Source organism: Akebia trifoliata, chromosome 6 (genome assembly GCF_017979445.1).
Source record: "Akebia trifoliata isolate Shusen 1 chromosome 6, ASM1797944v1, whole genome shotgun sequence".
Classification (NCBI taxonomy): domain Eukaryota; kingdom Viridiplantae; phylum Streptophyta; class Magnoliopsida; order Ranunculales; family Lardizabalaceae; genus Akebia; species Akebia trifoliata.
In genome coordinates this window covers 21,014,597-21,086,685 of record NC_141380.1, presented here as the reverse complement: position 1 = coordinate 21,086,685, position 72,089 = coordinate 21,014,597, and the positions used below count along the sequence as shown (strand labels likewise).

Below are 72,089 nucleotides of genomic sequence, written 5' to 3'. Positions count from 1 at the left end.
TTTTGCCTGAAGGCTTAATTGATTAATTTTCTTGATTCAGATTTTTAAATTAATTTTATGAAGGTTTCATTTTACGTTAATTAATATTTTATTTATTAATTTTAGAATTTTACGTTAAAATTAAAAAATTATCGTTTTACCCCCGAAGATGACTTTTACATTGAAAAGTCATTTTTTGATGTTTTGAAATATTTTGATATCGATTTTTCGTAAGGAATTCGATGGGATTATCAGTTTGTATCATTTATGAATTTTTTAGTACGAAATGATTGTGAATCCTATGAGGGGCATTTTCATAATTTTGTCAAATTTGGTGAAAGTTTACGAAATAATTTATTTGATTTCATTTTGTTGTTTTACATGTTCAAATGAGTCTTTCTAAGCATAAAATAGGCTCTAGGGATGATTTGATGTTAGGGGTATTCTGATAATTTGGTCATTTTTTAGTGATTTTTATCGTAAAACTTCTTTTTGTCTGCAAAATGATGATTTCTATGTTTTTATGACTATATTTTCCGAGCGTAGTGTGGTTTTTAAAGTTTTGTTAGTTTAAGATACCTCATCCAAATTTTTGAAACATATCTAATAACAAATAAAACATTAGAATAATCATCCATCATTGGAAATCATTGAGATCGGGTTGACGAGTTGATTAATCAAGTGAGTGCAAAAATGGGGTATCTACAGATGCCCCTCTTTGATAAAGGGTTGAAGAAAAGTAGATAGCAAATCTATTTTGGTAAATAGTACGATATCCGAATGTCAAAGGTAGTGACAACTCATTTTACAGCCTGATTTAGTAATTCGTCGAGGTGTTCGGATCCTTGAACGTAAAACTCTCCCCAAACTAAAAATTGTCAGGTTCTTGAGCATGAGCTCTCACTGACGGCGTTAAAACCTTGAATTTTAGAAAATTCTCCGTGACTAAAAATGTGCAAGCATGTGTATTTGAAATCTGAGATAAATCTCAGATGGTCAGAGTAAAATCTGAGCATAAACTGAGTATAATTTGAGCAAAAGTTGAATGTCTTACTCTGCATACGCTAGTGAAAAAGTATTTTTTTTGGGAGTCCTACTCTACCTCCTTGTGGTGAAAGAGTAATGAACTATTTTTTTGGAGTCCTACTCTACATACTCGAGGTGAATGAGTAATAAACTATTTTTCTAGAAGTCTTACTCTACCTACTCAGGGTAAAAGAGTAATGAACTATTTTTCTGAGAGTTCTACTCTACATACTTAGGGTGAAAGAATAATGAACTATCTGAGTAAAATCTGAGAAAACTCTCAGGGGTAACTGGCTGAACATAATTTAAGAAAGCCCAGGGTGGCAACTAGCTGAGCATAATCCAAGAAAACCCTCGGTGGCAACTGACTGAGTAAAATCCGAGACATCCCTCGACGGTAACTAACTGAGTATAATCCGAGAAAACCCTCAGTGGCAACTGATTGAGTAAAATCTGAGAAAACCCTCAATGGTAACTGGCTGAGCATAATCCGAGAAAATCCTCAGTGGCAACTGACTGAGCATAATCCTAGAAAGCCATCAGCGGCATCTAAGCAAAACTGAGCAAAATATGAGGCGGCATTTGAGCAAAATCTGATAAATCCTAGACGATATTTGAGCAAAATCCGAGATAGCCCTCGACTGCATCTGAGCAAAATTGAGCAAAATCTGAGAAAATCCTCAGCGGTATCTGAGCAAAATCCGAGAAACCCTAGGCGGTATCTCAACAAAATCTGAAAAAATCCTCAGCAGCATCTAAGTAAAATTCGAGAAACCCTCGGGGATATCTAAGCATAAATTAAATCTGGGAAAGAATGAATGAATCTGGGAAAGAATGGATGAATCTAAGAAAGAATGAATAAATTTGAGAAAGAATGGATGAATCTGAGAAAAAATGAATAAATCTGGGAAATAATGGATGAATCCGAAAAAGAATGAATGAATCTGGGAAGGAATTAATGAATCTGGGAAAGAAAAAATGTCCTATTTCCTATTCTATGTGAAAGAGTAATGAGTTAATCTCTGGGCAAAATCAAATATGAGATCAAAAACGCTTCTTTTTTAACCTGAAAATTTTTCAAAAATTTTATGAATTTTTTAACTTCTTTGTACCTCAAGGGTTTTCAAAAAATTGCTATCAAGAGGGTAACCTTAAATTTGGGGTTCCCATTATCCTTTAGGATTAATATTGATCAAGCTTGAGAACAAAATGTTTCTTAGGGTTTCTATTTAAAAAATTAATTTAAAAATATTTTTTTAATAATTAATCTGTAACAAATCTCTTTTTTATTTTAATTCAAGTGGATACGTATGTTCTTATAACATTTCACAAATTTTTCTTATGTTTAAAAAAAATTAATTTAAAACTATTTTTTAATAATTATAATTAACTTTTTTTATTCCGATTAAAGCGGATACGTCTACCTTTCTTACGTTTTCTCTTTAAAAAATTAATTTAAAAATATATTTTTTAATAATAATTATTATTATTAACAAATCTTTTTTTATTTCGATTCAAACGGATACGTCTCTTCTTATAACATTTTTTAAAAATTAGTTTAAAAATAATATTTTTAATCATTATTAGTTAAAAAATATTTTTTTATTAGTATTTCAAAAAGACATGTCTCTTGTATCCATTCTTCTTATGTTTTCTTTTCAAATAATTAGTTTAAAAATAACATTTTTATTAATTATTATTTTAAAAAAAATTTATAAGTACTTCAAATACAGATGTCTCTTGTAAACTAAATAACGTAAATCTATTTTTCTTACGCTTTCTTTTCAAATAAGTAGTTTAAAAATAATATTTTTAATAATTATTATTTAATAATAAAAAAATTTATTAACAATTTTTTTAAGTTTTCTTTTAAAAATATTAATTTAAAGTATTTTTTTATTTAGTTTAAAAAAATATTTTTAATAATTATTATTAAATTTATTTATTTATTTATTTATTTATTAGTAGCCACGTCTCTTGTAAATAAATTAAATAACATAAATCTAGGGGTGTCAATGAATAGCCGAAATTCGAATTCGAAAAATTGAATATTATCCAAAATTTTCGGATATCAAATACGGATTCGGATGTTATTTTAACATTCGAATGAATTTCGGATACGAATTCGGATGTTACGAAATCCGATTTGATAATATCCGCCCCAATTTAAATATGTGTGTTACGTATTCATGTGACACAACAAAACTTATTTTATATTTATATTTCTGCTTGTGTATTCATGTTACACAACTAAATTTAACAATGTTTATCTTCTCTCTCAAGTCTCAACAAAAACGCAAGAACCAACGTGGGATTCGTCGTTTCGACTATGCAAGCTCCGTAACCACCCTCTTCTCTGGCCAACAAGCATCAAGGTAGGTACTTCCCCTCTCTCTCTCTCTCTCTCTCTTACACAATAAAACCCTTTTTTTCCTTCAAATTCATCGGCTTCAACCTCAATTAAAATAATCTTGATTTAGTTTTTGAAAATCAATTTCTTCAAATTGATGTAAAAATACTTGATGTTTTATTTGAATTTTTCATTATTTTTTTTCAAAAATTAAAATTTATTTGATTTTAAGACTTTTTCTTTGTCAAAAAATCTTGGTTAGTGATATCCGATCGAATTCGAATTTGAATTCGGATATCAATATTTTTTTTTGGATTCGGATTTGGATATAGCACTATCCAATCGGATATCTATTCGTTGATAGCCCTACATAAATCCAATTTTATTACGTTTTCTTCTCAAGTAATTAGTTTAAAAATAATATTTTTAATAAATATTTTTTTTAAAATATTTTTTTATTAGTATAAATAGCAGTAGAAAATGAATTTCGTCTGTAAAGAAGAAAAAGAATCATTTTTTTGCAGCGGATGTAAGATATTAGAGCTCAATTACGGTTTAAGATATGCTATATTGCAAGAAAATGAGGAAGGTTTTTTCGAGGTTAAATCCTATTGGGAGAATTAGAGCTCAATTACGGTGTAAGATATGCTATATGAAATCTTAGTTGAATGTAAATTTACATTGATTGACTGTTGTAAGCTAATCTCCAATCCATAACAAATCTAGGGCTCAAGCTTAATAATCCATAAAAAACAAATAGAGAAACAGAAATGTACGGCTTTAATTGAAAAAAAAATACAGATTCTAGGGTTTCAAATCAAACAAAAATCACAAATTAAATTACTTGAATAAATAAAAAAATGAAAGAACTAGGATTTATCATGATGGAATTGAAGAAAACTAATGTTTCTTCTTAAGGACTTATGAGTTTGAAATTCTTTTATAGATCTTCTATCATTATCTTCCCGTTGACTTCAATCATTCTTGATAAAAGATTTCCTTTAAGATTGAGATCAAGAGCAAAAGAAGATTGCTTGCTTTTTCTGTTAAAACAAGATCAAAAGAAGATTACCATTAGGGTTTGGGGTACAAATCTTGAGGGGGTTTCAAGGATTCCTTTAACAAAAGTAACGATCGTTATTTTAGGACTTCGATTTCTTAGAAAAAGTAAAAGATATGCAACCACGAGACCATGTTTTGATTTCGAAAGTTGCGTAAAAAATAGAAGAGACCAGGTTTTGATTCCGTAAAAAATTAATATTAGACAAGGTGATGATTTAAGAGAATAAAAATCACGATCAAAGAGTTAGGGTTTGAGTGAGAGCCGAGAGAGAAAGAGAGAAGAAGAGCTCTTCTTCCTTACTTCCAAAGTAACTCTGACAAATGTGGGAAGAAAAAAAGAGATCAATTAAAAAACATGATTTAAAAGCACCATATAGCAGCGATCACATTTTTCTGTTGCTATAGATGGATATAACAACGGTTTAAATGTGACCGTCGCTGCAAGTATAGAAGTAATTTCTTATAATGAGAAGCTCTAATTTTCTTGATTTTCCAGAGAGAGAAACTAGGCTGAAGGTTGTTTGGGGTGGCTCTTCTATATTCTTCTTGACCTGATGACTATCATAGCCCTTGGGGGACTGCCTCCCAACTACGGTGGAAAGTGTATCTTCGAATGGTTGGAAAAGGATCACCCGTTTTCTTTGTTTGTTTATTTTTCTCTCTTTTGTTGTTACTTCTCTCAATTATATGGAAGTTATTTAACTACTAGAAAAAAACTTTATACATCACTTTTTAAATGATGTCTATAATAAAACAATGTGATGTCTATTCTTTGGATGAAAAAGTATGCATAAAAGGAGATTTTAGACACCAATTTCTCAAAAGCCAATGTCTAAAGAACAAACATAAACCAATGACCACGGACACCTTAACTCCCCCCATCATAAGTAAGGCCTTCCCTTTTTGATTGGGTATACCATGAAAGAAAGATTCTTTAATGCCTCTAGGGGCCTAAAGTCCCACCCTGTTAGTCGTAATCCATCCCCTTGTGAAAATTGCACTTTAGATGTTATTTTTACAAAATTGATCTTTATTTCAAAAGAAAAATATGATGTCTAAAATCTCTTTTTCTAGTAATTTAATAGAGGAGAATCTTGTTAAAGAACCCATTCTTTTGTTGAGATTGTTGGTAAGAAAATCTTAGCCCCTGCTTAAGAAGTGGTTCCTAGGGATCCTAGACCTCTTCCTTTAGTCTAGCATGGTGAGCTTGCGATCCATTTTAAAGAGGAAGATGTTGTGCTGGATAAGGCTTAAATTTGCTTTGGTGGGTAAGCTTTTTAAATCTAGAACATCTAAATCATTTCATCCTTCGATTGAATCCAATTGAAAGTGTTGAAATGAAATCTTCAAGAAGTTTGCGAAGCTACCACCATTGATTGTCAAATACTCGAGTAAGGATTTTGGCCCGAAAGGGCTCCAAATCTATTTTTTAATGTTTGCTCTAATTTGGAATATTGGAGTATGCTCAATATCACTTCTACATATAGGTCTAAAAAAATGATGAAAGAGAGAAACCCTTTATTCGTTGGTGTGTTGGAACCCATGCCATGCTCAAGGAATAATTTCAAGATTGTTGTTGTTAACTTGAAGGCTACGATTGCATTTAATAATTATCATTTGAATGACTGTTGATCAGTTTGGCTTGTTTTTAGTTCCGTCTTCTGATTAATGTTAATCTTTTTTGGGCAAGCTCTCAGTTTTTCTTAGTGGGAGCTCAAATTGGAAATGTTTCAATAAAGGTTATGATTTCTAAGGGAAGTTGCTCAACTATTGCAAGAAGAATTATGAGACATTGTGGAGAGCCTTACGGAATTGTCGGGTACTGTTGTAGTAGGAGGGGGGGACTTCAACGTTGTGATGAGTAATGAAGAAAAGAGCAGTGTCCTAACTCCCAATTTTAGATCTATGATGCATTTAGAAAGTGCATCTAAAATTCAAGTTTGGTGCAATTAGGTTTTACAGGTAGTAAGTTTACATGGTGTAATAATAAAGCTCGTAGAAGAAGAATCTGGGACAGATTGGGGAGAGTTCTTGTCTTCCTGACTTGGCTTTCAAGTTTGAGTAGCCCTATTATTTCTCTTCTCCCAAGTTTGGCATCAGATCACTCTCTATTAGCTATATCTTTTGAATTATCTTCTTCTACTCTAAGGTAGTTTAGGTTTATGGAATTTTGGGTTGATCAAGACGACTTACTTAGTATTGTGCAAAGTTCATGGTAGGCTCAACCAGAAAGATCTCCTTTTTTACAGATTTTTTGCTAAGCTAGAAAGACTCAAAAACAGTTTTAAAAGAATGGAATTTTTTTATATTAGTAGGTGATATTCAAAATAAGTTGAAAAAATTAGCTAATACGGTCAAATCCTTAAATGCTAAAGTGGAAGCTGAAGTGGACTGGGTTCGGAAAACTTATGAGGATTGTCAAAAGGCTAAAGAAGAATGCTTTCAATTAAGCAAACATAAGGAATCCATTTGGTGTCAAAAGTCTCAGGTTAGTTGGCTCAAGAAAGGAGATTTTAATACCAGATTTTTTCAGCTCTCGAGTTCCATAAATTTGTTCATAAGAATTACAACTTCTGATGGCTCAATTTTGGAGGATCAGGATAATATTAGTTAGGCAACAATAACTGAGTTCAAAAATTTGTTTTCCTCCTCTGTGCTAAATCAGGTAAGTCCTTTATTTGATGTTATTTCTCTATTACTTTCTGATAAAGGAAATTTTATTATGCCAAAATTATCAGAGGACGAAGGTGACATTTGGGATGTGGCTAGATTTATTAATGGTAAAGAAGCAACGTAACACTAAGGAATTTTTTTACTAAAGGGATAATTCCGAAGTTGGTCAATTCTACAAATATTGTGCTTATCCCAAAGGTAGAAGGCCCTTCCATGTTTGCTCAATTTTGGCCTATTAGTTTACGTAGCGTGTTTTACATGATAATTTCAAAGTTTATTGCTAACGGAATTGGTTTTCTCCTTCCTAAATTAATTTGAAAAGAACAAGGAGATCCCTTATCTATAGCCCTTTTCATTCTTGCAGAAGAAGTTATGAGTACAAGTCTAAATAATCTGATGGATTTCGGGTCTCTTAAGAGGTTTGTGGCAACTAGAAGAATGTTGTTTTCCTTCTCTTGTATTATTTGTAGATAAAAGCTCATAATCTTCACCAAGGCTTCTAGAAAATCTTTGTTGGCTCTACGGTCTTTTCTAGAAGATTGTGAATCTCTTTCAGTTCAGTCCATAAATTTGGATAAGAGCAAATTCTTCTTTGCTTCAAATGCTTTTACTGTTAGATTCCAATAGTGAAAGGTGTTCTCAAGTTTGTAGAAGGTAAACTTCCTACAAAATAATTAGGTGTTCCACTTTTTGCAGGGAGATTGACTAGGGCTGATTTAGTTAATAAAATATTGAAGAAAGTTGGAGGCTGGAAATCAAAATTGCTATCGGAAGAAGGGAGGCTCACCCTCCTTAATCATTTGTTGGCATCTATGTCAATCTACCTTGTGTCCTGAATCATTCTTTTGTGGTTAAAATGAATGAGAGACACTTTGCCTATTTCTTTTGGGTTAGTGGCGAGTTTGGCAAGAAAATGCATTTAAACAATTAAAACAAAACAACTCTTCCAAAAGAAGAGAACGGCCTGAATGTCCAACGTCTTTCAACAATTCATATAGTAGGTATGTGCAAGCTCTGTTGGAAAGTAATTCCTAAGAGGACCTAATGGATTAGATGTTGTGGTTCTTAGAGCTTGATAGTATTGGCCAATAAGGAGGTACTATTAATCAAGCCACACCTTCTCACCGAAAGAAATTTCATAATATTACTAATATTATGTATAACCCTAGTTAGATTTCCTTTTGTACCAACGGTTGCAGAACTTATGTCAAGGCACAAGATCTATGGATGACTACGTGAAAGAATTCTATCAGTTAATGACTCGTAACGACTTAATCGAAACTACTGAGCAACTTGTATCTAGATATATTAGAGTTATGAGGCAACAATTTCAAAATACTTTGAATATGTTTAATCTCTTTTTTTGTTTCTAAAGCACATGCCAAGACTTGAAGTCTCGAGAAGGTGACCAGGCCTAGAAAGTTGTTTCTAGGGCCATATTTGAAAATACTTTAAGGTTTAATAATACATAAAATCCCCAAAATAGACATAATTCATCGATAGTCCATGTTTATTATTATTTTTTTAAAATAAATTATGAATTTTTGACTAATTTCGGTTATTTATTTTTGATAGGTCAAAGTCATGAGAGTCAAAAGTAAGATAATTAGAGAAGTACATTATGGTTCAAGACCCAAGTCAAGACCACGAACTGAAGATCAAACCCATTGGGCCTATAGCAGCCATGGCACAGTGATGTCTACAATATTTTTCTCGAGATTCATGCAAAGTTATGGTGGCATGACTTGTGACATAACAAGTTAAAGTTTGGAATCTTTGTACAATACGAAAGTGTTCCAAATTCTAAAGAAACCCTAACTGATCTCTATAAATAAGATACCAAACAAGAGCTTTTGATCATCATCTTCTTTAAAATCTCATATCTTCTCTAGTTCTCTATTATTCTTTTAGTTTTCAATTTTTAGTCTACTTTATGTTCAAGCTTTGTCTATCAGTTTTAGGCCAAGATTAATAAAATAAGCATCACTTTCTTCCCAACAAGATCATCATAGTTAACTTTATTTGTTTTTAATCATATTTCAAATCTCTATTATGATATTTTTTTTGTCTGGCACCGAGGGTAACATTGGTAAAATAAACATATAAAAAAATAAAAAAAACAACTAAGAGTTTCTTTCAAATACCACCAACTAACCTAAACATACTTATCCGTATACACCTTTCACCTCAACTTCTCAAACTCCCTCAAGAAAAACTTTTCGACTATGGGGATGAATCTAAAAGATCTAGGAAAAGCTGAGAATGGGTCCACAAAATCCATTTGACCATTTTACCTCAATGACTACAAGGTGGTTGGGCCTGACCTTCTCCCATCCTAACCTTGCCTGACTCGAATAACTTTGCAAAATAAAAAAATAATTTACTTATTTTCTTTCAACTTTATGTTAAAATTTTAAAAATACAAAAAAATCTAAAATTATTAAAATCTATATTTTTGGCCTATGAAGAAAAATCTATATTTTCATCCTATGAGGAAAAATCTAGAATTTTAATCAAAACAATAATTTTCAAAACAAAATATAGATATATCTAAGGCCAATAATATCAAAAAAATAATTTCTTATTCATTGCATAATTTTACATACTTTTATTCAAGTGTGTAGAAAATAAAGATGTAGGACATACAAAAAAATTTCATCTAGCTAAAAGAAGCATCTAGGCGAAGCTCTAAGTCACAAACTCGAGCCACTAAATCAATGATCTATCGCCATCAAAAGGGTCTCGACTAACCAAATATGATGCCATGTTGTCAACACGAGTACTAAAACTCAGTCTAATCCTGTGATCACCAGTCTCATCGTGGTACCTCTTAACATCGCTACGTCTCAGAGTCTCACTATCACTTAAAGCGACACTAAAGCGATTAATATTAGATTGTAGCCTCTACTCAGATTGTACCTAGATATGCTTACTACGACGATGATCTGCTCAAAGCTCCTCAATTAGATAATGGTAGTCATGGATGCGAGAAACACGTAAACGAAGTCAGAGACTAAGAGTAGGACGAGGATGACCACCCATCAAATCTCTGAGTAAGGAATGGTACCGAACAATATCATAAGAAACAAAAATAGGAGCACAGAGAATCTCCACATTTTTCCAAAGCCTAGAAACGGGTATCTGAAGAGTCAAAGTCTCTGATCAAGTCACTAAAATCCTCAGGGCAATGGATTCCCTTAATGTGACCATACTAACGGAGGACTCGGAACAAGAAGTAGTGAGAAGATCCCAACAATCTAATTAAGACTAAGAATCAGTAGTTACTAAAAGACAGAGAAGGCTGAGTGGAATGTTGGCAAGAGCCTACCCATCTAATCATGTTCTCATCGACAGAATGAAGATAAGTATACCAATTTTCCTTCCCAACTACAAGGAGTAGATATTCTCTTGTCGACATCATGGAAATCAAATCTGCGCTATCAAAGAAATGATGTTCAATCATTTAGATAGAGGAGAGATGATCAAAGAGTCAAAGTTGCATCAAAACAGGGAAATAATCAAATAATAACTGAAAACAAAGTTTTAAACAAAAAAATTCATAAAAATTCAAAAATTTATAAAAAAGTTTTGGAAAAAAAATAATATATATATATATAATAAGTATGTTTTGTTTTTACCTACAAAAGGGGTGCGTACCCCAAGAAAAAAATGACATTTCTCAACAACTAGGATCGTCGGAGCTAACCGGCCACCTTCACAAATATGAATGATTATGCTTATCAAGGAAGGATCTACTAAGTTATCTCTTCTTGGAAACAAGATTTGATTCACAACTATCAAAGATAGGGCATTAAATCGAATATCTGACTTAACACCTAAAAATATGTGTTTAAAAATAAAGGGTTTTGATAATTGAAATAAGGTAGAATCCCCATCTAATTTCTCTAGTTTAGAATGATGAATTCCAAGAAATTGGACTACCTCATTTCGATAGCTAGGGTGTAAAGAAAGGAAGACTACCTTGTGTGAGAAGTATAACATGAGGATTCTCTCAATTTCTTCGGTAGTTGGCGTTGGGTCAACTACAAGTCCAGTACTCTCGATTGATAGAGAAAGCTACTACCAAGGCCTATCACGAAGGCTTTAAGGCTACCTGACTTCAATATGAGGAGGAAGAGGACAATGAAGACTATGATGGTCCTACTAGTCCTCCCCCTAGGGAGATTTGCAACTGGTCTGTTGACTATGGACAAGTTCCACTCTTCCAACTAAATGAGGAAGGGAATCTAGTTGCCATCCTGGATCAAGTTCCTGCTGAGCTTATGGAGGTTGGGCGGACCATAGATTTGAATCAAGCCAAACTAATCAGCTCACTTACCCCTACCAGTGATCTATTTCTTGTCCCTATCATCGACATCGATCAGGACGAGACAGTTGATCCTCCCAATCTTGTTGAGGTCTCATCTCTTACCAACGAGTCATCTACTATCAAATGAAAACCTGTCTTTTGATTTTCGTTGTACTCTGCTATCACTCTATTTTTGTTATTTTTTCTATACTCTCCCGTTTTGGGGATTTCTCTTGTACTTCTTCTATCATCAATGAAAATTTTTATTTTTATGCCAACTGCTACTCTGTTTTTAGCATAGACTTCACATTTTCTCATTGTTTGCGTTGTATCTAAGCATAGATTTTGCATTTTCACACTGTTTGCGATGTACACTCAACTGCTTATACTTTCAGCAAACAATCTGATCTATTTTCTTGCATTGCTTAAAGCACTTCAGCAAAAAATATGATCTAATTTCTTACACCGCTTGTACTGCTTATACTTTCACTTTACATTGCTTACACTATATGCTCACTCCCTCTTCCCCCTACTTCTACCTTATGTTTCCCTTACTTAGGTAGAACATTTTTCGAGAACAGACGCATAGTAAGATATTGCTTAAGATTTTAAGCAACATGTCCTACTTTGGGGTGGTTCTTGTGAGTTATTATCCTTTAATAAGGTTTTAACTCAGTGTTCCAGCCTCTAAAGCAGTGTAAGATATCTCTCAATGCAATCAAGGCATAGTTGTATCACATACATCCTTACTCTCCAAAGAGATCTTTTATAGTGTTTTTGTCTTTATATGAAAAACTACAATCGTCCAGCTCTCTTCTTCTTCACTATAGGTAGAGGAGGACTGTAGAGATCTGCTTTTCAAATAAACCAATCTCTGCTCCGTAGCCCTCGAGAAAAGACGTGGCCATCCAACTCTTTACTTTACCAATTTAGGCAGAGGAAAGCTGCGAGGACCTAACTCTCGAAAGAGCCCATTTATGTGCTCTGCCCTCAAAACAGAGCGTAGCCATCCAAGTCTTCACTCTACTATGAGAGTTACGAGGACATGACTCTTGGAAGAGCTCATATCTTTGCTCTGTCACTCATGATAAAGCATAGTCGTCCAACTCTTCACTATACCAGTTAAGACAGAGAAGAGCAATGAGGACCTAACTCTTGAAAGAGCCCAACTCTATGCTCTGTCACTCAAGATAGAACGTGGCCGTCCAACTCTTCACTCTACCTATTAAGGAAGAGGAGTGTTGCTAGGACCTGACTCTCGGAATAGCTCAACTCAGTGATATGTTACTCGTGCTAGAGTAGGGCCCCGACCAGCTTCTTACCCTACCAATAACGATAGAGAAGACCCATGTATGCCCAAACCCAGGTGGACTCTATCTTTAGTGCTATTGTACTCGTGGCAGAGTATGGCCCCGACTAGTTCCATACCCTGCCAATTAAGGCAGAGCAGAACCACGTAGGCCTGGACCCTGGTAGAGTCCAATTTGGTTATTTTCACGTGTAAGCTATCAACAATCAAAGAAGTTTTCTTTTATTGGTAATATCTTCTGGGATTACAAGTATTCAACAATCTAGGCAGTTCTTGACCAATTATTGTTACTAAGTAATACACTCTTTTTTGGCCTACTTTTGCCACACTATATAGCCCTTTCCAGTTTGGACCTAGTTTTCCACTGTTCTGCTCTTCTATATTCTAAAATACTCTTCACAATACTATGTCTCCTTCTTTGAATTGCCTGTGGCGAACTCTTTTATTGAAGTAATTTTGCAATTTTTGAAGATAACTCTCAAGCCTTATTAGTGTTACTTCTCTTTTTTCTTCCACCAAATCTAACTCTGTGATTATCTGTTAGTTATTCTAGACATTCTGCACCACTTTTGACCTTATTGTGGGGAAGTTGCTCTCCGTTGGTATTACCACTTCCATTCCATAGGCCATAGCGAATGAAGACGTATCTGTCGAAATCCTGGCCGTCGTTCTATAAGCCCATAGTAGTCCATGCAGGACCAATGTCCATCTTTCCTTCGCTTCTCCCAGCTTCTTCTTTAGCATATTTATCAACACTTTATTTGTGGCTTCAGCCTATCCATTGCCCTATGGATACTATAGAGTGGAGAATAACTGCATTATCCCATGCTCTTTGGAAAAATCTTTAATATGTTCTCCTACAAATTGTCTCCTGTTATCTGAGACTATAGTGCATGGTAGTCCAAATCAACAAATTATATTCTCCCAGATGAACTTCTTGACTTCTTGCTGGCGAATTCTAGCAAAAAGGAATGCTTCTACCCATTTTGTAAAATAGTTTGCCGCAACTAGCAAAAAAATTAAACTCCTTGGTGCTATAGGTAGAGGACCTATTAGATCAATTCCCCATTGCATGAACGGCTATTGGCTAATTAGGGAATTGAGTTGCACTGTTGACTGACATATTATATTTCCATGCCTTTGGCAATTATCGCAATGCTCAACGTATAACACTGCATCTTTCTACAAGTAAAGCCAAAAATACCTTGAGGAAAGTACTTTATGAGCCAAAGACCTTGCCCCTGAGTAATTTCTGCAATCTCTTTCATGGATTTCACTCAACGCGTCATTTGCTTATTTTAGTGTTAGGCAGCTTAAGAGTGGTATTCCTATAGACTTTATGTACATATTCTCGTCTAGGATCTTGTATCTCTCTGCCCTACTCTTCACACGTCTTGCCTCCTTTGGATCATCAGGCACCCATCCTACTTGTAGGAAGATGAAGATTGGGGTCATCCACCCTTGATCCCCAACCATAGCTACCGCACTGACCAACTCTAATTTATCTATTGCAGGTCTTTCCTGGTAGCCTAGTGGTAATTCTCTCTTATCCTGTCATGTCAGCATTGAGGCTATAAAGGTTAGAACATCTGCATGTCTATTGTATGCTCTTGGTATGTGCTCTATTTTCACTTTCCCAGTTTGAAACATGGCAAATCTGATTTTTCCCAAATAGAGTTGCATCCTAGGATCTCGTGCCTCAAACTTTCCATTGACATGGTTAACTACTAGCTATGAGTTACTGTAGACTATAGTCTCTATTACCCCCAGCCTTACCAATGAATTGAGGCCGAAGAGCATTGTCACATATTTCGTTTTGTTGTTTGATGCTCTGAATCCCAATCTAACTGTCTTTTCTATCCTAGAACTGTCACAAGTAATAAATACCACCCCTATTTCTAATCCATTCAGATTTGAAGACCCATCCACATAGACTTTCCATCTTGGATGGTTGCTTATCTCTTGCCCTTCTTCCACATTTTCCAACTCTTTTATCAATAAATCTTTTTTTTCAACCACAATTTGGCCCTTCAGCGAGACTTTAGGCTTGTATTCAAGCTTAAATTCTACTAGCTATAAAACCCACTTCGACATTCTACCTAGTCCTTTCGTCTTTCCTATGATAGACTTCAAAGGGTACTCTGTGATGACCTATACTCGGTTTACTTGGAAATACGGTCTCAGCCATAAAGCTATGTAGACTAAAGCTAGTCTCATTTTCATCGATGAAGGTCTTGCTCAGGAAGTAGATCAATTGCTCAATCGATGTCCCTACTCTGACCAAGAATGAGTTGAGTACGCACTCATAAATAACTAGGTTTAGCCCAAGTTCCTCCCCAACTTCTGGTTTGGAGAGTATTGGTGGTCATCCCCAATACTTCTTCAACTTTGTTAAACCTTGCTCGCATTCCTTTGTCCACTCGAACTTGGTGTTCTTTCGCAGTAACTGGTATAGAGGCCTGTATTTATCCGAAGACCTGGATATGAACCTGTTTAGAGCTACGACCCTTCCTACCAACTTCTGAACTTATTTCTGCATTTTTGGTGAGGGCATCTCTAGTAGTGCTCTGATCTGGTCTGGGTTAGCCTCTAGCCCTCTCTTCGTAACCAAGTAGCCTAAGAAATTTCTTGAAATTAATGCAAAAGTGCATTTTTCTGGATTAAGCTTCATTCCAACCTTTCTCATACGAGAGAAGACCTTCTCCAAGTTAGCTATGTGTATAATTTTTTCTTGCTCTTCACCAACAAGTCGTCAATATAGACTTCCGTTGTCTTCCTCAACAGTTCTCTAAAAAGCTCCATTACTAACATTTGATAAATTGTTCATGCATTCTTCAATCCAAAGAGTATTACTTTGTAGCAGTAAAGCCCTTGCTCGGTGATAAATGATGTTTTCTCTTGGTCTACTCAACTGAGCTAAATCTGATTGTAGCCAAATTATCCATCCATGAAGGATAGCCATTCGTGGCCTGGAGTAGCATCTACTAACTGGTCAATCCTCGGCATAGGAAAGTTATCCTTAGGACAAGCCTTATTTAGGTTTATAAAGTTGATACAAACTCTAACCTTCCAATTCCTTTTTAGTACTGCCACTATATTAGCTATCCAGTCAAGGAACTGCACTTCCCTGATAAACCCTGCTATGATCAGCTTGTTCACATCTTTATTTATTACTTCTCTGAAATGAGGTGTTAATCTTCTTGGTTTCTACTTTACTGGCTTCATAGTTGGCTCCATACTTAAGTGATGGCAAATCATTTCGGAGCTGATCCCCGATATTTCTTCAATAGACCAAGCAAAAATGCCCATGTTCCTTCTCAGACAATCTATCAGCTCTTCCAACTCTTATGGTCCTAATTCTACCCCTGCTCCAATCTGCATTCCTTCCCCTACATCCACTATATGGATGTTCTCCATAGGGGCTCACCGAGCTTTGTTTCCCCCTATTGTAACTGTTATTGCTGAATATTGTCCTCAAAAAGTTCTTCCTTACCCATTGTGCAGACCTAGTTCTCTTGGATGTCCCACATCCCTTGCAATGTTAGTAACCTCAGGACCTGGTAATACGTGGAAGATACAGCCCTCATCTGATGGGTCCACCATTTTCCCAATATATAAAGTTGTAAGGGGAACTCACTTCCACGACCATAAATCTAGTCATCAAAGTTATCGGTCCCGCCTACACAGGAAAAATTATTTCTCCCCATGATTGGCTTGTCCTCCCATAAACCCAATTAAAGGAGTTCCTGCTTGGGTGAGCACACTTCTGTTGAGACCCATCTTCAAAAAAGTTGAGGTGTATAAGATATCGACTGAGCTGCCATTATCGATCTGTACCCTCTTGAGAGTAAAACTGCCTACTTGGAGGGTTACCACCAACACGTCATAATATGGCCTAGCCACCACCTCCAAGTCTTTTTCCATGAAGGCCACGGTTCTACTATCCATAGGGCTCCATCTATTCTGTGGGCCAACTCCTCGTCATATAGACATGAGCAAGTTGTTCTGCTCGTCACTTTTTGGCTCTCTCGTCAGTCTTATTCAGGTCTGCCCTTCTAGATTCTTGCTTTAGGACAACGTGAATAACTACTGCTCTTCTATCCTACCCTTCAACAGGTGGCTGATCAGGCCTATGATCCTTATCTCAAGAAAGATTCTCTCTCTGTCTTCTAGGCAGATCTCTTAGTCTACCCTACTCTGTCAACCTCTATAGAAATCTTCTTAAGGCTTAGCATCTGTTGGTGGTATGGGCTCGCACCCTGTGATACTCGAAATATAGTTCATCTCGCTTTATCTGATCATGAGGAAGTAGTACTGGCCACTTGAAGTAAGGCTTGTTTACGATGAAGGGTAGAATTTCACTAGGAGGCATAGAGAAATATGTCCCATCTTTCCTCTGTTCTCTATCCTACTTGAGCGGTCTCTTCCTACTCTACTATTGTGGTTGTTGCTGCTTGCTAGGCTTCGCCATTGTGTATATGTTTCCCGACTGAATTCCGAGGATCATCTTCCAATCTAATATATTTTTCTACTCTTTCGAATAGCTCACTTAGTGTTTTTGGTCTCCTCTTCGAAAGAGACCTATATAACCCTGAGCCAGATGGCAAAGAGTTCTTGAACACCACCATTGTTGTTCTCTTATCACAACTTTCCAGGGCATTGCCTCTTTCCTGAATCTCCTTGTAAATTTTCGGAGGCTTTCCCCAAATTGTATTCTCATACTGAGTAGAGCATCCATATCTTCACTACTCTTCCTGTTGTCTATGTAACGCATTACAAAAGTAATACAAAGCTCCTCAAAAGAAGCTACTAATCCATACAGTAACTTATGGAACCAAGTCAATACGTTTCCCTACAAACTAGTAGGGAACAATCTGCACATCAAAGCCTCATTCCCCTCCTACAGTGTAAGCATCTGTCGGAAGTGGAATAAATGCTCTACTGGGTCCTTCGTCCCAGAATAAGGGGTAAAACATGGTGGCACAAACCTTTTTGGGATTTTTTCAGCCAAGATCTCCATTGTAAAGGGCGATTTCTAATTCCCCTAACAACTTGCACTACCACCGTGCCAATATCTACACTCTTTATCGTCTGTTTTTCTTTTTGGATCATCTTTCTAATCTCCTCTCGAGTTAAGCCCACTTCGGGCTCCACTCGAGTAGTAGCCGTGGCAGCCACCATTTTTTCCTCTCTAGTCAAAATCCACGGTTCTAAGCTACCTTTTGCATTTGAGGCGCAGTCATCTTCAACAAGAGGCTGAGGATCTCGCGGTGGGAGATCTTACTTCACTTGCTGCTGATTTTCAAGACGCTGACTTAGATTTCGATTCTATTCAGCCAAGTTATCTATTTTTTTCTACATCTCCTCTTGCTGCTACCTCATGATTTCTAGCATTGCCAAAAGGTGAGCATCTGCAACTGGTGTCGCGAGTAAAGGTGCATTGACTTCGGTTATTCTAGTGGATCTTCCCATTATTTCAATTGAAATCAATTATGTTCCTGGGTTCCCACGGATAGCACCAGACTTATGGGGTCAGATTTCGGTGAACGATGCAGATGGACTCTGCCTTATAGGTCTAAAATATCTCCTTCCACCTCCTTGTTGGCACCAGCATGGTACTTGTTAAAAACTCTCCGACGCTCAAGTTAGAGTAGCAAAGAAGTAATGGATAAAAATCGATTATACTCTCAATCGGCCAAAAGATCCCTAAATCTATGCATATTATGTTATTTATAGATCCTTCCTCTGAATCAGGGTTTTCCCTTCTCACGGGAGGTGATCCCGACGAATCCCCTGATGCCCAAGACCATAAATAGAATGGGGATCTTTGAGATTGGATATGCTATATTGGGAAGATCTCCTTTGAGATCTTTGGGCTTGATATGCGCGTATTAAGATTACAGGTATTCTTTGACCGGGTATGCCCTGCTTGGCAGATCAGGTCTTGTTCAGTGTTGTGTTACCCCCTCTAACCATGCCAAGCGCTCTCTGCTTTGGCATGCTCTTTCACTGGGTAGCGTCCCATATGTTAATTTGCGTATGGTGCCACTTAACCAGCCTAGACATGTGTATGCTCTAGGTGACTGTGCAGTTATTTCCCTTTATAGTAACCAAAAACTCCATTTTTTATAATAAAAAAATCTCATTTAAAACACGGTTCAAACCTCTAACGATTAAAATAATAAAAATAAAAAAATAAAAACTCGACTTCTTCACACACAAAAAAAAAATGAAAAGCGCTTTAATGTTTTAAACACAACCTTTTCATTTAAACATGTTTTTTTTTAACCTTTTAAAAAATCAGAAATATATATATATATATAGGGTCAGGTTCAAGGGCCATATGAGAAAACATATGTAAAAACTTTCGTTTTTAATAAAATTTTAAAATATGGGTTAGAAATTTTGGATTGAGCTGATTTTTTGTGAGGATGATCTCTATGATGGGAAGATCATCCAAAAAAAATCAGCCCAATCTGAAACCTCTAACCCCATTAAAAGTGATTTAGAATGTGGACCGTCGATTTTTTACCAATTTTTATCACTAATTTGTAAATCACTTTTGATGGATTTAGAAGTTTCTGATTGAGCTGATTTTTTGTGAGGATGATCTTTTCATCATAGTGACCATCCTTGCAAAAAAATCAACTCAATCCAAAACCTCTAACTCTTATTTTGAAAAACGAAAGTTTTTCATATGTTTTCTCATATGGCCCTTGAACTGCCCCCATATATATATATATATTTCTGATTTTGTCTCCTTTCTTTCCCCGTTTTTTCCAAAGTTTTTTCTTGTCATTTTAAACTTGTACTTCTACTTGGTGACTATGCTTTCAAGCAACGAGCTCATTCTCCTTTTAATATGGCTTAAAATGGGTCAGGTTCGACTCGAATCCTAATAGCTAAAATCATATCCGAACCATTTTATGTTCATTAAATACAGATCCGATCTGACAGAATTAATTTATTCGAATCAAATAATGTCAAATCATTCAAAGTTATTTCAAATAAAATTACAAAAATGCAACCAAATGAAGACTTGAACTCAAGATGTCTACGATATAAAAGAGAAGACTTGTCCACTACACTCAACCATTGTTGGTTGATAAAAGATTACTTGAAAAATATAAAATACAACTCACAAAGAAATATATCATTTGGATATTGGTGGATATAGGGATGGATCCATATCTGACTTGGATTCGACTCTAGTCAAGGGACATCAACCCATATCAAAACCATATTTTAATTCAGATATACTTGAAGAACCAAGCCAGCTAAAATCTGTCCCATTTTAAACCCTACCTTTTAATTTAAAGCGGCGAACTCGATAATTGAAACATTAGTGAAATGATGAGTTCGTTTTTTTTTTTTTTTCCAACTTTTGGAACAAAGAGTTCATTGCTTGAAAAATAACAAAGTGACAAGCTTGTTGCTTTTTTGGATTTTAAAAGTTGGGAGCTTGTCGCTTCTAAGATTGCCAAAAATTTAGATTTAGGTATCTAGTTAATTATCAATATAAAATTGTACATATTTTGTGAGATATTCAAAAAAGCATAAATTATAAACTATGAAATTTTAGGAAAGAAATTAGCTTGCTACGTTTGTTTGTTTGACTTTTTTTTTTTTTTTTTTTTTGGTATAACAAATTTTATAGATAAGAAAAGAGGAATGAAAGAAGGTTGAGATGGCCCCCTGACAGACAAAGAAAGAAAAAACGATCAAACAAGCCTAAGGGCAAAAACAAGAACTAAGAATTACACATAGTATCCCATCTAAAAACAAAATCTTTGAAGGACACACTCTCAAAATCCTTGCTAAGCTTAGACCAAAGGTAAAGGAGCCCCAAAATCTCCAACAGTACTGCATGAGAAGAACTTTCCTTACCCTGGAATACCCGATAGTTCCTCTCCTTTCAAAGACCCTAAGTTATGACAAATGGCAAGATAGCCCAAAGATGTCTTTTTTTATGAGAAAATATATTAAAGGTCCAACCTTCCAAAAGAGAAAAAAAAGAGTGAGGCATGACCCAATCCAACTGAAACCAAGACATGAAGGACATCCAAATAATCCAAGGGAAAGAATAATGAATTAAGATGTGACTCACCGATTCTCCATTACAAATACACAATGGGAAAAGGTTCTGAGTTATCCAACCCCAGGAAATAAGATTATCTAATGTAAGAATTCTCCCTAAGGACGCAAGCCACGCAAAGAAGGAAACTTTAGACGGGATAAGTGCATGCTAAACAATGGAGATAGAGAAAGCAACTTCAAATGAGGGAAGCAAGCACTTAAAAGAGTAAACCAAAAAAGTCTTGTCTTTAGCCTTGAACCAAACGCTCCTGTCCTGTTTATTCTCCCTAAATTGGAAAGAGTTCAGAAGAACAAGAAGAAACGAAACCTTTGTAATCTCCCAATCATTGAAGTTCCTCCTGAATCTCAAATCCCAAGAGAGAGTACTTCCATTTCTAACTATACAATCCTTCACTGAGCAGTTCTTCTTTAAACAGCAAGAATACAAATACTGGTATTAAAATGATAGAAACGACTTGTCGCATCACCTATCCTCCAAAAACCTAATTTTATCCCCCAACCCCACTCTAAAACTAACCCCCCCCCCCCCCTCCCAAAAAAAAAAATATATATCGTTGCTTCCTATAGCAGAAACAGTGGACTTACTGCTTCAACTTCTACAACTAGCTTGCTACTATTAAAACTGCCATAACTTTTGATTCCAACATCTATTTTGCTATTATAATATATGATTTTTAGATATTTAGTAAAGATCCATCCAATAAACTATCTAACAATGATCAAATATCTGCCTAGATCAAAATTTACTTATAAATCTTCAAAATTATGAATATGTTTTTCTTTGTTCTACATTTATTGGTACAAGTCGTCGTAATCGTTCTCCCTTTCTTTGCCCTCCCCTCAAAACAGCGAGGTGATGTTTGGTCATGGGGCAGTTCTTTCTCAATTTCCATCTCTTTAGTTGGGAGTCTCAACTCCCAACTTTGGGGTACTACTTTTTCAACCAACCAAAGCAACCAAAACCACAAAGGACCGAGAAGAAGGCAAAGAGAAAGAGAATCAAGCAAGAGCTTGAGTTCTTTTCCCTTGTTCCCATCAGAAGGATGATGGTTCCAAATCTACCCTCTCAAGTGATGAGGTGATTATGATTCTATCTTATGAAACATCAAAGAAAAGAAACTAAAAACAAGTTGTGTGACTTTTGATCCGTTAATTTACAAAGGGAAATAAATTACAAAATAGAAACCTAAAACAGATCATTCACCAAAATAGAGCGAAAATCCAAGATGATATACTAAGAATAGCTTGAAATAAAATTTAACAGAATTTCCCCTTGGTTTTTCTCCACCAAAAATCCCCTCTGAATATCTACAGAACTCCCCTATTTATAGAATCATAGGGGAATCTGTTACAAAAAAGAATGAAGTTACAAAACTAACTTAATCACAAAAAAGGAGAAAACACTAAGGTCATTGGCTATTTAAGCGAATGGATGTTGTCAAGTCATTTCTTGCCTTCTTTTCTTCTGATTTATTTCCCTCTTGTGCCTTCTTCTTCAATTTTCTGGTTTGTACTTCTCTTTTTGGACAGATTTGTGTCTATTTTAATCACTGAATGATGTGAGACCATGGCACCATACAACAATAATATATCAAAACTTTCACTTAAATCAACTTATGAGGGTATATCATTCTCCATTCATCATTCACGTTACAAATCGTTGATATGGATCACCACCATTGATGAAAACTTCAAGTATGTTAAACGTTCTGACAAAGAGGTATTTTTGGTACTTTAATACTTTGGTTTAGGTGAAAAAAATATAAAGAAAGATTTTACTAACTAGTGGTATGATAAATGGGTTAGAAAACCATTTCATTTTTCATAACTTTTATTGGATTTTTTCATGGAAAATGGATTTCCATTCTCATTAAAAAATCTAGCGAGGGCTGAATTTCATTTTCCCACTTGTACCAACGGGAGTATGAAATCCACCCCAAATCAAAATCCTAACTTCCTCCTTCTTCCCTAACAACCCCCACCACCCATCACCGTCACTGTTGTCAACCCCCCCTCCACATTTTCTTGCCTTCACCCCTCTCCACATTTTATTAGTTATTCTTCTTCCACCTCCGCCCCTTCTTCTTATGCTTCCCCTACCTCTCTCTCTCCTTCACCCCCTCTTCTTATTAATTTAATGAGGAGAGAGAGGTAGGGGTGGGAAGAAAAAGAGAAGGGGATGAAGGAGGAGAAAGAAAAAAAAACATTGGGGGGTGGTCGACGATGATTGAGGTCTTCAACGAAGGTTTGCCTGTGATTGTGGTGGTGGTGGTGGTGGTGGTGGTGGTGGTGACGATTATTGTGATGATGATGGTATTAGTGGTGGTGGGAAATGAAGAAAGGTGAATAGGATTTTGTTGGTAGTGGAATTTGGGGATGGATTTCATTTTGCCACCTATTCTATAGGAAAATAAAATCCGTACTTTATTGGATTTTTAGACAAGGGTGGATCTACATTTTTCATGGAAAAATCCAACAAAACAATGAAAGAATCGATTTTCCCTGGAAAATATGTTTCTAGAGCTTTGCTTATCTAGATTCAATTATCATGTTTACTTCAACTAAGATATTGTTGGATTTGTACACAAGAAATCTACAGGTACTAATACTCTTTTGAATATAACCTATAAATACGTAATCGTTTTTTTTTTTTTTTGTTAGTCCTAATTTTATTCTTTTGGATGGAGGACTCGCTACATTCGCAAAACGACCCCCCACAGTTTCAGTTAGTGGCAAACCATGAACCGAACGGGAATTTGAATTGTGCAAATTGACAAACCAGTAACAGTTCAAACTTCTTTACATCTCCTTTGCCAATTAGATCACATTACGCTTTTGTAGTTTAAGAGTTCTAATACATCCATCATATGGTCCGAGTGTCCAGATTTTCCAATTAATCAAAACTAGCAGAAAATGCACTAAGCATGGAAATCTACAAAAGAATCTTAAAAAGAGAGCTATATCTTGATTTTAGCTTTTGTCCTTCATATGGCAGGAAATGAAGAACAAACCAGAAAATGGTTCAGTTGCCAACTTGCAGTTACAAGACCCCAAAATGGTAAAATACAACCTATAATTCTTTTTTTATCAGTACAATGGGTGCCAATGCACCGATCCAAGATGTTCACTCCATGAAACTTCCTTGCATGGACAGCAATTCAATACTAGTATTAACCAGAGAATATAAACTGCACAATCCATGGATGTCAAAGCCAAGAAGAGCAACCTATATGTACTGCAAAGACATCTCGAGGATTATTGGTTGTACTTAATACTACAAATGATGGTGCAGATGCAGCAATTATATTCGATTCTTTATTTTTCAGAAGCTATAATATTAGCACTCTCCAGAGTACATCGGTTAACTTAATAAACGAAGCAAAGTAAGATAGATTGATCATTTACTATAGAACAAGAGTCATATCTACATGAAGGCATAACTGTAGCTTCCTTTTTTTTTTTTTTCCTGCTGAGATACTTGGAGTTCACAGTGAGACATATTTCACTAATGTCTATTATTTGCAAAACAATGTATTGTTTTATATAAAAAATAATGAGAACTTCTATGTACACAACTAATAGAAAACATGAAATTGAAATGTTCCTCTAGTCCTACTTCTCAAATTGTCTGCCAGGGGCCTAGTCGGGCTTGTGTCAAAGATTATTTGAGCCGAGTCATGATTGCAGGGATAGGGTCCATGCCCAAAGAACTCCAAGTCGGGCCTAGAGTCAGGTTGGGCAGGGCCGGGCTTTTTTGACAACCTTAAATACAGGCTTGATTCTCATAGCGTCTAAATGCAAGGTGAAGTCCCTATCAGACAAGGCCTTAGTCATAAGGTCAACTAATTCTTCTAAAATCGAACTTTTGAACAATAATATCACATCGATGAGCTATCCCACAAATCAAATGATACTTTTATTCAACATATTTCATCTTGTATGACCCCTCCTTTATTTGCTCAAATCTACCGTACCATTGTCACAATAGAAAGTGATATCCTTCTGTTTTGAAGGAAAGGTTCCAACTCTAGTAAATACCTCCTCAACCAAACAACCTTCTTCACAGCTTTTGGGACTGTGATATATTCCGCCTTAGTGGTGAAATCCACAATGCTTTTCTGCTTCATTTTGTGCTAACTAATGTTGCACCTCATAATTTGAAAATGTTGATGCACAACTAGCACATAATCTCTAGTCATTTTCAAGTACTTCAGAACATGCTTTACTACGGTCCAATGTGCGACACCTAGTCAATTATAAAAACGGCTCATCACTCCCACTTCATGACAAATATCTGGCTTACTACATAGCATAGTATACATAAGACTTCCAAGTTTATACTCAGCCACGCAATACCTAGTTATAGTTTTGTCACCATAAGAGGGTTGACTTAGAAGTTTGTGCTTAAATGTGACAAAATAAGAAGATAATAAATTGTTAGTCTAAAAATCAATATCTTAAAACATATAGGATTTACATATAAGATTTTCCCTTATGAGAGATTTTTATTCAAAAGAGTGGGATAGAAACTCAGGCTTCGTAATAGTAAGATGGTAGAATAGAACTGTTTTGGTTTTCTCATGTTTTTACCATAACCAAATTGGCTGAAACAAGGTATTAAATTTCGATTTCAATTTCTTAAAACATATAGGTTTAAAAATGAGATTTTCCTTTATGAGAGATTAAAGGAGGATTTTTCATTCATAAAAGTGGGATAGACGCTCAGGCTTCCTAATAGTAAGATTATGGAGTTGAAATGCTTGGGTTTTCTCATGTTTTACTACAACCAAACTCTCTGTACTCTGAACGGCGTTCTTAAAAAATTACTTGCTCTAATTCATTAGCTTTTTTCCTTGCATACCCGATCATCACTCATCCTTCAGCTCTTACTAAAATATAACTAGTGAATGGCATGTACATTATAACATGAGATACAAAAATTAGTGTTTACATAAGGTTAAAATTATCTTTATAATTCATTTAAGAGATTGATTTAGAAATTTCAAATAGATGATCTACCTTTATAACGTGGTGTCAATTAACGTAATGCAACATAATTTTTGTAATTAAAAAATAAATAAATAAATAATTGATATGGATTTGCATCAAGGATACTCACCCTCGCTCATTTTAATGGTATTAAAGGTATGGCAGAAAGCCAAGACCTTCGGTTACATGGATCTTAGGAGAAGTTGAAGTAAGCCAATTCTCATGCTTTGCCAATGAACTCCACATCAAACAAGAGAACTGAATCTGGAGGAATGATGCAAGAACCTGCACCAAGGGAAAGGGAGAGGTAGTGCGTGAGAACCATCTCAGGAGTTCAATGTACTTCCGTTTACAGGCACAGCATATATGCAATCTAATGACAGGTACCCTACATACCATAGTTTAAAAATTAACAAGCCAACTCGAAAGTCAACTAAGTAGACTCAAATCAATTAGATTTCAGGTTGATTTGGCCCCAAAACTCGTTTGAAGCAGCTCGACGAATCAAAGATGTAATTCGGCCAAGTCAACTCAAAATGTACCGTTTGCTTAGAAACCCTACCAAAGATACGTAGTTAGTTGAAATGTACCTTTTGCTTAGAATCTCTACCAAGTTATGTAGTCTTTTTTGCTAGAAAACAGAAAAAAAAAAAAAAAAAAATTTGTTTGCCGTAATATCCAGGGAATGATCTCATATAAAGTACCACTTAGTTTACACGTGGAATGATCTGAAATTTGGAAGACCCATGGAATCTCCGATATAATCTTCTTTTCTTCTTGAGGCCAAGGAAGAAAGAGCATCAGCTTTCATATTGCCTTCCCTAAATGTGTGCGATTGATGAGCTGATAGATGACCCAGTGTCCATTATTTCCCTCATCCAATGGTCCACCACTCATCAAATGATCCACCACCGGAGGAATACAGCACCTTGAGGGACATTTCGGTAACAAAGAATCAGTTTTGATAGCTATTAACTTATAATGAGTAGGATTGAATAAGCTTCAGTCTTACAATAGTGCTCTAAACTCTGCCTAATTATTGGAAGTTCTCCTAAGACACAAGCTAAAGCCAAGTAATGAATTTCCATTCTCATACCTAATTAACAACGCATCCACCTCCATCAATACCTAGATTTCCCAAGCCCAATCCATCTACATTTAACTTAATTCAACACTCTGAGTTTATACCAATTTAGCAACACTGCATGGCCATGGTTTAGACCAAAACGTGAAGATCTCCTCATTCATGGCTCTATTCGGAGAAATCACTAAATCAAATTCTTTGATCCATGATAGAATTGTAAGTTCCACGAGCCTGAAAGAACACTCTTTATTTACAAAGATCGTGGAATGTGGGCTGAAGCTTCACAGTGTGGGACTTCCTCTTGCTGTTGGCCCATCTCTTAATAATTGATTCTACAAGGGGCCTTTGCTTCTTCCCATCTCATGTAAAGTTGGAGTTGAACTTAACTCATATGTTTCTAGCATTCCATGAACAAGTAATGTATCCTCCTATTGACAACATATTGGGCATCTGGATGCTAATTGGATCCATCTCTTCTTTCTGAATTCATCAACTTGGCACGCTTTATTGAAAAACTTCCAACTGAACACCATAATTTTAGTTGGGATTTTAGAATTCAAATTCCACTCAAATTCTTTTTATAATTGTAATACCCCAAATTCTAATTAGTATCTCGAGAAAATAAAATAGTAAAATTTGGAGAAATTCTAACAGAGGGACTTAAGGTAAAATACTCAGATTTTGTTATGTCTATTTTTAACGAAATTTGACTTTGCCATTGAATTCAAAATGATCGAAAAACATATTTTACCCTATAAGCACGCTCGAATTCGAGTTTGGACGGAACAGTTACAAAATTCTCGAGTTTCGCTTTAGATATTTACCAAATAAGTAAACGACACTTTAGAGATATAATTTGAGAAATCTGATCATACCATTAGATTCTTATCGAAAAATAACATGAAATAGAGTATAAGATTATCTAAATCGGCATTCGGGAAAAACAACTCCCGAAATGACGCTTACGTCCCACTTAAGTTACAAATATCTGAATTCTATTAGAAAAATCTGATTTTTTTTCTTATTCTCCTCTCCAAACAAAACTCATCATTTTTCCCTCAAAATTTGCAACTCAGATCTACACCGAACTAGAACGATTCAAGCTTTGCCGCAAGAAGGAAAGTCGTGCACGTCGTCAAGGACTACGCGTGGACGCAAAGAAATTCTATTTTCGTCGGAAGAAAAAATTTAAAGATTGGCCGAAGGTGATCTTAAACTTCATTCAACCATCGAATATAGCTCAATGTAGGTTGCCTTCCCTTTTACCTTCTAGTTATGCAATAATATCATAGAAAATCTATGCGATCTTCGATAGATCAATTATTTCATCACATTTATACATATTTGAACGTATTAGATCATGTTTGCATGGTTATTTTTTATTTATTTTAGTTCATTTGATTTATTTGATATATTTTATGCATTTTATGAGTAGTATAAGGTTTGTATCGATATTTGTCAAGTTTCGACAAAAAAAATTAGCAATTCGAAAAATAAATAAATCCAAATGTTGAGTTTAATTCCAATTTTTATTTGCTTCCATATAGTATGTATACCCATTTCATACTTTTATTTCATTAAAAACATTGAAGTAATTTCAATTACTTTAAGTTTTTTAATGAAGTTAAGGTTTTACTCTCCATTTCGAAACGTTGAGAATGATTTTAAGATCTAAATCTCATCGTATCAAAATGTGATTTTTTATTTCAAAAACAAAACGTAAAATTCGACGTTTTTTCCTGATTTTCAAAACGCGATATCTTAAGCGTTCCTTTGAATTAAGTAATAAAAATTTTATGGTGTTTTTCATGTTGTCGAGGGCTTTTCAATTTCGACAACTTTGAAAAATCATTTTTTTTAACACTAAGCAAATTTTCACAGATTTCCAACTTTTACGTCTTACAGTTTCAATACGTTTTCCGAGCCTTTTACTCAACCAAAACCATCGAATGGAATTGGTTGATGCTCTATGGATTTCAAACAACTTTAAAGGCGAAGATACTTTGATAGATATGTATGAAGTTAGATGATTGATTGATTGATGGATGGGTAGAGAGAACGTATGTCCTCGACTGATTGTTGGGACAGTGTCTCTAGTTCTACGTAGTGGTCATGCCACGTAAAACGTGATAGATAGATAGATGGATGGGATGATTGATAGATAGAAATAACAAATGGTTGTCACTGGAGAGCACTACCAGACCTTATTTGTATTTTCAATACAAGAAATTAGTATATATTATACAAAAATAAACTATTTTGTTTACTAGAAAAGGTTCGTAGAAAACCCATAAAGAGCGACGCGTTGCTGTGTATCCGAAAGCGGCGAGTCAATCTAGGATAGCGCTAGATGTCATATGCTTTTCGGTAATATGGGATACCTTAGAGCATATTACAATTTATGATATCCGAAAATTTCTCCTACTTATTTCCCCTAACGTTGCGTGTAAAGGTGATCTCTGTATAGTGTAGAGGTAGGCGGGATTCACACGCATTGCCTCTTTATAGGCTTCGACACGAGGGGTCTCCTGGACTAGTTAGTGATCACTGTTAGTCTGTAATCGTCAAACGGTCGACCTCACCGTTAGTTGAACTCAGTATTGGGTTCTTGGTCAACGACCAGTCTGAGCCAGATAAATAGTCATCCAACTGTGGTATGCTAGACCGGCAACAAAATCAGATTATAACGATGGGATTCCACGTCAAACTGAAAGTCTGAAATAACGAATTGCTATAGCCGAGGCTGTTATATCGGCGTGTTCCTCTACTCTCTTATCGACTACACCGCCGTTTCCTTATTTTGTGATATTTGATAGATATTTTTATTTGGAAGATGCATAAGTTACTTTAAATGATAGAAATGATAGATTGAAATTATTGTAACTGTTTACTGAGTATGCTTAGACATTTATCGTATATTACATTATGAAAAACTTGCATTATTTAATTGTTCAAATGATTACTCGGCACGTATGACTCACTGTTAGAACGGCGTTCATCCTGCTAAGTAACATTCCCCTATTACTCACCCTATCTTTCCCCTTACAGATTATTCAACTGTTGAGGAGCCGTTCTTTGAGGAGTCTTTTGAGGAAGTCCTTGAAGAGGGTCAGATTGATGTCTTGTCGCCGCCGTGTCTTTGAGGATTAGTAGAGGATCCTAGTGGTTTTTGCTTGTATATAAGAAACATGTTAGTTTAGAAATTTTTGTAACCTAATGTATTATGAGATTGAGGATTTTGACTTATATCAGTGTTTGTCGATTTCTTCCGCTTACTCTAGACTCTTGTATGGATGTTAGTCAAATGTTTATTCCGCTGCGTATATTTTCTTTTCCATAAGTATTATTACTTGTGAATGTTTTAGCAGGTTGTGTGATTGGTTACCTCACACCTCGAGATTCTGACTAATGAATCATAAGGATTCATGTTGGGATTTCGAGGCGTGACAATAATAGCTAGGAACATATATCTCCTTCCAAGCTGATTTAGACAAGGAGAAGGCTATCAAATCAATCTATCAACTATGCCTAACCAAGATTCTCAAGCCCCAATATTTCTCAAATCTTCATACAATTCCATCAATCATTTTCAAAAACTTAGGATACTTGAACATCATTCTTCAAGAGGGGAAAATGGTCAATAATAGGACCACCTCCAGTCCAATTTTGTATAAGAGAGGACCCAATATTATTATTCCTCATTAGGACTTTAGATCTCCTCATTGTCACTTGCAACATGCCATCCATCCCCAACCAGATAATTGATCCTCCAATTCTTGCCAATGCATTCCATAAAATCCCATCACTCACATATTTATTTCGGGGAAAATTAATCATTAATTGTCCTCGTTCTTAAATCTCCAATGACCTTTATGGATGTCCGCAAGTTTTCTAATACCCAAGCTCCCTTAACCAACCATTTTTGTGATTTTCCTCCAACCAACTAATTGAGTTCTCCACCTATATTCACCTTCTCCCCCAAGAAAAAAATTGCAATTTGCATCTGCGATTCTATTTGATATATTTCTGAACAAGGATGAATAAAAAATAATATTAGAATTGAAACCAATACATGATCAAAAGAGTAAGCCTCCCCCTTCATATAATAATTTCACCTTCCACCCCTTCATTTTCTTCTTTACTATGTCAACCAGAGACCAATAGTTCTCTGTTGTGATCCACTCTGAAAAAAATAGGACCCCTAAATAATTTAAGCTTGCCTTCCACAAAACCTAGGGCACTTTGTACCACCCAAACAAGACTTGAATTCATAATCCAGAAATAAAATTTGAAAGACTAATAGAATGGAAGTGAGAAAGATTTGGGTACCTCTACTTTCGGAATAAGAACAATGGAAGTGGAATTGATGGCTCTAAGAATAACACCTTCCTTGAAGAAATTCTGGATGGCAACTACTTTATATCACTGCATGAAAAAAGGGGTAAATTCAATGCCAAGGTCCGTCGAATTTAGCTAAATCCAAGCAAAATTCGACGAACCTTGGCGTCAAATTTAGCCATTTTTTCACATAGTATTTGAAAATCTTCCAAGCTTTTACAGAAAAAAAAAAAAAAAAAAAAGAAAGATGTGTAGTCATCTATAACCGGAGCACCATTCTAATCCATGGCTTTCCTCTATGGACTCACTGGGGATCAATTTTTCTCAACAGTAACCAATATTGGAATCAAATCAAAAGTAGAATCATTAGGACAGGGATTCGTCTATGTAAGAAAATCTTGGAACTCCTCTACAGTACAAGCACCATTCATTTGCTACCTTCTAGCCAAATCTCCACAGATCTAATTCTTCTTATCAAATTCTTTGCAGTTTTTTATTTCATCATCGTATGAAAGAATTTGGTTTCTGATCTCCCACCTTCAGCCAATGGATTCAGGATTTATGCTTTCCACAATGCTTTATCTTTCTTAGTTCTAAGAAAGTCTGCTTGGCTAGTAGGCAATTCTGATGGATTGGTTGGGATCATGACCAACTATTTGAGGAAAGGAACGCCGTCAATTCTTTCATTGTTACTTTAAGTCTTTCTAGTTTAGTAAAAAGGCTACAAAGAGGGGTAGCTTCCACCCTATTCATCTAGGCTTTTAGAACCACATTAAGGAAGTCTGATCTGTGAAACTATCGAGGTTTTGCAATTCTTTTTTTTTTCCAAGAGAAAGATGGGTAGAAGACAGTCTAACAAGATGCTTCACCTTAGAATTTCTAAACATCGAGATCCATGGCTAAAGTCTGGCTATTGTTCCATCAAGAAAATTGGTTTCCCCTATAACTCATATCAATTGATCACATATCATTAACAAAACAACAAAAATCCTTCATAGGTCTCAGATTCAAATTGAAACCCTCCTATTTTTCCCCTTCTGAGGAGAGAATTAAATCCCCGTTATTACCAAATTAACTAAAGCTAAGACCTTTGTTGTGATGGAGCTCAACATATCCCTTATTAGCTGAACCAAAAAAGACCCCTGAAGTGCATAGATCTTAACAGGATAATTATTAAGTTTGGTTAGAGAAAAGAAATTGGGATCCACTTTTGAAAAGAGAAACCTAAGAAACTTCCCCAAACCAAAAGAACCATACAGAACCCCAATTCTCATCCTCTGCATTACTGAACACACGTGTAGCTCCAAACTTCTCATTTTAGATAACCTTTCTTTTGATACATATATATATATAGGAGCAGGATCAAGAGCCAACGTGTTTTGTCCTATATGGGTTAGAAGTTTCAGAATGGATTGATTTTTGGTGAGGATGATGATCTCCATGGTGAGGAGATCATCCTCACCAAAAGTCAGCCCATTCCGAAAATTTTAACCGCATCAAAAGAGATTTACAAAAAATGGACAGTCCACGATTTTTCAACTTGTAAACTAGGGTTAGAAGTTTCAGAATGGGCTGATTTGTGGTGAGGATGATCTCCTCATCATAGAGATCATCCTCACCAAAAATCAGTCCATTCCGAAACTTCTAACCATAGAGGACAAAACACGTTGACCAAATAGTTAGTTCTTTATCCTGATCCATATATATAAGGCCAGGTTCAAAAGCCAATAATATAGCCAACTTGTTTTGTCCTATATGGGCTAGAAGTTTCGGAATGGGTGATTTTTTGTGAGGATGATCTCTATGGTGAGGAAATCATCCTCACAAAAAATCAGCCTATTCCAAAACTTCTAGCACCATCAAAAGCGGTTTACAAATTAACTCCAAAAATTGACGGTCCACGATTCTTCAACTTGTAAACTGGGGTTAGAAGTTTTAGAATGTACTATTTTTTTGTGAGGATGATCTCCAATTATAGAGATTATCCTCACAAAAAATCAGCCCATTCCAAAACTTCTAGCCCATATAGGACAAAATATTGGGCTAAATTCTTCTTTAAGCTTCTTCAAACATCTTTGAAAGAAGGTCTTAAAAATGCCTTTGATGTTCCAAATGATGGTGGAATTCATGAGGAACAAGAATTCTCTGATTTTTGAAGACTCTGAATCACATGTGTTGGGGGAACCCAAATGCGTCCAAGATTTTTCCTCTTTCCATTCATTTGCATAATTGGACACTATTTAGAGTCTGATTTAATTTACGTGGCATATTCTTATCTGAAACTATGTCCTCCGAATTGTTTGGTTTGTTGGGAGGAGCATGACAACATTGTTCAAAATCATTTGATCATTTACAATTTACCTAGTGGTTCTGAATTGGTGAATTGGATTTCAATAGATCTTGTTGCATACAATCAAAATATGTTGGGCCATGGCCACAATTATCATCCAATTAATCAATTCCAAACTTTCCAACATTTTCTCCCTTTGCCAACGGAGCAGTCAAACATATCCATTTTTGCATTTTTCTCACTTAATTTGATAAAGAATTAGGTTGTCTCTAAGGATCTCTTGCCTCCATGGGATCCACCAATCGACCAACTCAATATCTCATTCAATTGTTAACCTTCTTAAAATGACTTTTATTAGTCGATTGAGAAGGAACTCAATGAGTGAGATAAGCAATTAGCTCAAATTAGGATCTTGCTCTAGATTGACCTTTTTAGAAGGCAAGTTGCAAACAACTTCCTTATTAGGAGAAAATTCCTCGACCAATTCGTCCCTTGTAGGATCAACCTGCACGATTTCTTCCCTATTCTGATTTGATTTTCTAGGCAAGCCACCCAAATATATGCCACACCATAATCCATGATGGTTCCTTTTGATGACTCAGCAACCCTTCAACGCCATGTCATCTCTTTCCTCCTCTGAATCACACCTACTCACCGAACTCTCCAACGTCTTCAATTTTCCAAGAGTTGAGAGCTCCTTTCGGATCAGAACATTAATCTCATGAGCTTTAATAACCAACTAATTTTCTTTTGGCATTCATTGTTTCTCCTTTGTGAATTATATTGGTTTGGCATCATTTCCCTCTTTAGGCATCTATTTGAGTTATCTTTCCTCTTTGTGTCATTTTCAAGAAAATGCATTGTAGTATAACAACAATCATTAACAAAAAAAGGTCAGGTTTGGGAAAGAAACCATCTTGGAATCACAAATAGGTCCTTAACTAAGGTTCTAAATACAAGAGTCTAACTTAAAAAGCCTCATCTCGATTTCTTCTTTCAGCCAAATCGTGATCATGTCTGTTTGAGAGCAAAAATATAACAAAACAGTGCAAAAAAACAATTGAAGGTAATCAGATTTAGTAAAGAAAAGAATAAAGAGAAGAAGAATATGAGAAATCGGAGATCATGAATTAATCACATGACTCCAGCAATTGTTTTATTTATATTAATAATGTCTAAAGAGACAGAAATACCCCTAAACATTAAAAGAAAGACTTTCAACTACATAAGACTAACAAAATGACTATTCTACCCTTCAACAGTCCCCCTCAAGTTGGTGCATAAATGTCTACATGCCCAACTTGCCCAAAAAACCATGAAGCTTTATATTGTTAACTCCCTTGGTAAAGATATCTGCAAGCTGATCTATTGTCTTTACAAATGGCGTGCATGACTCCAGATATAATATTCTCTCTAATAAAATGTCGATCAACTTCTATATGTTTTGTTCTATCATGTTGAGCTGGGTTGTGAGCAATACTGATCGCTGCTTTGTTATCATAATACAGTCTTATTGAATCTTATACAGAAAAGCCAAGCTCTTGAATAATAGTCTTTATCCACAACATTTCACATACTCCATGAGCCATAGACCTGAATTCAGCCTCTGCACTTGACCAAGCAACTCCATATCACTAAGTTACCACCCACAAAAGTACAATATCCTGATGTTGACCTTCTATCATCTAGAGATCCTTCCACTCTGCATCAGTAAAAGACTCTATCCTCATATGCCCTATTTTTCTTAAATAACTACCAGAAGAGGACTTGAGATACCTCAATATACGATGTGCAACTTTTAAGTGTTGGGTGTTAGGAGTGTGCTTGCATATGCAATATCTGGACTTGTGAGAGAGATAAATCAATCATCCAACCAGGTGTTGAAACATACTAATATCCTGTAGGGGCTCACCACTTTGTTTCCCAAGCTTTATGGTTGAGCTCTATATATAGGAGTATCTGCTAGTTTTGCCCCCAACTTCCTTGTCTCCTGAAGATCTAACACATATTTCCTCTAAGAAATGAATATTCCCTCATGAGATCTAGCCACTTCTATGTCCAAAAAATACTTCAATTGTCCCAAGTCCTTGATTTCAAACTCACTGGCCAAATGTTTCTTTACCCATTTAATTTCTTCTTCATTGTTCCCTGTCACAACAATATCATCTACATAGACAATAAGAACAGTGATGTCACCCCCTCTATGCCTAACAAACAAAGTATGATCAGCCTTTGTGTGTACTTCATATTCAACATTGCTCCGTTAAACCTTTCAAACCATGCTTTGGGAGATTGTTTCAATTCATACAGAGATTTTCTTAACTACACATTTTCTTTTCTTTTCCTGATAGTCGAAATCCTAGTAGAGGCATCATATACATTTCCTCCTATAAGTCTCAGTTAGAATTAAAAGAGAATAGTAATTCGATTAATTAGCCCTAATTAGGCTATGTAAGTATTACAGAAGATAACTAAAGACGTGAAAAGACTAAAATAACCCTACAGACTTATTTAACACTCCCCCTCAAGATGGTGCGTGGATATCAACAATGCCCAACTTGAACAAGACATCTTCAAAGGAGGTTTTACTAACACCTTTAGTAAGAACATCAGCAAGTTGTTGAGAGGTAGGAACGAAGGGAGTACAAATCTGTCCAGAAACTATCTTTTCTCTAATGAAATGACAATCAACTTCTATGTGCTTTGTTCTATCATGCTGAACCGGATTTGCAACTATGTTAATAGCTGATTTATTATCGCAATATAGTAAGAAGGGGACCGCCACAGGAAGACATAAATCAGCTAGTAAGATTTTGAGCCACAACAACTCGCATACTCCAAGTGCCATGGCTCTGTATTCTGACTCAGCACTCGATCGAGAAACCACATCCTGCTTCTTACTACGCCAAGTTACCAAGTTACCACCAACTTTAGTACAATACCCAGAAGTAGACCGTCTATCAGTCACTGAACCAGCATAATCTGCATCTGTCCATGCCTCAATACGAAAATGACCATTATTGTTGAATAAAATACCTCGACCAGGACATCCCTTAAGGTATCTAAGAATACGATAAACAGCAGCAAGATGAGATGTTCAAGGCGAGTGCATAAACTAACTTACAACACTAACAGCATAGGCAATGTCCGGGTGAGTCATAGACAAGTAGATCAATTTTCCCACAAGCCGCTGATATTTTTTTGATCAATAAAGATAATTTTATTTAGAAGAAAAAAGGGGGTCGAGGTGACCAACCCAGAAAACAGGGAACCAGCAAGAAAACAATACAAAAAAAAGAAAAAGCAAAACAACAAAGCGCACAACAACTTGCTAAACACTTGACAACGAACAGATCCTATCCCAACGAACAACGAAGTCTTCAAAGTAAACTCCCTTCAATTCTTTATAAAGTTTGCTCCAAGAATTCATGATCTCCAAAATTGAAATGATTAACCCTTCCAGCATAGTAACCTTCCCGTCAAAAATACAGCGATTACGATCTTTCCAGATCCCCCAACAAATTGCAGATGGAGTCAAAAACTATAGAATCCGTTTAGAGGACAAGAAAGACCCTCCCCACACCATCCAAGAATCCAACACCGCCTTAAGAGAATAAGGAAAACACCCTACTAACCCGAATAATGACAAAAAATGCGACCAAATGTGATAAGCAACCTTTCAATGAATAAATAAATGATCCGCCGTTTCGCCCTGGGCTCTACACATGCAACCTTGATTTGGGGAAATGAAACCTCTCATAATAAGCTGGTCCAAAGTAGCTAGTCTCCCTAAAGCTGCCAACCAAAGAAAGACCGATATTTTAGGAGGAATTTTACCTCCCTAGACAAGAGCATGGGGAAATGCCGAACTACTCCTTGGAGCAATGACATCATACAGCGATTTAACCGTAAACTCGCCTTCCCGAGTGCCTCCCCACACCCTCTTATCTTCCTCAAAGTTCGGCACACAACTGTTTTCCACCAAAGAAATTAGCCTTCCTAACATCTCCACCTCCCAATCATTGAAAGATCTTCTAAACCCAAAGTCCCAACTAATCACACCATTGACAGAACTCTTGAACGTAGAGATAACTTGGTTCTTTCTCAAAGAAACTTCGTAAAGATTAGAAAATGAGTCCTTAAGGGGGCCATTACCACACCACCAATCCTCCCAAAATCTCACCTTAGTCCCAGCACCAACCTTATATCTCACTCTACTCATGATTAAAGGAAGTCTTTTAAGAATACCCTTCCACACACCGCAACCCGAAGCACCTCTCGCCGGACCACTCTCCCAACCATTCCCACTAATCCCATATTTATCCACTATCACTTTCCTCCAAAGGTTTTCCCCTTCCTCCCCAAACCTCCAAAGCCACTTCCCCAACAGGGCCGAATTCATCAAACCAAAATTACGAATGCCTAAGCCTCCGTTCTTCTTAGACAAACAAAGCTTACTCCATCTCACCCAATGATGTTTCCTCGATCCGTTTTTTCCATGCCACAAGAAGTCCTGACAAATTCTTTCTATTTTGACTTCCACTTGCCTAGGCAAGGAGAACAAAGAGAGAGTGTAGATGGGAATGCTAGCTAGAGCACTCTTAATAAGGGTTACCTTCCCTCCTTTCGATAGCAGTTTAGCTTTCCAAGTACTAAGTCTCTTCCTCATCCTTTCGATTACTGGCTCCCAAATATCCTTACAATTGTATCCCATCCCCAACGGGAGCCCCAAATAAGTAGAAGGAAGGACCCCTATCTGAAACCCGATCGAAGCCGCCGCAACTTCCAAACCTTCTACCTCCCTTACCGCGTACACTTTGCTTTTACGGAGAGTAACTGGGATACCCGAAATAACTTCAAAACATCCCAAAATGCCACTCAGAAAACTCAACTGTCTTGGTGAATAGTCCAAAAAGATTAAGGTATCGTCTGCAAACTGAAGGTGGGAAACCACATGTCCTCCCACTCTTGTAGAATAACCCGAGATCTCCCCCTCGGCCACTGCTTTGGATACCATCCTGCCCAAAGCCTCCATCACTATCACAAACAAAAAAGGCGACAACGAATCTCCTTGACGAAGACCTCTCGAACTTCTAAAGTACCCATTCGAAGACCCATTCACCAAGATCGAAAATGTAGGAGTTGACATGCACTTCATGACCCATCTAACCCACCTCTCGTCGAATCTCAACAAATACTTCACCAAATTCCAGTTGACATGGTCATAGGCTTTCTCTAAGGTCAACTTTACATACTAACCCCGGGATTTTCGCTTTCCTACGAGAGTCAATGCATTCATTTGCTATAAGAACCCCATCCAAAATTTGTCTTCCTGTTACAAAAACTCCTTGAGCCGGACCAATAATACCACTTAGCACCATCTTAAGCCTAGAAGCCAACACTTTCGATATGATTTTATAAACTGAACTCACCAGACTAATCGGTCTTAGATCCGTGATATCTTCCATACCCAACACCTTGGGTATGAGAGCTATAAAAGTACAATTAGAACCCAGATCTAAATAACCTTCCCTGTAGAAATCCTCCATTGTTGCCATCACATCCTCTCTCACTGTCTCCCAACAGGCTTTAAAGAAACCAAGAGAAAACCCATCTGGCCCCGGAGCCTTATCACTAGCCAAACCACATACCACTCCCCAAACCTCGTCTGTTTCAAACGGTCTTTCAAGCCACCTCTGATGGTCTAGGGAAATGCTATCAAACTGCAGAGAATCCAGAGTTGGCCTCTCCACAAACTCTTCCGAATACAGATTCTTGTAGAATTGCACCACACTCTCTGACACCTCCTCCTCTCCCACCTTCCAGGTATCGTTCACTTTAAGCTTTGAGATAAAATTTACCTGATTATTAAAATTTGCCATACGGTGGAAAAAAGATGTATTTCTATCACCCTCCTTTAGCCACCGCACTCTCGATTTTTGCTTCCAACATATTTCCTCAAAAGCAACTAATCTTTGAAATTCAACTTTGAGCTCTGCTCGTCTCAGCCTCTCCTCTGCATCCAAACCTCCTCTTTCCTCTTTGCCCTCGATCTCTTGCAACTCCAACAACACATCATTCTTCCTATCATGCACAGACCCAAACGTTTCCTTATTCCATATTTTCAACTTATCTTTGATAGCCTTCAACTTCAACCTAACACTTTTCCTGGCCTACCATCAAACATGAGCTCACTCCACCAAATGCCAATCATCTCCACAAAACCTTCATGCTTTAACCACATATTTTCAAATCTGAAAGGTGTAGGCCGATTCCTTAGCACCCCTGCTTCTAGAGAGATAGGGCAATGATCTGACACGAGATTTGGCCATTTATCCTGAGAAAGTCTTCCGAATGATCTACCCATTCCAACGAAACAAGAAAACGGTCTAATCTGCTCAGCTTCGGACTCTCCTGATTGTTAGACCAAGTGAACCTTCCCCCACCAAGCGGTAAGTCAACCAATGCATTCTGATCAATAAACTCGGAAAATTTGCGCATCTTCGAAGTGGAACGTGACCTCCCACTCCTTTCAAAGGAATACCGAATGACATTGAAGTCCCCCCCCCAACACCCACGGTTTATCCCAACGCCCCTTAATATCGTCTAATTCTTCCCAGAATTGATTCCTCTCTCTCTCTAGAGTTGGACCATACACCCTGAAAGCACCCAAGAAAAGTCCTCTCCAATCAACCTGCAAAGAACTGAAATCGAAAAATCCCCGATAAGACTATCCTCCACCACCACTGCCTTCCTATTCCACAAAACGGTGATGCCACCCAAAGCCCCCCAAGAGGGAAGAGCACACCACCCGACTGATCTGATCCCCCAAATCTCCCTGACCACCCTATCATCCACATAATCTAACTTTGATTCTTGTAGTACCACCAAAATTGGCTTATAATGATGAAGGAAAGTTTTGATTGCTACTCTCTTTGAAACTGCGTTCAGCCCCCTGACATTCCAAGACAATATTCTAACCGACATTTAAACCTCCTAAGCGCCTCCCGGCTCTCTTCCCGTTCCTACTCGTAAGAAGGAAATCCTCCACCAATCTTTTGAGTTGGATAATTTCCTTTTTCAATCTTTTATTCCTCTCCTTTAACAAATTATCGCAGCACGGTAAATGTCTCGTGATCTTCAACCTGGAAAATTCATACTGAAACCGATCCCTTGGCGACATCTCCTCTCTCCCACTATACGAAGATGCATCCCCCGAAAGAGGCCACATCCCCACCACCTTCTGCATGCAAAACTCCACCCCTTTGCTCGTTTTCAAAGCTACGTTAACAAACAATTGTGACACACCCCTGTCATTCCTAATGGACATCCCTACTTTCAAACCAGATTCCAACAAATTCGCCAAAATCTGTTCTGTTAAGTTCCTTAATCTCGCCTTATTTTCTTAGCCATATAACCCCGACTTAGAAACCACTGCCCGTAATCGATTACTCCTTTGACCTTGTAGCGATCCAAGTTCTGTCCCCTCCTTATCAGCCCCGTAGAAGATCCCTATATCCCCATCCACCGCTGATTACACCACTGATTTTCCTGAGCCATTATAAAATGATCCCATTTACTACACAATGGAATTTTACTAACCCCACACCCTACCCCACTAAGATCTCCTAGCCAGAACGAAGAAAAACTCATCCACGGGATCCACGATTTGCCTAAATTCTCTGTCATCCCAAGAATTACGTTCCCATCTGTATCTATCCCCACACCCCTACTTCCAAATGACACACTGACCTTGAAGTGACTTTCTTCTTCTCCTGCACTCGATCGTGTCGTAACCTCTAGGGACGATGGACATGGCGGAACATGCTGATCCCAAACCCTTCCCTGTCGGATTTCCAGATTACAGCTTTCCAAGAGATCTACCCCTGCCGCTGGACCCAGCCAACCACCACATTGACTCTCCCACCCCATACATCCCTTATCGATACGATTCCACACAACCCCACTGCTCTCATTACCCAGGTTCCCTTGTAAATTACCTCCCAATCCTGCTTCTAGTTCAACTTCAAAACCCTTCCCTTTCTTAGGCCCCGTTTCGTCATCCAAAGTCGTAACGCTACTCTTATCCCCCTCGATCTCCGGCAGAAACGAACCACACAGAGATGTCGACAAAGCTACCATCGTTGAGACCCTGTTAGATCTCCTCCTCTTAAAACTATGAAGCAGGCAAAAACGATTCTTTTTAATACGCAGCCCAGCCCGCTTCGAGTTCCCCTTAGCCTTCAACTTCCAAACTTTTTTTCGTCCGCCCAACTGGACCCTGAAATAAAATCTAGCGAAACTTCACTACCCAGCCCAAGTCTCTCCGTATGGACTTCAGAGTAAAGCCCACCTGGATTCTCAATTCCGCCTTGGGCCTGATCGCACAGCCCCCAGCCCAATTGATATTTGCCTCTTCGGCATCCCCTAGGGCCTCACTGTCTAGTCCCAAAACACCCTCACTATGGACCTCATTAACCAAAAGCCCATCCTTATGATGGGCCCCTAATTCCATAGGCCCCAGATCCAGAAGTCTGGACTCTATGCTCTCCACCGCCCCAGCCTTACGAAGCCACTTTTTAAATTTTAAATTAGCCGCCGCTTTAGCCAAAAGTTGAACCGTACGAAGCTGGGTCGTATCCCACTTGCGTGTCTTCCTACGATTACCATGCTTGCCACGTGTTGCATCGCCTGAGTGTAGCCCGTCCATCAAGGCCTGTGAAGGCTCCTTACACACGCAACCCTCCCCTGGATTTGATAAACCCAAACTCGAAACTAAATTCCCAGGACCTTTCTTCTGTTCAGCCACTTCCTCCGTCCTCTTGCCTTTCACATCAGAGAATTTAGCTCCGGTAGCTACATCACTCTCCCCCACTAGTGAAACTCCTGAAGCCTCGACCTCTCTCCTCTCGTCTTCTTCCCCTTCCACTTCTACCCCCAACGAATATTTAACACCTTCGACATAGAGGTGAAGACCACGTGGCATTCTCCATGGAGAATAACCGACCTTCAACCTAGCACAGTCCAACCTCGCACGACGGAGAGTTGTCGACTCCACCTCCAGAAGCCTCCCATATGAGCTCCAACCTTCCTAAAAATGTAATTACTCCATAAATGAAACGGTAAACCCTTAACCGAACCCAAGACCCCCCCATCTTCCACTCCGGACTTAAGAATGTTACAGTCCGCAAACCAGGGACGTAAGTGGAAGGAATTATCTCCCACGACAATCATTCTTCTAGAGTTTATCCTCATAAATTCTGACCTGTTCCCCAACATCAAAATAGATGTGACAGCATCCCAAGTTAACAACTTGACCACCGTTGGCAACTTTAGATCACGCTTGATGACTGAAAGGAAACCGTCCCAATCTGCCTTCGGAGAATCCATCTTGCATATATATGCCCATCTCCACTTTCCGAAAGCACTTCCAATCTTTGGACTGTCTTCACCCCTAGAGCAGGACCCTACCTCCTTTGCTGAAGCACAAGGACCCTTAAGATCATCTGCCTGAGGATTGCGGACAACCTCTACCCACGATTTTCCTTTCCCCAAGTTCTCCACCGGAGCCTTCATTTTTCCTTTCTGGACTCAACACCAATTTTAAGGAGAGACCTACCTCTCCCCAGCCATTGCCTCCCTGACCTTCCGGAAATACGAGAGCCCTCAAACAAACTCTCTCTGATATTTGTTGAAGCTTCATAAACCTTCCATACAAATTCTGCTCTACCTGAATATAAAAAATCCTTCCAGCCTTGGAAAACTTAGCCCTCAGATTCTTCAGAGAGGATCTCGCTGCATCTAACTGTGAAGCTACCCATAAGGCTTCATCTTCCTTGAGCTGAATAAACGCCTTGAATCTACTCCGTAACTCCTTAATCTAACCCCTCTGACGAGCTGAATCCGCACCTCCTTAAACTCGAACGCCTTACGTGCCACCTTAATCTCCATTGTCTTCAAATTTCGTATCCTTCTTCAACTACTCACAGAATCAATCTCACATACTGTTGTGCTTTGCAAAATCACAACGATCTTCTTTTCCTCATCTGAATTAGCCTCAGATCATCCTCAGATCTTCTTTTACTCACAGAATCAATCTCTTAAACAGTGTTTTCCCTTATCATACATGAACCTTTAGCTCTCGAACTATGTAATTATTTGGTAACATAAGCACAAATAATCATCTCGTACAAGACGCTGATATTGGCCAATATCTGACACACACTCCCCCTCAAAATCAACCAACCTGTGATTCTGCTCAATAGGAGTATCAGCTGAGCGAGATCCAAGCTGACCAGAGGCACTGAGTAAGTCAAGAACATACTTACGCTGAGAAATAAATATACCAGACTGGGACCGTAAAACCTCAATATCCAGAAAATAGCGAAGATGTCCAAGGTCCTTAATCTAAAATTGACGGCCTAAGTAAGATTTGACCTCGGTAAGGCCATCGGTATCATCTCCAGTAAGAACAATATCATCCACATACACAATCAGAGCAACAGTTTTGCCTTGGGAATGACGCAAGAACAAGGTGTGATCAGCAGAACTCTGATGGAAACCAAACTGATGCATGGCCTTAGTGAAGCGCTCAGACCAAGCACGAGGAGACTGCTTCAGACCATAAAGAGACCGGCGAAGACGACAAACATGTGCAGGAGAAGCAGAAGAAAGAAACCCAAGAGGTTGGACCATATAGACTTCTTCCTGGAGATCACCATTGAAAAAAGCATTCTTGACATCTAACTGAAAAACAGGCAGGCCATCCTCGGATAGCAGCAACAGAAAGGAGAACACGAATGGTGGTCATCTTGGCAACCAGAGCAAAAGTTTCCTGATAATCAATCCCATAAGTCTGAGCATAACCTTTGGCCACCAGACGAGCCTTATAACGAGCAATGGAACCATCCGGATTATGCTTAAGTGTGAATACCCAGCGACAACCCACAACTTTCCTTCTAGGCGGAAGAGGCACAATGTCCCAAGTTTGAGTCTTTTCAAGAGTATTCAACTCATCAATCATAGCTGCGCGCCACTCAGGATGAGCAATAGCATCTGCAACAGTAGTAGGAAGAGAAACAGCGAAAACAGAAGCAAGAAAACTCCGATAGGAGGGTGATAGTGCAGAGTTAGATATATAATTTGAAATGGGATAAGTATAAGTGCGCTTACCCTTACGAGTGGCAATAGGACGATCATCACAGGAATAGACGGAGGCGGAGCTGGAGGCGAGCTGGTCGGACATAGAAGTAATGGTAGTATCACGTGGACGGCGAGAGTAAACCTACAATGGAAGAGAGGACAAACTGACGGGGGGTGGAGAAGGAGGAACAGACAGGGGAAGGGGAAATAAAGAAGGAAAATGATCATTAGGTGAATCTAGAGGAAACCACTCAGATTGAATGCCAACGAACCCATTATAATAAGGAGTATGCTGAAAAAAAGAAACATCTCGAGAAATGAAACGTCGTCGAGAAGGAGGATGGTAACAACGGGATCCTTTCTGGATAGAGGAATAACCCAGAAAGATACATTTGACGGCCTTAGGGTCAAGTTTAGAACGATTTTGGTCAAGAATTTGAACAAAACAGACACACCCAAAAACACGCGGAGGAAGTGGAAACACGGGACGATCTGGAGAAAGCTTAGAGAGGGGTGTGACAAACTGAAGAACACTGAAGGGAGTCCGATTAATAAGGTAAACAGCAGTAAGAACTACATCAGCCCAATAGGATTGGGGCACGTTCATGCCAATCGAAATGGCACGGGCTAACTCTAGAATATGGCGATTTTTTCTTTCTGATCGGCCGTTCTTTTGAGGGGTCTTAACGTTGGACATTTAATGCTCAATGCCAGACTCTAAACAAAGTTTCAGGACCTCACTATAGGTGTACTCAGTACCATGATCAGAACGGAAGGTCTTGATGGTACAGCCAAATTGGGTTTGAACCATAGCAAGAAATTGCTTGAAGATCCCATAAACCTCACTCTTGTGTTTCATAAGATAAACCCAAGTGGTACGACTGTGATCATCAATGAACAAGACAAAATAGCGAAAACCAAGAGTGGATGTGACAGGGGAAGGACCCCACACATCAGAATGAATTAAGTCAAACATAGCAGGTGTAGTAGGATTCATACTAATAGGATAAGAAAAACGCACATGTTCAGCTAATTGACAAGTTTCACAAAAAAAATCAAGCACATTGTCATTATTAAATAAATTAGGGAACATGTGTTTCAAATATCCAAAAGAAATATGGCCTAAGCGTAAATGCCAACGCATTACAAGAGCCTTATTAGATTGACTACTAAAACTACTAAGCTGAATAGCAGAATGGGTGCTAGGGGAACCGGGAACATCCAGGAGATACAATCCATTCACTTCACGTCCAGTGCCAATCGTCCTCTTCGACTCCAAATCCTGAAAGACACAATGAGAAGAATAAAAGGTTACACTGCAGTTCAAATTCTTGGTAAGACTACTAACGGATACCAGGTTAGTAGTAAGTTGAAGAATATGTAGTGTGTTAGTTAAGGATAAAGAGGATGTAACAGGTAAAAGACCTTGACCAGCTATGAAAGACAAAGAACCATCAGCTAGGCGAACCTTGCAATGACCAGAGCAAGCACTATAGGTTTGAAATAGGGAGGACATACTGGTCATGTTATCTGAGGCACCAGAATCAATGATCCATGGTGAGGAAGTGGTGGAAACACTGTTTGCAGATGCAAAGGTACCTGAGTGTGCGAAGGTAGAAAACGGCTGAGATGAAGTCTCTATCTGATTGAAGAATTTTCTGAACTTGTCAAGCTCAGCTTAGGATAGAGATACCGAGTCTGATGAGGATGTAGTAACTGAAAGAGGTGCTGAATCAGTAGTCAACTGAGAAACTATATGAGCTAAAGATCGTTGAGACTGTTTACGTTGCTGATTAGGATGACCATAAAGTGCATAACATCGAGCCTTTACATGACCTAACTTTCCACAATGATCACACTTATGTCGTTGACAGGTAGGCATAGACCCACTGGGGGGTTGTGGAGAAGATAGGCGAGTAAGCATAGCAGAATGATCCCCTGAAGAATGAAGTAGGACAGCTGCACGACGACTCTCATCCGCTAAGACATATGAATAAGCAGTCTGTAGCAACGGAAAAGGATCCATACCCAATAAATGAACTCGCGCATACTCAAATTCGTCCCGGAGACCCGCTAAAAACTGAAAAACCCGATTCTTATCCAGAATTGACGAATATAATGTCTCATCAAGAGGGTCCTTCCAAGCATAGGATGAGGAATAGAAAGTCAGCTCTTCCCACCGAGCACGTAGCTGTGAGATATAAGTGGTAACTGAAGAGTCTCCTTGGGAAAGACAAGAAATCTCACGCTCCAAATTGAAGATCCTGACATTATTCTGACGTTGTGAGTAAATACTCTTTGCGGAATCCCATATCTGTTTTGCTGTCGAGGAAAACATAAAACCGGCCGCAATGTATGGTTGCATAGAAGTAACCAACCTAAGAACGGACCATAGAATCATTAGCAAACCAATGGGAGTAAGAACTGTCAGTCTGTGCAGGTTGTTTGTCTGTCCAAGTGAGGTAACCGATTTTCCCTTTTCCACCAATGAACATTTCAACTGATCATGCCCAAAGGAGATAATTGGGATCATCTAATTTTACGGTAGTGATCTGAATACCTGGAAAATCGGTTGAGTGAGAAAGAGAACCACTCGATCCATTACTATTACCAGTGATCGAGGAGGAGGATGTCTCAGAGGCCATCAAAGAATCCGAGTATTTTGGTCGAAAGAAAATTCGACTTCCTAGGATAAAATGACCGCAGCACCCGCTATTAGAAAAATCCCAAACAGCACCTTGCTGTAATCACAGCCTTCCGTAGGTGTTTAAAAACAACTGTTATGCCCTCGTATAACCCGTACGATAATCAAAACTAAAACAAAATCAGTCACCTGCTGTGATCTCAAGACTCATAACAGCAAACTGCTGTGTCGCACAGGGCAGGGCAGTCACCTAATGGTGTCGCCTGCTAAAAAATCAACTCCTGCTATGATAGAACAAGAAAGAGGAGCCCAGACAGCAACCTACTGGTGTCGCACAAGGCAGAGCATCACCTGCTGTGATCAAAACAGCCTAGATGGCTACCCACAAGTGTCGTACAGGCACCTGCTGTGATCGCAAGGTTCTGAAAGCTACCAACTAGCATCGTATGAGGCATAGCAACCTCTACTGGTGTCATCTACTCAGAAACTATCGCCTATTGTGATCGTAGAGGTCGAACCAAGTTAGTTAGGGAGTCGTAAGTCTCAAAAACAGCCATTGTGGGTGTCGAAAATCTTATACGAGACCAATATAGGTGTCGTAAGTCTTCAACAGCATCACTACTGTGAATACAGCCTGATCGCAGGCTCTAACTAGCTGTTACCTCCCTATCGCATGATGCGATTAGGGTATGTTGCGACTGAGAACCCCCGTAGGGGTGATCTGAATTGAAGATGAGAAGTATAGGTGCTGTTTTTTACGAAAAAAAAATGTCAATGGAGTTATCGCAGAAGGAGTAGGAGGTCGAGAACCAGCTCTGATACCAAGTTAGAATTAAGAGAGAATAGTAATTCGATTAATTAGCCCTAATTAGGCTATGTAAGTATTACATAAGATAACTAAAGACGTGAAAAGACTAAAATAACCCTACAGACTTATTTAACAGTCTCCATGTAAGAATGCATGTTTTACATCAAGATGGCATAAAAGCCATCCTTGATTGGCTACTAAGGATAACAAAACTCTTATAAAGTTTAATTTTCCTACAAGAACAAAAGTTTCCTCTGAGTATATCCCTTAGCAACTAATCTAGCCTTGTACCTTTCAATTGTACCATATGGCTTGTATTTCATAGTATATACCCATTTACATCCCACGAGTATATTCCCCTTTAGTAGGTCAACTAGTTCCCATGTAGAATTTTTTGCCAAGGCTCTTATTTCATCAACCATAGCCTCCCTCCATTTTGGATGTTTCAGAGCTTTTGCAATAGAAGAAGGAATAAATACAGAAGCTAATGAAGTAACAAAGGAATTGTATAAGGGGGACAAGACCTTATACAATACATATTTCAAAATGGGATTTTTGTACACTTTCTTTTCTCTTTCCTGAGGGCAATAGGATGGTTAGAATCATTTATACAAGGAATATCAACGGAAGCAGGATTACTAGTAAGAGAAATGAGATTACCTGGATCAAAGGAGTCGACAACTTGGCCTAAACAGTTATCCTTTGAGGTTTTTTCCTCCAAATGATGACATTTTCAACTATATACTTTAAGCTCCCCCTTTCTTCCAACACTATATCACTAGTAGCAACAATATTATATGGAATACCAACAAATGGAAACATATCAAAAGGAACAGGCACAGATAGAGGAATTTGAGGAAACCTCTCTTCACTAATGATGTTGATACTTTCACGATTATTCTCCCCCTGAAGAGAGGTAGGACTACCCGTGGAGAAGAAAGGAACTAACACACAAAAAGTAACATCCATGAAAACCAAACAACGCCGAGAGGGGGGATGATAACATTTATACCCTTCCTGAGATGAATGAGATCCCAGGAAAATACATATCAAAGCTTTAGGATCTAACTTGGTACGATGAGGACCCACAATATGAACGTATAACACACACACCCCCAAAAACTTTGCGTGGTACCAAAGAAAGGGGGTTTAGTAGGATGAAGAGTCAGGTATGGAGTCTTGAAATTTAGAGCTCGGGAAGGCATGCGGTTAATGAGATAGGCAGTTGTAAGGACAACATCAAACTAATAAGGTTTGGGAACTTTGGCCCCAAACAAAAGTGATCTGGTTACTTCAAGGAGATGATGATTTTTTCGTTCTACCACTCCATTCTATTGTAGGGTTTGAACACATGAATATTGATGTTCGATTCCATGTTCAGCAAAATAATCTTTTAAGCCCCCATACATATACTCTCCACCTTGGTCAGATCGCTGAATCTTTATCTTTTTTCGAATTGGGTAAGCACCATCTTGTAGAATATTTTGAAAATAGACTATACATCATCTCCAGTTTTCATAAGATATAACAGCGTACATCGAGAATGATCATTAACAAACGTAACAAAATAACGAAACCCAAGTAGAGAAGTAATAGGAAAGGGCCCCCATACATCAGTATACACAATGTCAAAAGCTGAACTACTGTTATAACTTCTAACAAGAAAGGACACCTACAATGTTTTGCAAACTCACAGATTTCACAGTGAAGATCTGACATAGACATAGAAGAAAAAAGAACAGGAAACACAAGCTTCAAATACTGAAAGGAAACATGACACATACATATATGCCAACACATAACACACTCTTTATTGACTCTACTAAGTACCACTGGAAATGTGGAAGCTTTGTCCAGGAGATATAAACCATTAGCTTCATATCCCATGCCAATCACCTTCCTCTTATCCAAGTCCTGAAAAACCCAATATGAAGGAAAGAAAGTGACACTGCAATTCAAATTCTTTGTGAGAGAACTGACAGATAACAAATTTGTAGAAAACTTTGGAACATAGAGGACTGAGGATAAGTAAAAACTAAGAGAGATGAGATGGTAATTTTTCCTTTTCCAAACACAGAAGAAAGAGTACCATCGACAATCCTAACTTTGTCCTGACCAGAACAAATAGAATAGACATGGATGACATACCACTCATGTGCTCTGAGGCACCAAAATCGATGAAGCATGAAGAATTAGATGAGGAAGTAGATACATGATGAGCAGAACCAATGAAACCTGACTGAGCAAAGGATGAGGTAGCTGATGGTTTGTCCAACGGATCCATTGCATTACGAAGTTGTTCCAATTCTTCCTTGGGAATAGTTATCACATCATGGAGGGAGATTGAGTTGAGACCTTTATTCTTGATGTTGAAGCATCCATTGTAGCATTATGAGCAGTAAATGGTTTTGGTTGATTAAAATTTTGGGGTCGACCAACCAAATCCCAACATTTCTCCTTAGTATGCCATTTTCTGCCACAATGTTGACATTTAAATTTATCTCGATCACCATTACCAGGATTCCCCTTACCACTGAATTTTTGACACCCACTCCTAGTAGTCCTCTACGGAGCTGAAAATGAAATTAAAGCAGACCTATCAGTGATAGGTTTCTGGATCATAGCAAATCTCCAAATGTTCACACTCTGGACGTAAGAGTACACCTAGTTAAGGGATGGAAGGTCATCCCTGTTGAGAATTTGAACCTGGGCTAACTCAAATTCTGGATTGAGTCCTGCAAGAAACTCAAATATCCGATTTTGCTCAACCAACTTCTTGCATTGTTTACCATCTCCAGGACATAGAAGTTGAAACGTCCAATAATGATCTAACTCCTCCAACATATTCTTGAGAGAAGCAAGATACTCAACTAACGAACTCTCCCCCTGACGACAATGAGAGATTTCCTGTCAAAATTGATACAGTCTCTCGATATTTTGTTGCTGAGAATATGTTTGGGCTGTGAATCCCAAATCTCCTTAGCCGTCTTGAGAAACAAAAATTGCCGACTAACATGTGGTTGCATGGAATGCAATAACCAGGACATGATCGTGAGATTGTCAGTCTCCCACTTATCATACAGAGAATCCATCTGATCTGGCTTGGTAATCTTACCAGGGAATAGATGCTCGACTCCAAGGAATAGTACTACCCGACATGACCTCGGAGCTTCACGAACTAGCCATTACTGCTTTCCAACCACAGAAGGACACCAAAACAACCAACACAGCACCCTAGAGCCACCAATACACTTTGTATAAGGTGCTGAAATTACCACTACAGACCCAACAGGTCTAACAGCTAATTCTACCACCAAATCACATGCAATTAATGAGGTTATTTTCAAAAAATTTAGAGGAATCTAACCTTACTGATCCCTACCATCAATATCTTCTCTACAGATCACAACCACCAATTGAATTGAAAACAGAAAGAAAAAAAAAACCCAAAAAAGCAATCGAGCAGCCAAATAACCCTTCAAATGAACTCAAAAAAATGTGAAAAAATCACCAAAAATTCTGGAAAAATCCCTTCTCTAACCGCAGGTAAAAAACCTGACCTATGGTTTTTTCGGATTGCTGGCATCAGCAGCCATAGGCAGGGGCGGAGCCAGGATTTTCTTGTAGTGAGGGCAAACTATGGTTAGTTGTATAGTTGAAGAACTTGAATGGTGGGAAAATTATTTGTGCTGGAAAATACGATTACGATTGGACAGAGACGAGGGTGTGGAGACAAATAGGGAGAGAGGTGAGGGAGTGGAGACAAATGGGGCATGTAATTAGTTGAAAATATAGGGGTGTCTCAAAGTTCTGTGGGGCCAATTGCCCCCACCAGCTCCTTACTAGCTCCGGCCCTGGCCATAGGGCTGACATCAGCAGTACAGTAGAACCTTTTTGAAGATTTATTTTTCTTGTGGTCCCTCTGATTCCTTTTCTCTGATAACAAGTGGAAAAAAAACAATAGCAGGTAATCAGATTTAGTAAAGAAGAGAAGAATATGAGGAACCAGAGATCATGAATTGATTACATGACTCCAGTAATTATTTTAATTATTTTAATAATGTCTAGAGAGACAGAAATACCACTAAACATTAAAAAAAAAAGACTTTCAACTACATAAGACTAACAAAATGACTATTCTACCCTTCAACAAAGACAAGATTGTAATCAACAGTAAAATCCTCACAAGATCCTATCAATTTCGAGGCGCTAACTGTTTTCTGAATAGCTTCAATGCCTAGCTAAACAGGGTCTCCCCTTGAAGAGATTTGAAGAATTTCGCCACCAAGACAAAGCAAAATCTAGCTAATCCAACCAACTACATGGAAGAAAGAAGCCAGTTGACCAAGCTGATTAGAAAGTTTTTTAATCAGTCTCCCATCATCACCTTCAATCACTTTTGAGTTCGTCAAAACACCTACAAAAGTTCTAGATCTACCTTCGATTGCGAAGCACCATTCCTGATGTTTTCTTTACGAAATAATTTTTCAAATTCTTTTGTTGTTGTTGTTGTTAAGTATTTGATGACTTTAATACAACTTAATGGATACTTGAGCTAGTCAAGTTTTCAAGTTTTAAAACTATGCTACATACATACTATTTATATCCATGCATGCAAAGGATATAGAAAGCTCACCTCCTTTGCACCCTGCTCCTCTCACGCCATATCCAAGATTTGGAGGAAGCTTTAAGGTACGTTTGCCACCTGAAATATAAAACTCAAAAGTCATTGATGATTGAGATAGTACAACAAAAAGGAAGCAAAATCACAATTTCTCGCACCAGCAAGCATTGGCGGAATTCCATCATCCCCTAGAATACCCAAGTCCCAGCCTTTAATGACCTGCAAACCTTTTTATAAGAGATACCCACCATGCAATATATTAAGGTACATGAGATACATAATATCGTTAACTATACATCTAATCTCAAATGATGTTGCCAAGTTAAGAAAATCAATAGCATAATCTATTTAGGGTTAGTATCAACTAGATCAGAATCCCTCTAATCGGGTTTGACTTTTTAAGTTTAAACCCTCCTACAACTATTGTTGTAGTATCCAACTAGCAATAGAGTTTTCCAATTCCTTATGGTACCACAATTATAAATTTTCAGCAACAACAACACTTTAGAAGTGATAGTTACTTTGCAACAAAAGCAAGACCAGATTATTCATGCCGTTGTTCAGGCTAATGATATAACGATTTTTCAACTCTAAATAGTGTATAAGTCGATCAAAGATGGGATACAATTCTTTGGGCTCTTCAGAAAATTCACTTCAATAGGAGTACAATACATAGGATTAGAAGTTGTATATCACTCCAAGATACTTTATTGGCATTAATGGGGATCTATATGGATATTTTGAGGGGAAAAGGGGTATCCATATCCCCTTATTTCTTAATAATAGTTATGGAGACATTCTTTGCACTGTTCTATCAAAAGATCAACGAAAGGAAGATTACCCCATCTCAAGTGCTCCTCTCCACAGATTTTTCCATTTATGTTTTGTTGATTGTTGATAGTTATGGTTTTTATCAGAGAAGATATTATCTCATCCTCAACCATTGAGGAGACGTCGGACATTTTTTGGGTTTCATTGTTGATGGTTATGGTTTTTATCAGTGAAGATATCATCTCATCCTCTACCCTTGAGGAGACGTCAGACATTTTTGTGGGTTTCATTGGACTAGAGCAAATGTTGAAAAAAGAAAAGGTTTGTCTTGCAGGTATTCTTGCCTTGTCTAGGGAAATCATCTTTATAATATGTCACGCCACCTCCGGGAACACGACCTGACACGTCACTTCACGCTTATCTTTGCTAAAGAAAAGGCACGTGATCCATTTATGGAGGAATTTAACATTTGAAGTAGATGTGACAATCCACTAAGGATATCCATAAACATTAGAGTACAACTCTCTCTCTCTCTCTCTCTCTCTCTCTCTCTCTATATATATATATATATATATATAGATATATGGGTTGGGATCCGTTGACTCCTAAGAATGACTCATGAAAAAAAAACACATGATCCCAACCCTTTAAACACAAAATCCAATGGTTGAGATTTATAAGTATCTTGATAACACAAATCTCAGATATACTTATCCCGAAGATAAATCACAACCATTGGATATTGCATTTAAAGGGTTGCGATCGTGTTTTTTTTCATGAGTCATTCTTAGGAGTCAAGGGATCCTGACCTTATATATATTACACTATTTATAATCAAAATTTGCTAAGTTCTGGATCTATCGACCCATCCTCTTGTGCTTCCAAAGATACCGATCACACAAAACCCACAACAACCTCATTGTTAGACAACGACTCAAAACATCCCCTCGTGAAATCTTCCAAGGCATCGATCCAGGCCGGCATACTGACCTTACTCTAGGTTTTGAAATAAAAACCTCAAATCTTGCAACTGAGGGGTAGAATGAGTGAGTAACAAGTATGTTAACCAGTAGAATAGGAACACAATAATGATTGTAGGATGAACGGTTATAGTTACACAATTGTACCATAAATGGTTATACATTACACCAAAACATTTGGCCTGGACTTTCTAACACTAAATACACTAACCTCTAAATAATCTACTATTCTTTCCATTAATTCCACATTACTTATTACTTCCCAGCTTTCGTTATTCCAAACTGTAGTTAGAAATCAAATTCCCTGGTTCAAATATCTAGACTTTTCGCTTCCAATATTCTTAGTACATAAATAAATTCCACATTTCATCAACAGAAATTTAAAAACACATCCACAACACTGGTATTATAATGTTGAAACGTACGATGTTGTATACTGATAAGTACTATAGATTTCACAATTGAATTCCGCCTCAGTCAGGGATCCCAAGTTTGCCAATGAGGGATTGCAATATTTTTACCTGATTCTACGTTCGGCCTGACCACAAGTAGTACGCCATTTGCCCAACTCATGTTGGCCGTTGACCAAAGTCCCACGATCATAAGGACCTTCTTTATGGAGGTCAGTTGGTCGACTACTATAGACTTCCCCAATCACGGGGACCGGTCGTCTTCGTCTTGCCTATCAGGCTAGCATGTGAAATCCAAGGTACACTACCTTATGCACCCACTTTCATTTCTTATTATAACCCAAAAATAAATAAACACATCCCGGGTACTCCTGACCCAAACATAAATGCATAGGCACTCCTTAGCCCAAAATTAAATAACACCGGGTACACTTGACCCAAAAGTAAACAAACATCAGGCGCTTTCTCACAAAAAATTAATGATTTTGAGTACTAGCTGATCCTATCTAGCTCATTCGTTATTTCTTTCAGCGTAGGAATTCTCTTTCGTAAGTCTTTTGACACTCTTAATGATTTCATTACTTGATATTATTTTACACCTTCAAATGGCTCAGACGCCTTGAACCTTTATCTAACTGACTTCTGACCTTTCTTAAATTCTCTAATTCGTAACTAACTTACATCTTCAAGTTGAGTTCAAAGTTATCTTTTGAGTACAATGTATTCCTCAAAATTCCTTATATTCAACTCATGTTCTTTTTCATATTATCAGCTAAACTAAACTCACTCACATTAGCATAGAGAATATAATAGATTTTTCGAAAAATATATGAATACGCCAATGTATTGTTTTGCATTTATACATAAAAATGATCAACCAATATCAATATTAATATCACAAAAACATTTGGAAAATTTGTATTTAGTTCACATCGAATTGCAAAATTTGGTTTTAAATTGAACTTACATGATCCAAGGATTCATATGTGCCCCACAAAACAACTTACGAAAAATGTCATTTTTGCACCCCATGTTCCACCTGTGGTGGCAGTGGCCTGATTTCTCTGGTGGTTGGCAGTGTCACCGTGCATCCCACCTTGGTTCCCACCCCACATACACAGGCTGCCCAATATTTTCTGATTTTTGTGGTTTTTGATTCATTCTATCAGGGTTCATTCACTTGCTGTTTGACAATTTAGGTAAGATGACTTTAGTGGAACACCGTACGTAACTTGTTGAAAAGCAACGAACTATGATAACCAACCCAAATACGAATTCATGAACATGATCTTACAATCATGATTAATATGAGTCAAACCTTTTAAAAATGAGTATTAACATAACATATTTCAGATATAGAATATAACTACAATTAAATTGTGCACTCATGATTAAACCAAGAGGGAAAGAATTCTACGTTAGCAACTTTTAACTATCTTTTTTTTGCTCTCGAGCTTTCACTACCCAAAGAATCCTCGCTTCCTCCTCAAACTCAACTGAATCCACTCACTTAAAAGGTGAAGTCTATGGAGTTCAACAAGGTAACAGAGTTTAGATAAACTGATTTCAGTTTGGAAGAATTTACAAGAAGTCTTTGTTGTTGCAAGGATAAAGTCTAAAGGGTGGGAGTGTGGCTGGATTATAACTGAGACAAGAAGAGACAAAGTGTCTCTAATGGAAGCTTTATTTGCTGAAATGGTGATGCTTGGAAGGGGTGGATGTGAGCTGGAATTTAGCTGAGGCAAAAAGAGGCAACTTGTCTCTTGAGAAGGATTTTAAGTAAGGGTGGTTTGAATTCTAACCATCCTTAACCATGATTTGGTTAATCAAACCTAACCTTGCATGAGGGTTGCCATGCCATGTGGCTTGGGTTGAAACCTGGGCTGACAAATGTCCTTGGTCAGCTAACAAGAAGACACATACAATAATATGTGTTGTAAGCACCTTGACCATAGTCAAGGCTGCTTGACCAATTAATTTAGACTGAATTAAGTTAACTAATCTTAATTACAGATTAGTTGACTAATTTAGTGTGTTGTGGGATCCACCCTTAAGTACACAATTTGCAAATTCATAATTTGACTCTGGTCAATCCTGGTTGACCCAAGTGACTTCTCCTAGAAATTGTGAGTTCGGGATCTTTGACTGGGCTTAATTCTTCTCGGATTCCGACGTGCGGACATACTATCTCGAATAACTTTCCGAGACCTATCCAATGTTGTTATCGCCTTTTCAAAATTTTGCTTCCTTATGATGTATTCCCACTCATCACTATTTTCCCTTTTCTGTTAATTTTCCAAGTGTATTTCCTCAACAAATTTTCCGACGACTTAAATGCTCTTCCAAGTTATTTACTTATAAATTCCTGAATCGTCTGACTTCATGTGGCTTTTCGGAAAATTTACTCAAGATCCAAGGTGGCTCGAAGGGGTTGTCACATAATAAGACCCAGTGGTGGGGCCCATTTGTGAGGGATAAATGTCCGTTCAGCTATAGTGGTGCCTTTTCTCTTTGCCCCCTTCAACTTTATTGTCTTTCCTCTCCTCCCTTTATTTCAATAATATTCCTCCAACTTTACTTTCTTTCCTCTTGTACCTAATAATACCCCTTCTAATTTTACTATGTTTCCTCTTTTACCCCCTTCAACCCCAAATTGGACCCTACTCTTTTGACCCTTTTTCCAATTATACCCTTCCAAATTTATTGTCTTTCCTCTTTCACCCCTAAATCCCAAAGAGTATTCTCGTCTATAGGCACAGGCAAACTCTAGTTCTTGATAATCTAGCTTTCAAGGAAAATGCCTTGCTAGTAAATACTTGGGCCTCCAATTAGTAACATCTAGGCTTCACTATCAGGATTGCTTCTTGCTAATAGTCATAACAAAGCTACGCGTCCCATCTTGGAAAGGAAATTTTCTATCTTACATGGGCCGACTACAACTCTTCTCAGCCCTCAATATCATTTATAGCTATTGGTCTAACTATTTTATAGTTGTAGTTATAGTATCAAGTCCATCGAACAACTATGCACCATATTCCAATATTATGTTCCTAATCTTGCAAGAAAATGTCACCCAGATAGTTGGAAACATATGAGCTCCCAAGGAACCTGGGAGCCTCGATCTTAGATATTTTCATCTTTACAATAAAGTTGTCATAGCTTAGTTGGTTTGACACATTGCAAAGCAACTTTGAGATTGTGGGTTCAAGTCCAGCTTACCCATAAAAAAAAGAAGAATAAAGCTGCCATCTTGCTTCAAGTTTGAGCTATTGCTCACAAGAAGCCTCGTGGGTTGACTGGGTTCATAACAATTGTTAAAAAGGCTTTCTTTTGCTTCCCTGGTTGATCATATATGAATGAAACGATACAAGATTTCATAATAAATTTTTCCCCATTTGGAAATATATGAGGATCAACTTGGACGTTCAGTTGAATATCGGGTCCTAGGTTGCTAAAGTCAAGGACTCTCCTCACATGATGGAATTCTGCTCAAGGTCGCAAGTTCATGTGCAATTTTTAATCCTATTCCCAAATTCAAGCTCTTTTTTTTCCTTCTTGACTCGTGTGATAAACCATGTATTTTAGAGAGACCAATTTTCCAACCTCATATATTACCTCTAACTCTTTTGTGAAGATTCATATTCAATTCTTCTCTCAAGAATTGTTGAAAATTATTCAGGAAAATGGTAGTGGTCTATTATACAATATGTTGTAAATTCTCTCTTTTTTTCTATTTTACTCTAGTTGGGGTTTGCCTTACACTAGCTTAATTTCCAAAAAAATCAGACAAATTAACGAAAATGATACTTGGTTTGGAGTCTTCCCACTAAAAGACTCGGAAAAAATCCATAAGAGTATCAGTAAATCAATTATGATGTCTTACTGTGTATACTTTCTATATTTTCACTCATGTAATTCTAATCAATGAAGATAGCTAGAATTCTTGCAATATTATCCAACAATCAAGAGGTTTGAAAGGATTAAAGTCCTCAAAAAGACAAGAAAATCAGTTTTATGGCCAACTTGTGGATAACTATAAAAACCACTATAATATGAAATTAATTACGTACTTCGACGAAATTTTCAAAGAGAATTTCTATATGTTCATGCATCAGATGCATTGGACTTGGCAAAACCATTATTTGGCATTAGCATACTCAAACCCCTAGGCTGAACTAATTCATGGTCATTATAGTTCATCCATAAGATTGTGGGTTTTGTTTCATGTTATTTCAAAGGGAGGGGTCTAACGTAAAGACTTCAAAGGAGCTCAACCAATTCATAGTTACACTGATCAAGTATGGGAACTTATGTTTCACACCAACCTTTTATTATAATTATAATATACCAATTAATGAAATTATATCTAAAACATCCAAATAAGGATTTAGACCCATGAATATAACATGGTTCTGAAACAAAAACAAAGAAACATAAAAGGAAGGGAACAATTAAGACAGTATTCTGGCAATAGCCAACCTACGATTTCTTCCCCAATTACTCTCTCATAACATGTATCTTTAGAGCTTGACTAGCTTTTCTCACAAGAGTAGAAACACAAATCAAATAACTTCTAGGAGAAGAAAAATTAAAAGGGGACGAGTCGTGAAAATTTCCAAAACCTCACATTTAATTTCATTAATTGATATGTTATATATTTAAAAGTTTGTGTGCAATATAGATCTCTTAAATTAAGATATAAATTTAAACTAGGATAGGTATTTTGACCTTCTAAAATAGAGGGGTTAGATTATTAATGAATCGTGAGCAGATTATGTGAAGAATTAACTAAAAATAAAAAGAGAATCAATGAGATCTTGGAAACTTTCAAAGCACAAATTACCTCACCAACACCTACGCGAAATGTAAGTGGCTTCCCACGGTTGTAGCTGCTATCGAAGATTTTTCCATTCTCTAACTTACCCACATAATGAGCCTAAATGATCCATTCAAGTAATTAGGTTACATCCATAAATCCACCATAAAAAATTATAATAAGTTTCTACATTTCAAATCCATGTTAAGAGCATTTGTTGACCCCAAATATTTGGGATTAGGCATAATAGACGATGAGAAAGGATGATGGATCATGATTAAAGCAAAAAAAATTGGTACCATGTTAATACGAAGCTTAATGGGTAAATAATAATATCTATAGAAGGGAAAATATGGAACATTCTGAAAATAAGGCACTCTTCTAAGAACACAACAGCCATCATCATCATCATCATCAAAGTGTTATCCCAAAGATTTGGGGTTGGCTAGATGAAACATATTCGCCCATTCAATGTTGTTCAAAGCCACATCTTGTGTTGTTCAAAGATTTGGGGTTGGCTAGTTTACCTTATCCTTAATGAGGAGATCTTAGTGGTATTTACCACCTCATGTGTCTTGACAAACCAGATTGTTATGAGGTTCAGGTGGTAATTTACCCCTAAGATCTTTCTAGATAAATTTTTAGGGCGTAGCAGGGTTTAATATCAAAAAATTTATTTATTTGCATTATAAACCTTGGTATAAAGCTCAATTTTATTAATGAGGTGGGGGTAAAAGGATAATTTCTCAACCCATGTGTCTTGGCATTTTAAGGAATAAAATTATCAAGGAGTTAAAGTGGCAATAACACCCTTAAGGTTTTTATTTAAAGAGATAAGGTAATCTAAAATGGTGCCAAGTGGCAGAAACCACAACAAACTCGAATTTGGAGGGACAATTGGCATTAAGCGAGCATTTTTGTAACAAACTCTGTTTGTTCCAGCTCTGTGGGTCAGACTGGGTTCAATCTTGTAGTCAGACCGGGTCCGATTTACCATGTCAGACCGGGTCTGATATTGTGTACAATATCAGACCCAAATCCACATATGAGATTTTGCCTAGGCCTGAGCCTTGAATGGTCAATTGATCTTTCCTCAATCATGATCCTTGATTGTTTTATGGATCTGGAGTGTCTACAAGGATGATCCACTTAGTTGGTCGTACCAGGCTGAATTATTTTTCAACCATAGTCAAACCCACTACAAGAGACTGTCACATTGGCTTCTTTTCATCTTAAGGGTAAGGTCATTCACTGGTACCATTGGATGGGAAAAGCCATCAGCATGTGGTCTTGGGAAGACTTTTGCACAGCCCTATGTGTTTGTTTTGGGGACACAAAATAGACACGATTGGGTAAGCTATTAGCCCGGTTGCAACAAAAGGGAATGGTGTAAGAATATTTGGAGGAGTTCAAACGCATGCTCAATCTTACCATCAAAGTCCCTGAGCCATTCATGGTTGATTGTTTTCTTGGCAGGTTGAAAGATTACATTCGCGGCAATGTGAAGCTACTCAACCCTAACTCACTTACCCATGCTATTGGTTTGGCTCATCAGGTCAAGGATAAATTGTCATCTACATGTCATCAACTAAGAGCAACCAATGGTCAATCCTTGCCTAAGCCAATATCCCCTCCAATGACCGCTTTCGTTGGGAGTAGAACTGTCTGCAACTTCAAATATGCTGACTATCATCGATCAAAATGCTTGAACGCCATAAAGGCCTATGTTTTCATTATGATGAATACTTTCAACATGGCCATCAATGCAAGACCAAACATCTCTTTCTTATGGAGGGTAATTGACCATCGGAAGATGAAAATTGTGACGATTTGGTACATGCAATTGATGAAGAGGTCAACATGATGGATCAACCGAAAATTTCTCTCAATGACTTGGGTGCATCTTCCAATCCACAAACAATAGGGGATTATCTCCATTAGCAACCACTTTTAATGTCATGGTAGCCGATGGTGGTGATAGTATTTTCATGTGAACTGCCATTACGTTCTACTTACCATTGGCCACTTTCACTTCTTCATCGATCCTTTAGTTTTCCCTCTTGGTGGTTGCAACATTATTTTGGAAGCTCAATGGCTGCATACATTTGGCTCAATTACATTGACTGGGTTCCAAATTTCAAGTTCGTTTTCATTATCAGGGGGACCAACATCACTTTCAAGGTATGCAAAAAAAAAAAAATTGTCGTGGTGAGTCTCCAATGCATTACCAAAGACATTCATCGGGATTACAACAAGGTTCTAGTCCAATTACAATTGGTTGAACCTACTTTTTTTTTTACCATAACCCCAACCTTGCCTTGCAAGATCTTCTCACCATCTATGAGGATATCTTAGCCACGCCATCTACATTGCCACCAAATTAGACCCACAGCAACCACATTCCAATGGCTAGTGGGCGACACCACCAAACCAACGGCCATATCGTTATCCTCATGTCCAAAAAGATGCAATTGAGTGTCCACTACGGGAACTTTTGGAATCATGTTTCATTCATCCGAGCAAGAAACCTTTTCCATCACCCGTCTTATTGGTGCATAAATATTTGGATAATTGGCATATGTATATTGATTATTGAGCTTTGAACACAATCACCATCAAAGATACAATTCCTATTCCGATTATCAATGAAGTTGTGGATGAATTGCATGGCTCTAAATACTTTATAAAATCGGATTTTCATTTGGAGTATCACCAAATCAGAGTTCATGAGCACGATCAAATTTGGGTCCATTTCTTATACCTCTTTAATTGCTCGTGGGTGTTTTCAAACTCTATCTTGTCACTTTTCCAAGAGTGGAATCATAATGTGTTTTTGGGTAGAAAAAGGTACCTTTGGTCCTCCATCCCTTTTGCCGTTTGTTGGGTATTGTAAAGAGAAAGAAATCAAAGAGTGTTCAATCGCCATGTTTTGGAGCTGCAAGATCTTATTTGGAGGTGTTAGGTTTCATGTTTTTTTTTAAGCAAATTATTTCCTTACCCCTTAAAACATAACAATTGGGTATTATGGTGAACAGACATTGTTATACACGTTACAGTGGTGAATGTAGGCGCACACACAGATGAAGATACCAAAGACATAGGTCAAGATAGAGTGGGATCATGATTTTAAAACTCGTTTTGACGTCTCATCTCATCAATGAACGAGACCGAGACATCTTGGACGAGTCATCCGATTTATTCGAGTCATCTTGTTCAACAATGACACAGATGGACTGACTTTTGAGAAACACATCAGGTTTGAGACGACTTGTCCATCCCTCTCGTTGGTGGACGATACCGAGACAAATTGGACGAGTCGTCTTGATCTTGGATGAGATTTAAAACCATGGTAGAGATCCATCCATCTTGCAGACCTAATATTTGGGACGAGGTGAGTCAACTCAGTCACGAGATCCTACAAAATCTAGCAGGAAATTTGTTTTCCCAGAAAAAAATGATTTTTCCATAAAAATGCACAATCAAGCACTTGCAAATTGCTTCCACCCAATTTCCTCTGCACAGTCATACAGACCCACGACCAAAAAGGGAAAATCTTTTCCCAGAAAAAAAAAAACACTGATTTTCCAATGAAATAATCAAACACTTGCAAATTGCATTTTTCCCCAAAAAACCATTTCCCCATGGTTTCTTTCTGCAAAATCATACAAACCCACTACCAAGAAGGGAAAATCATTCTCCCATAAAAAATAAAAATAAAAACAATGAGTTTCCCCTAAAAATGTATAAACAACATTTTCCAGGAAAACCCATTTCGCTACCAATTTTCTCTGCACAATCATACAGACCCACCACCAACAATGGAAAATCGTTTTCCCAGTAAAAAAAAACAATAATTTTCCCATAAAAATGCACTATCAAACACTTACAAAATTGCATTTTCCCAAAAAAACCATTTTCCCACAAATTTTCTCTGCACAATCATACAGACCCACTAGTTTCACATTCAATCAAATAAATAAATAAGTCGAAAATACCTTAATAAGTAGGCCTTTTGTAGCCTCAAGTCCAGTCCCAACAACTAGATCGCAGAATTCGATTCCAGAAGGTGCGACATTGAATTTGCATCCTACTTCCTTTGCAGAAACTGCTTGTGATTGTTGTCCCATGAAGGCATTGATGAGTTCCAAGCAGAATACAAGCCCAATCGCTTCTCTCCTCAACAAACTGAAGCTTTCCTTCTCTTGCAGTTGCTGTGGTAATAGAAGGGGGAGAGGAGATGATGATGATTTCACATGGTGGTTGTGGAATGAGATTGTTAATCTTGCTTTGGTTCTTATTTTCGGATCTCTTGGTAAGGTTCTTGTGAGTTTGTAGGGAGTGTTGGAGGACACCAGTGCAACAGCTGACAAGGCGCTCATCTCTTCCAACCAAAATGTTCAAATAGGATAGGGCTCCATTCTATTTTAGAAGGAAAATCCTGAAGAAACGTTGAAATTCACATCGTTAGACACATTGCGGACGTGGATGTGTGAACTAACCAGAGATATGCAATGAGTACCCATTTAACCGAAACCGAATTCGAATCGAAACCAAAAACCCCCCTTTTGATTCCCTTTTCATTGGAGTCGATTAGAGCCAAGTCTAAAATGAAATCGACCAATTACGAATCGGAATCATTAGATTTTATCCAATGGATATCTGTGGGGACCTGAAATTAATTTATTTTGTCATTTCTTTTCATAACAGATAATTACAAATATTTTTTATTTTAAAATAAATGCATGTTTTATAAAAAATTTTAATTTTTCATATAAATTATTAATTGAAGCTTAAAATGATTTCTCTTTTAAATATGTATTATTTTTAACCAATATAATTTTTTTTTTTTTAAACAATCATTAATCTGTATCTTTAGTGTAATAAATTATAAGTAAGTTAATAATTTTATTGATAATATATTAATTTTTGAAAGGAAAAAAAAATTATAATGATTTAAAATATTTTTTTCTCATTTGATTCTTGAGAATCCGAACCGAACTAAATATAATGGTTATAGTTCTAAGTTCCTTAGGAATCGAATCAGAACCAGCCCATTGACACCACTACTTTTCATCACGATACAATTCAAAAACATCCATGATTCAGTGTACATCAATGTATGAAATGATGTCAATTTCAATGTTAATCCAGCATGATTCATTCTAAAATAGAAATCTATTATTAGCACCCCAAATTTTACTTATTACAATCCAATTTCTTAAATTATTTATCACCACCCACCCCCCAAATTAAGATTAAAACACTCTTCAAACAATACAAAATTTTGGCTCAAGTTATTAATCAATAGAAAAATGTTGAAGTAGCACTAAAATGTAACCGATTCCACATCACTGACATGGATGTATGTGCAAAACCATAGATATTTTTCATCGAGATCAAGTGAAGGGCATCTATGGTTATGTGTGCACCTCCACATCAACAATGTGAGAATTGATCTACATTTCAATGTTACTCCAACAAAACTCTAATCAATATGACAAAACATTATAACACTTATTAACAATTACAGTACCCGTTTGCCATTAGAATTAGACTCATATAAATCTTAAACCTAAAATAGAAATCTAACAAAAAATACTTCTAATGGCACCCCAATTTTTACTTATTCTCAATAATTTATTTATTTATTTATCTTGTAATTTGAGGTGTCAATGACAGTTATCTTTAAAATAAGGGATGTGATATTACAATACCATAAAAATATTAATAAAGCCTATAAGTTTATAAGATTTGTTCATGTTTTTATGATTTAGGATCAAGGATCCAACCTCGCAAGTAGTAAGGTGACCACTTCTGTTTTGGATTAAGTATTTATTTAAATCCCAAGATTTAGTATCAGATTAAAGGTTACATCTTATTTGATTCTGAAATAAAGTTCCAGATTCAATTAAGAAGTGTTTTTATGGTGAGAAATTAGATTATTTTAAGGTTAAAGACTAAAATTAATGGTAAAACAATAAATTTGATAATCAAGAAACCCATTTTGATGGTGAAAATCAATTTTATAAGTAAAGAAACTAAAATCCACGGTGAAAACTCAAATTTAATGTTTTAGAATAAAAATAAAAGTGAAAGGTTAAGATTATCTGAATTCTATCATAAATTCAATCTTATCTCTTTTTTTTTTTTTTTTTTTTGGAAAGATCCTCACAAATTTGAATTAAAAAAAATTCCTCTTATTTCTTCATTGTGCAAAACGCTCCAACTTTAGAAAGATCTCCACAATAATTGGGGAGATTTCTCTCAAAATCTGAGAAAATCTTAGGACCAGTCCCTCTCTCTTTCTCAAAATCTCTAAAACTCGAAACTAAACCATTTCTTTTGTCTCCAAAAAGAAAAATTATCTTCTGAAAAGGACCTATTCCCTTTATTTATAGAGTAATAAAGGGAGGAATCTTACAAAGAGACAGAATAACCAAATCAAGAAATACAAAAAAAGATTTAAGTAACTAAAAAAATAGAACTCTCATTGATATACGCGATATAGAGATCAAAAATTGCTATCTACTTTGATCTCTATATGTCAGAAATAATCTTATTGGCCTTTTGAAGCTTGATTTTCATCAACATTTCTTCAATTCCTTCAACTCTTGGACCTACAATCTTCAAATTCTTTAAATCTTACTTTAATCATCCAACCTTGTGTCTGATTCCCAGACAAAAAGCCTGTACTTTGACCTGAGTTGCAAGCCTAACCTGATATATAACATGTCTATCTATTAGTTATATCATCAAAATATTTTAACATACTTAAAAAATTTTAAACATCTATCAATCATCACAAATAATGAAAAATATATAATACAAGCACGACGGTGTAATTGATAAAAGTGTTGAGGAATACACTGATACAATAGTCTCGGCCTGCCCATCAATATCCCAAACTACTCTCGATGTAGAACCCCATTGTTCTTATCTAATTTTGTGACTAGTCGTTGTTACCACATTTGGGTGACCATTTGTCCAACTCAGACTGGTTGTTGACCTAGGTTCAAATATGTTGGCCATTCGTTTGACGACTGTAAACTCTCAATGATCACTAAGTAGCCTAGGATAAAACTACCCACGTCTAAGCCTATCAAGAGGCAATCCAATGTGTACCTTGACTATTTTTATGCCATAAAAAGATCACCTTTACAAACATATGTCCTCCAAGAAAGAAGATGAGAAATTCTCAGATCTCACGAGTATAAACACCCCATTTTGCATCTACTTGATCCGACAACTTGTCACCCCAATTGCTGTGGATCCTAATAATGAGTAAAAACTAATGGAAAATCGAAAGTTTGTGTAGACCCTTTATAGTATTCTTCTTCAAATTATCAAAGTTCCTTTCATGGTCTCTTTCCATCAACGGCATATTTCAACATAGAACATACGCATGCTTAAGTCCTCCACCACACCTCAAAATTCACAAACACAACCAATGCCTAGAGACCATACTACACTAAGCATACACAACTTTAGGACATAGAAATGTTCATTATTCGACCAAAGAAGCCTTATGCCAAAGAAATTTGGAAAATTGAAAATACGAAGACACTCCTAATACCGACACACAACTAAAGACCACGTTACACCTAGGAAAGAACTCTCAAATGCTAAAATGATAACTTGAGACCAAATAAATCATTCTTCAAATTTTCATTCAACCTATTTTAAAATTACCAAGATACCCTTTTAAGGGCCACACCCATATTTCATATTGAGAACTTCCAATAATGATGAGTCGCCATCAATTACGAACAATTCTGGAAAATCTAATCTGTAAGTGTTCCATAACCTCAAACAACGTACCCTCAATGCAAAATCTTTCCCGAATTGTAAAATGTTAATATTCCCAGGATTAACAAATTCCCATGACATGATATTACATATAAAAATTCTAGACCTTAAAATTTAAATATTACAAAAATAAAAAGTGAAATATAACGTAACAAATGAAAAAAAAATCTTAGGTAGTCTTAATTATTAAATATTGGACAAATAAAAATAGGAAATTCTAAAATAAAATAAAAATCGAAACCAAAAAAATAATAATAAAAAGAAGGAATATAATAAAAATTACAAAATAAAAAAAAATCAATTTGTGGGTACCGCATTTGGACGAATTATACTTTGTGGGCGTCCCCACCAAATTAATTTTATATTAAACCTCTTAAAGCCATTATCCAAACTAAAAAATTCAATGAGTGCTGATTTAGTAACACAAGCTAATAGCAAAACTCAAAAACTCATCTACGTGGATGAGACATTCCCATTACATGAAAAATCCTACTTGGTAGCCACGTGGTCACTAATACACATCAGCAACCCTCGTCATTTTATATATCCCTTTGTTCGAGTACTGACTTTCACCCATTTGTTCAAGCGGAGAAGATGAACACAATTGATTTAGGATCTGTGGAAATCAAGGGAAATCATTATTTTTCATAAGTTGGAAGATACTGAAAATTTTGACTTCAAGTTAGAAGAAGAAGAGGCCAAGAGGTAAGCAGAGAAAGAAGAAAGAGAGAAGAAAATGAAGAAAGGGAAGGCTCGGGCTATTCTAGAGTCTAAGATAGAAGAACAAGAGAAAGAACCAGCAAAAGGTCAAAAAAGAAAAGTCAAATCATCAATGGCCAAGAGCCAATTAATAAAAAATGAAAGAAGAATATTGTTGTAACATGAAAAGTGCTACCTATGGATGAGTCTATCGATGAAGGTAAAGAAATAGTTGTAATATTAATATGATATAATATATAATAAATAAAAGAGAAAAATAGAGTGACAAGGCCTAAAATACGGTAGTAAAGTAAGTGAAGAAAGGGACATACCATTAATGTTCTAAACCCATGTCACTCCAAAGACCATCATAGATAGGAAATCCAAAACTCTACGTGGTTAAGAAAACGGATAAGCAAAATAAAAAGGAAAAACAATGTCCCAATGGCGACAGTATAGTAGAGTATCTTAGGTATACTTTCAATCCGGGACGTAAGAAAACTGATAAGCATGGGGGCATAAGGTGCAATGTTCCCATGCAACTAAGCTAGGAAAGAAAACTAATAGGAACTCTACCATTGTATTGATGCCATGGGTTTTGGGGTAATTATTAGAAAATTATTGGATTAAAGAAATAAAGGTAAAACATACACATACACACTCTGTAATAGGGGTGCACATAGTTCAGATTGATTTGGACTTTGGTAAAATTGGAACCGAATCAAACATGATCGGTTCTACAAATTTGGAACTGAACCAATCCAAACTAACCTTGGTTCATATCGGTTCTTGGTTCTCATACTTTCAAAATAGAAAAACTAGTATTTTTTCTTTCAAAAGAGGAACCTTTTGTATCAGATCATAAATAATACCTATTTTTAAAATAAAAATGATTTTATGACTAAATTTTGATTGAAATCTGTATAAATTGAAAATTAGAGGAAGCTCAATTAGACTAAAAAAAATTACAATTTTAAAATTGGTATTTTGGATGGATTAGTGAGGAAACTAATCTATAAATGGTAGATTAACGAATCCTCACTAATCCATAAATGGTAGATTAACAAATCCAAGCCTAGATTTGTATAATATATTTCATCTAACAAGCACAACATGAAGGTTCTCGTAAAAAAACAAGGAATCAAACTTTTTGAAAAAGTTTTTCCATAAATGAGTTGATTCATTTGAAAGTTGAGAAAGAGATTTGTGTATATTTTTTTTGAGTTTTTGTTAGAAAAAAATAGAGGAGATAAAGTTGAAGACTTTAATGAGTTACCTCTTCCTCACATACTAACATATATATATATATATATATATATATATATGTATGTATTATAATAGATACTTCAGATTAGTTTGGTTCTCGGATTGGTTTGGTTCTATTATACCCTTAATTCGGAATCGAACCAAATCAATCGGATTTTTTTATATACAATCCATACCCGAACCAAACCAATCCAATCCAAAAGGCTTTGGATTGGTTCGGTTATCAGATTTACCCAATCCAATGTGCACCCCTACTCTATAATATCAAGAACCTCTAAGGTGAGTCGTAACGACAAAAAGATTCTTGATATTGCAAAGTTGATGAAAGAATTACCTTGCAATATATTTTGTATCATTTTTCTCTTTTTCTTTTGTTAACGCAAAATGTGTTACTACTACTTGCAGAGACTAAGGAAGGAGAGGTGTCCAGGACAACTGGGACAGAGGTGATAGGGGAAGAAGAATAAGCTTCCCCAAAACCTCAAAAAGGGAAAGATGAAACTAAGGTTAGTTCCAATTCCTCCGAAGAAGGGGAAAAAAGCCAAAGAAAACTCCAACTCCTCTAAGGAGTGAGAACAAGAGTTAGGGGATTCTATTGAGGAAACAAAAAGTTTCTTGACCTTAGAGGATGAATCAGTAGATGAGAAAAGGTCGAAGTAGAAGAATGATAAGATAGTAAGAAAATAATAAAGTGAAAGAAGAGGGTAGATGACAAGCAGCAACAATATTAAGAACATGAAGGGAAAGAAGAGAAAGTTCAAAAAGAGCCAACAGTTATAGGGGCTGAGGCTCAGGGGTATAAAAGAAGAGATGATGGGAGAAAAAAAGATGAAATGGAGGAGAAAAATGAAGAAGAAACTAAAGGTAATAAAGTTATTTAAATAGGTATATATATAAATGCAAAAATGTATGCAAATTGAACAATTTTTTTTCTTGTGCAACATGAGAGGATGGAGATGAGAAAGCTGTTGATAAGGGGAAAACATCCCTAAAAACGTTGAAGTGGCTAGTGATTGGGCGAAACTTGGTCTAAAGTTTTTTGATGTATATTAAGTTTCAACCCTAAACTCTTTTGGTTTCTTGCTACAAATGACTGATCGTTAGAAGCGACAGGTTCAGATATTGAAGATGAGATGGTCCAAAGGTTAGAGTAAAAAAGATATATATATCAATGTTGATGACATCGAGATGTACAGACACAAGAGGCTATTATGGTAAGTAGTTATGAATAAGGATGGATTTGTCAATATTCATATTCCTATTCTAATGCTTTATCTAACTCTCCTCTTTTTGTAAGAGTCTCTCCAAAACCAATGTGTTTTCCCCAAAAAACAAAGGGAGGAAGAAGATGCCCATATGGGTGATTTAGAACCTGAATTCCTCAAGGTTGCAGAGCATATACGCGAATAGTATCAGGATAAAGGGATCTTGATCACCCTATCTGAGGAGATGGAACAACCGATTACATAGACGAAGTCAGGTAAAATGATCTATCCTTAACCCTTTTGGCTATCTTAACACAAATTACCAAACCATTCTAACACTGTTCTTTTAATTGCAGCTGAGAATTTTGAGACATTTGATGGGATGGACCTGCTGGTAGAAACGGCAGGGATGGCCCAACCAAGAGAAAAAATGGAGCAAATGGAAGTCAATGACATTAAGGCACCACAACAATCAGAGCTTCCTACTAATAGGAAATTGGTTATATAACAGGTTGCCCCTATCTTAACATTGATTGTAAGTTGATTCATTTTGAAAACTATCACCTTGTCAATGTTTAATAATTGCTTCTCATTAGTTTTCTTCTTTTGGTAGCCACTTATCACCATGAGGGCCCAGGGAGCACCACCAATGTTCTGAATGACAGAACTAGTAGCATCAAGGCCCTCGATCGATCTTGTCACTATATCATGGAAATGGTCAGAGTATTGGTTTCCTTTTTAGTAAGTAGTGTTTCACTGTAAACTTGTTACATTTTAACCTTTCACAGCCTAATTGGGTATTCGTTCATATGTGCAGGACTCTCCAACCCTGGATAACATTTTTTCCTTCATTGAGTACGTCATTCAGACACCTGACTCTCAGTATCTAGCTCATGAGATACTTCGTAGAGCATACTAGGACTTCCTAGACTTGATCAATCATGGCTTATATGACAACGAAGGCATGTACACACTTGATAGAACATCCTCCTCCAATTCTGAGCCCCCAAGAACGAATGAAAGGATTAAGTTTAAGAAAATCATTAAGGAGTTTACCTTGGTTCTTCAATGCCTTTCTCTAGGAGACGACAATCCTAACAAATATTTATGTGGGCCCCATAGATGTTGCAAACTTTTTTTGTGCCAAGATTTTGAAGTTCATGAAGTTGTACAAGAAAATCTCCAAACTATACTAACTTTCTAAATGAAAGTCGAAGCCAAACTGGACAGGCTCCAAGACTTGGAAATATTCAACCTGGATTGTGGCATTGCACTTGTTTTACTAGAGTTTAGATTGAATTTCTTCTTAGTGTCAGATAAAAGGGTGGTGAAGGAATTTTAGCAAAAGAGACTAAGGGAGTCCTTACAATACTTGATCAAGAAATGGACAAAAGACTTGGAGAAACATCAAG

The 72,089-nt window shown here is 37.0% G+C and overlaps 1 protein-coding gene across 7 annotated transcripts; it reads right to left on the bottom strand.

Annotated features, from left to right (window-relative positions):
* Positions 1 to 23,601: 23,601 nt before the first annotated feature.
* On the bottom strand, positions 23,602 to 64,222 carry LOC147400388 (peptidyl-prolyl cis-trans isomerase FKBP13, chloroplastic-like). 7 transcript variants are annotated; one of them, XM_086446062.1, is made up of 6 exons: positions 63,697 to 64,196; positions 59,729 to 59,821; positions 52,883 to 52,943; positions 52,737 to 52,805; positions 25,925 to 26,079; positions 23,602 to 24,040 (listed from the first exon to the last, which is right to left on the bottom strand). In XM_086446062.1, the coding sequence occupies exons 1-5, from the start codon at positions 64,078 to 64,080 to the stop codon at positions 26,015 to 26,017; spliced, it is 672 nt and encodes a 223-aa protein (XP_086302188.1). In that variant the 5' UTR covers positions 64,081 to 64,196; the 3' UTR covers positions 23,602 to 24,040; positions 25,925 to 26,014. The 7 variants fall into 7 exon arrangements, with proteins under 7 accessions (XP_086302188.1, XP_086302189.1, XP_086302193.1 ...); XM_086446063.1 differs by having other exon boundaries at positions 23,606 to 23,957; positions 25,926 to 26,079; XM_086446060.1 differs by lacking the exon at positions 23,602 to 24,040 and adding an exon at positions 51,661 to 52,036 and having other exon boundaries at positions 25,746 to 26,079; positions 63,697 to 64,205.
* Between the last annotated feature and the right edge of the window lie 7,867 nt (positions 64,223 to 72,089).

Coding starts and splice junctions, on each gene's coding strand:
- LOC147400388 (XM_086446060.1), bottom strand. CDS start 64,080: ATGAGCGCCTTGTCAGCTGTTGCACTGGTGTCCTCCAACACTCCCTAC. Junction 52,944..59,728: donor TTCGCGTAGGTGTTGGTGAG/GTAATTTGTGCT, acceptor AAAGGTTTGCAG/GTCATTAAAGGCTGGGACTT. Junction 52,806..52,882: donor AATTCCGCCAATGCTTGCTG/GTGCGAGAAATT, acceptor TTTATATTTCAG/GTGGCAAACGTACCTTAAAG.